General features: G+C 62.8%; 6 protein-coding genes across 7 annotated transcripts in view; 5 read left to right on the forward strand and 1 right to left on the reverse strand.

Annotated features, from left to right (window-relative positions):
- The first annotated feature begins 9,905 nt into the window (after positions 1-9,905).
- Positions 9,906-15,947, forward strand: XPNPEP2 (X-prolyl aminopeptidase 2). The gene is made up of 21 exons (XM_027897870.1): positions 9,906-10,090; positions 10,870-10,943; positions 11,036-11,146; positions 11,226-11,289; positions 11,428-11,532; positions 11,673-11,759; positions 11,863-12,009; positions 12,112-12,213; positions 12,324-12,405; positions 12,755-12,950; positions 13,107-13,196; positions 13,299-13,408; positions 13,491-13,568; positions 13,649-13,720; positions 13,826-13,886; positions 14,052-14,121; positions 14,246-14,350; positions 14,807-14,866; positions 15,040-15,116; positions 15,202-15,294; positions 15,602-15,947. The coding sequence occupies exons 1-21, from the start codon at positions 10,045-10,047 to the stop codon at positions 15,809-15,811; spliced, it is 2,040 nt and encodes a 679-aa protein (XP_027753671.1). The 5' UTR covers positions 9,906-10,044; the 3' UTR covers positions 15,812-15,947.
- A 746-nt stretch (positions 15,948-16,693) lies between these two features.
- Positions 16,694-21,727, forward strand: SASH3 (SAM and SH3 domain containing 3). 2 transcript variants are annotated; one of them, XM_027897871.1, is made up of 8 exons: positions 16,694-16,796; positions 18,992-19,087; positions 19,330-19,479; positions 19,560-19,713; positions 19,786-19,934; positions 20,050-20,256; positions 20,513-20,663; positions 20,765-21,727. In XM_027897871.1, exons 1-8 carry the CDS (start codon positions 16,743-16,745, stop codon positions 20,950-20,952), a joined length of 1,149 nt encoding a protein of 382 aa, XP_027753672.1. In that variant the 5' UTR covers positions 16,694-16,742; the 3' UTR covers positions 20,953-21,727. The 2 variants fall into 2 exon arrangements, with proteins under 2 accessions (XP_027753672.1, XP_027753674.1); XM_027897873.1 differs by having other exon boundaries at positions 20,768-21,727.
- Positions 21,728-22,539: 812 nt separating this feature from the next.
- ZDHHC9 (zinc finger DHHC-type containing 9) lies at positions 22,540-34,171 on the reverse strand. Its single transcript, XM_027897882.1, has 9 exons — positions 33,857-34,171; positions 26,875-27,035; positions 26,166-26,324; positions 25,285-25,422; positions 25,084-25,132; positions 24,712-24,814; positions 24,470-24,573; positions 24,187-24,352; positions 22,540-23,434 (listed from the first exon to the last, which is right to left on the reverse strand). Exons 1-9 carry the CDS (start codon positions 34,021-34,023, stop codon positions 23,330-23,332), a joined length of 1,152 nt encoding a protein of 383 aa, XP_027753683.1. The 5' UTR covers positions 34,024-34,171; the 3' UTR covers positions 22,540-23,329.
- Positions 34,172-35,920: 1,749 nt separating this feature from the next.
- On the forward strand, positions 35,921-41,878 carry UTP14A (UTP14A small subunit processome component). The gene is made up of 14 exons (XM_027897881.1): positions 35,921-36,022; positions 36,267-36,331; positions 36,493-36,557; positions 36,673-36,815; positions 36,911-37,066; positions 38,029-38,148; positions 38,231-38,325; positions 38,416-38,539; positions 38,627-38,704; positions 39,139-39,496; positions 39,663-40,042; positions 40,477-40,664; positions 40,734-40,833; positions 41,140-41,878. Exons 1-14 carry the CDS (start codon positions 35,951-35,953, stop codon positions 41,404-41,406), a joined length of 2,211 nt encoding a protein of 736 aa, XP_027753682.1. The 5' UTR covers positions 35,921-35,950; the 3' UTR covers positions 41,407-41,878.
- A 2,085-nt stretch (positions 41,879-43,963) lies between these two features.
- LOC114064641 (basic proline-rich protein-like) lies at positions 43,964-52,711 on the forward strand. The gene is made up of 3 exons (XM_027897864.1): positions 43,964-44,650; positions 49,843-50,644; positions 51,060-52,711. The coding sequence occupies exons 1-3, from the start codon at positions 43,964-43,966 to the stop codon at positions 52,709-52,711; spliced, it is 3,141 nt and encodes a 1,046-aa protein (XP_027753665.1).
- Positions 51,443-65,253, forward strand: part of BCORL1 (BCL6 corepressor like 1) — a 24,484-nt gene continuing 10,673 nt past the window's right edge. The window contains exons 1-7 of the mRNA XM_027897886.1: positions 51,443-51,488; positions 58,771-58,909; positions 61,189-61,279; positions 61,449-64,106; positions 64,389-64,554; positions 64,951-65,031; positions 65,187-65,253. The exon at positions 65,187-65,253 is cut by the window's right edge and continues 365 nt beyond it. Of these exons, the coding sequence (XP_027753687.1) occupies positions 58,824-58,909; positions 61,189-61,279; positions 61,449-64,106; positions 64,389-64,554; positions 64,951-65,031; positions 65,187-65,253 (3,149 nt within the window). The 5' untranslated portion in view covers positions 51,443-51,488; positions 58,771-58,823. The remainder of the gene's footprint in view (positions 51,489-58,770; positions 58,910-61,188; positions 61,280-61,448; positions 64,107-64,388; positions 64,555-64,950; positions 65,032-65,186) is intronic.

Genomic DNA, 65,253 nt, shown 5'->3' on the forward strand with positions numbered 1-65,253 from the left:
CTGCAGGGCTCATGTGACTGCTCAGCCCATTCCCAGCCCCTCTCCCAGTATACCCAGCATCCTTATTCCCTGCTCAGTGGGCCAGGACCTGGCAGACCCCATCCCTGCCAGACCAGGATAGACTCCTGCTTGCACACCCAGGGACAAAGACTGCCCTGTGCCTCCGCGGTGCCCCTGTGCCCACTGCCTGCTTTTCCCTGGCTCCCTGCTGTGGAATGGGGGCTCCAGCACCGCTGTGTCACAAGGGGCACAGGGAGCATGGCCAAGCCCAGCAGCTCCCACCTGCCTGCGGGCAGCAGGCCAGGCCAGGAAGAGCCAGAGATTCCTTAGGTCTCCCAGCCCAGAAGCCTTTTCCTCCTTCCAGGCTGGCCACAGCCCAACCGGGGGGAGTCCTCCCTGGCCTCCTCCTTCCAGGCTGGTGCAGGAGGGCTGGGGTCAGGGCTCAGCTGTGCAGCCCCTGGCTGCAGCCCAAGCACTCAGGGCTGGGTGATGCCTGGGAGACGTGAGGCATCACTGCTTTGCCTGACACGGCCACAGCACTCACTCTGGGGGTCTGCTGGGCCACCCTGCTGCCCAGGCAGGAACCCAGCAGGAGCTCTTGGGCAAGGTACCATCGGGGGGGCAAACTGCAGGTGCTGAGGGTGGTTTGAGGTGAAGGAGAAGAGCCCTCCCGGTTCAAACCAGTGTAGCAGCAGCCCCATAGGCTGGCAGTGGAGGAATGATACCCCCCAGCACTCAAGAGTTGCAGCTGGGGGGGCTGTGGCCAGTGTACCACATCTTGCCCCACCGCAGTTCCAGTGCCGATGCCACCACCAGGAGGCTGCTGGGGCTGGAAAACCAGGCATGAGAGTCTAGATTGGGGCGGGCAGTAAGGGGGCAACCCTTGCCCACCCACCCAGACCACCACAGGGGCACCAACAGTGGCTCCTGGGGGAAGTGGAGTGGTGGTGGCTCATGGGGTGGCCAGCAGTGGGGAAGCGGGGTGGCAGTGGTGGCTCATGAGGTGGCAGTGGCTCACGGGGTGGCAGTGAATCCGGGAGGCTCACGGGGTGGCAGAGGCTGTGGGGGCAGCGGTGGCCGGCAGAGTGGCCACGAAGCAGGGTGGGGGTGGCTCTCGGGGTGTCGGTGGCTCGCGGGCGGGCGTGGGTGGCGGCGTGGCGGGAGCGTGCTGGCGTGTGGCCGGGCAGCACATCCCTCCCGGTCCCAGCGGATGAGCTAATAGACGCCAGCTGGGCCCGGACGCTTCCCCAGGCCCCGCTCCCAGCCCGCAGCTGCAGCCCTTCCGCTCCTCCACAGCCCCTTAACCCCCTCCCCGCCGGCATTGCCGACCCCCCAGTGCCCCCTCTTCCTGCCACAGTCCTGCCCACACGCCCCTGCCCACTGCCCCACGTCTGGGACGTCCCTCGTGGGCAGACCCCTGCAAACAGTGTGGGGTTTGGAACCCCTGTGTGAGCCTCACTTGGAGGGTCCCGGCTGGGGTCCCAGCCCCTCCTCCCTCCCTGCAGGATCCTACAAGGACCCTCAGTCCCCTGAGCCTTGACCTACTGCCCCTCCCACATGGGTCCTTCTTGCACACAGCCCCACGGGGTGGGAGCACCAAGGAGGGGGATGTCAGGAGGGGGAGACCAGTGACAAGGATGCTAGAATGGGGACACGGAGGAGAGGGATGACAGGGATACCAGGGAGAGGGACAGCAGAGACAGGGATGCCAGGTACCCAGCACCCCCAGCTGCTCCTGTGTGTGGGGCTGTGGAACAGCTGCCCAGGGCCTGTGAGGTCAGGCTGGGGCAAAGGGAGGGCCAGCAGCCACTGGGGCTGCTCCACTGACAGCAGCAGAGTCAGATGGAACCAGTGAGAGCCATGTCCAGGACTGTGCCACCCATCCCTGGCACTGGGATGGCTGTCTGTCCTACACTGGTTCTCCAACCCAGCAAGGTGCTGAGCAGTGGCAGAGGCAGCTTCAGCAGCCTCCTCTCACTGGCCTCTTCCTTCTCCCACCAGGGACAAGCCAGGCCCAAACCCTCCTCCTAAAAATAAACCCCAGAATGGGCTAAAGGCTTGGGGCAGCACTTGCAGCCAGGGTCTTTGCTCTGCGGCCTGAGGGTCCTCCAGTCCTTCTACCCTCACTGTCCAGCTGGGACCAGCATCCCTGTCCCCTTCCAGCATCCCCTTCTCCATCTCCCAGGCCCTCTGACCTGTGTTTTCACACCCTCCTCCCCAGTTCCACAGGCTCAGCAGCTGGTTTCTCTCCTTGTTGAGCACCTTCTCTGCCAGCACTGGGCTGTGAAAGGGGCTGCCGTGGCCCCAGCCATGACTCTCAGCACCTACAGGCAGCTCCAGAAGGGAGCAGAGGGTCCTGGGATCCATGCCCAGCAGCAGGCAAGTGACCCCCGACTACCCCTCCAGAAATCAGCATTTACTGTCACCATAACTCTTTATTATAAAGATGTATTTACACGGAATAAATCTTTACAGACATGGGAGACAATCAACAGGGCCCAGCTCAGAGCCAGAGCCCCTCCTTTGGTGCATGGCAGTGCTTGGCAGATACCCCAGTGCCCCCCTGCTCCTGCTGTCCCACGGCGTGGAGCAGGTACAGGGGCCCAGAGCCCCACACCTCGGGGGTGCCCAGGAGGTGGGTCTGCCAGTGGGAAAAGGACCCCATGCTCACCCGAGGTGAGCTCACCATGGGAATAAATAGACCCGGGGCAAGCTGTGTGCTCCCCCTGACAGGGGGGTGAGGGGCAGGGCTGGGGCAGGGCCCCGAGGGAGCTCGCAGACCCCCGCGGAGAAGCTGCTCCGCCTGACAAAGTGCTTTGCGCAAAGCCCGTGGTCCCGGCGAGCCCTTGCCCAGGGCAGCCCTGTGGCCACCGGGACAGGCAGCCCCCCTGCCCTCCTGCAGGCAGCCCGCTCCCAGCCGGCGCCGGGAGGAGGCGGTGGGAGACGGGAGGCACCCACGGTGCCAGACACGGCGCCGAAGCCACCGAGAACAACCGCAGGGAGGAGGTGATGCCAGCCAAGGGCTCACAGGCGGGACCCCACCCTCGGGGCCAGAGGATGAGTGGAGTGGGCGAGGACACAGCGCAGGCGATGGGAGCCGTGTCCATGGAAGGCTGGTGGCGTCCCTGCAACGAGAGCAAATCCAGGTATACGTGAGTTCCCTCCCGGCACCGTCACAGGTCTCCCCGTGTCCCCATGCCCCCCTGCATCTCACCTGGCTCAGAAGGGCATGGGGCCCTTGTGGGAGAGCCGGGGCCGGGGCCGCCGGTACCTCCGCCAGCCCGCCGGGCGCTGCCCGGCCCCGCGCCGTGCACCTCGCGGCCGCATCACTCTTCGGACGAGGCCCTTCTTCGCATCCTTCCCGTCCGGCGCCTCACAGAGCTGCCCTGGGGACGGCAGGAACAGCGTTAGCTGGGTGTCCCCCCACGCAGGACAGCGACAACGGTGCCATGGGGCTGTCTGGCCCCGGGCCGGCCGGTTTCCTGGATTGTCCCCAACAGGAGCCATCGCCGCCGAGTGCTTCCTGTGGCGTGTGGCCCGGCCACCTGAGCCCAGCATGGCCATCTCGTGTGGCCATGGCCACCGGCCTCAGAGGGGGGACTGGGGCTGCCCAGTCTCTGCTTTCAGCCCTAGCCCTCCCCAGGACCACACTCCGTGCTCCCCTCTCTGCCGGGGCCACCAAGACGCTCAGCCCCTCGTCCTGAGTCACTCCCCCGCATCCCCGGGGTGCCTGGTGGTGATGCTCTGGTCTCAGCCTGGTCCCGCTCCCCCGGGGCCCGGGAGTGCCTGACCGGGATGCTCTGGTCCCACTACCGGTCCAGCACCAGTCCCTGGGACGCCTGGCCGGGATGCTCCAGTCTCTACTCCGGTCCCAGCTCCGGTTCCAGCATCGCCAGTCCCACACCCCCGCGGGGCCCGGGTGGCAGTCGGGGTTGGGGCCGGGTACCCGCGTGGGTCCCTCCGCGGGACCCGGCGATGCCCGGGACTGTCATCACGGCTCTGGACGCTCCCGCTCCCGCTCCCGCTCTGCACAGGGGACCGAGGAGTTTTCGGCTCCATGAAAAGCGCTTTGTCCTCCCCAGCCCGGTGGCAGCGGATCCCGACGGCACGGGCCCGCCGGTCCCTCCGCGTCCCCCCCCCGCACCTCGCAGCCCGCGGCTACCCCGCCGCGGTCCCCGCGGTCTCCTCCCTCCTCCATCCCTCCTTCCCTCCCTCCATCCCCCGCTGCCTGCCCGGGGATCCCAGCGGGAGTCCCGCTCTCACCGGGGGCGGCCAGGACGAGCCCCAGCACGAGCAGCAGGAGCAGGAGCAGAGCCAGGAGCTGGCGCGGCGCGGCCATGGCGGGGGGCGGCGGGGGGCGACGGGGGCGGCCGCCGGGGGAGCCGCATTTGTAGGCGGTGAGAGCCCGGCCCGGCCCCGCCGCCGCCCGTCATCTGGCCCCGGGCCCCCGGGGGGGTGTCCGCCCCCAGCCCCGCCCCGCCCCGCCGCCGGGACAACCCCCCCGGGGTTCCCCCCTGGCCTGATTCCTCCCCCGGCACACCCTCTCGGGGATCTGAGTGCTCTGAGAGCCCCCCAGCTTGTCCGGGGACCCCCCACCCAGTCCAGATCTGGGATCTACACCCAGCCTGGCCCAGGACCCCCTGTCCAGGTGGGCTCTGTGACACCCAAACCCAGAATGGGCCAGGACCCCCACCCAGGTTGAATCTGGACCTCTGCACCCAGAATAGCCCGAGTCACCCCTCCCAGACTGACTTTGAGACCCCCACACCCAGAATGGTCCAGAATCCCCCATCCAGGCTGGATCTGGGACACCCCCTCCAGCCTGTCCCCCAGACCCCAACACTGCTGCCAACCTGGCCCAGGACCCCTGCACAGCTTGGATCCAGGATGCCCCCTCCTTTCCCAGCCCTGGGACCACCCTCCCAGCCTGGCCCTCGGACCCTGGGCCCCTCCATCTCACCTGGCTCAAGTCCCCCTTTCCAGCCCACTCCTTCCCATGTCCCCCAAGGGGGCAGGGGGCTGCCCTGGCTCCTCCATGCCCACAGACCCCTCCACCCCTGCCCCTCTGCCTCTTCCAGCCAGGTGATGCCCACGGAGGGTCGGCATGTGACGAATTGCCTCAACCCCTATTTTGGAGGTGGGAGGGCAAAGAGAAATCATGACTGAATTTGAGCCTGAGAGGAAGGGAAGGGTGAGGGGAAGGGGTTTAAGGTTTGGTTTTATTTCTCATTATGCTACTGATTTGATTAGTGATAAATAAATAAAGAGGGAGATTTAGATCAGATATTTGGGAGAAATTCTTCCCTGTGAGGATGGTGAGGCTCTGGCACAGGTTGCCCAGAGAAGCTGTGGCTGCCCCATCCCTGGAAGTGCTCAAGGCCAGGTTGGGTGGGGTGTCCCTGCCCACAGCAGGAGGTGGAACTGAATGATCTTTATGGTCCCTTCCAACCCAAACCATTCTGTGATTCTGTGATTTTAAGAAATTCAATTAATTTCCCCAAAAATGGTCTATTTTGCCTGTGTCAGTACACCTAGTGGTAGGGGTAGATAAGAGATAAGGGCAACCTGGTCCTAATCTCAACCCTTTCCCTGTATTTTCCCTCCCTGCCCAGCTGAGGAGGGGACAATGCAGAGGCTTTGGGGGACAGGATCGGTTCCTCACAAGGTGGGTGACATCACCCTTCCAAAAGGTGGGTGACGAGTACAACTGCACGCCAGGACAGCCCCTGTCAGCAGGGTATGGGATCAGAGAGGGGTGTATGGGGGGGCTGTAGAAGCGACTGGACATGGTGACTGTGTGTTGGGCTGTGAGGATGGGCGGCGAGGGGGGCTGTAAGAGGGGCTATGGGGCGGGGTGAGGGGTGAGGAGGAGCTGTACTGGGTGTGTGGGTACCATGTCTCAGCCCCGCAAGCCCCACTGCGGGAGGAGGACATCCCCTATGCTTGTTCCAGCCCTACTGGTTGCACCCCCCTACACACACACACACACACACACACACACACACACACACACACACACACATCCCGGCCAAAATCTCCTTGCCAGGGTGTCCCGCAGCCCCTGCTGCCGGCACGGTGTAGGGTCACCGCTCCCCTCCAGCTCTGTGCACCCCCAAAGTAGGGTGTTCCCTCAGGGGGGCCAGGAGCTGGAACCCCATCCCTGCAGTCCAATTGCTGGGCTCCGGGGGTGCGGCAGGGACCCTCCCAGCCCACCTCCCGGGCAGGCACCGCTAGGCAGACCGTGCCTGCCAGGGAATCCTGGGGGATCCTGGCAGCATCCCGGTGCCACCGCTGGCTTCCGCATTCCTGCGCCCGCACACCCTCCCGCCCCGCGTCCTGTTTGCCGGGCGCGTCACCCCGGCCTGAGTCACCCCGCGGCCTCTGCAGGTGACGGAAGGCCAACAATAGTCCACAAAGGGAGGATGTCCCCCCGAAGCCTTCCTCTGGCTCGTCTTCGAGGAAACCTCCCGCGGGAGGGACGGGCCCCACCGGACGCGCCGAGGAGCCTCGTCCTGTTGACGCTGGCCCGGGGCGGCACGCGGACCCGGGGGTCCCCGGGGACGGCTGGGGACACCCCACCCCCCGTGCTGGGTGAGGAGGGGGGATGTACAGCCACGGGGTGCCCGCGGGGACGGGACAGCTGCGGCCCCATCTCCTGGGTGTGGCTCTGGGGATGATGGCGTTGGGAATGGCATCGAGAATGGCACTGGGAATGACACTGGGGGAGCCATCAGGGATGATGGCATTGCAAAGTGGAGCTCAGATGCTGGGAATAAGAGGGCAGGATCCTCCCCTCATCACGACGACCCCATAGAAATGGGGTGCAGCCACGTGGTGAGGGGTGCAGCCCTCCCCAGCCCCGGGCAGGGCCCGGGCAGGGAGGACAGAGCATCATTAGCATGTGTCACTAACAAGCAGGATGGCAGCAAAGTGCTGCCTGACCGACCCCACGGCACTGCTTCACATCCTTGGGAAACTGCCTTAGCAATCACAGCAGCTTTGGGGTCACCCTGGCTCCCCTCCCTCCTGTCCCTGTCCTGCCTCTGCTGGGGAGCCCCCCTTACCCTCCCCTGGGGTCCTCTGAGAAGGGGGGATTGGAGAGCAATGCAGGCACGGGCAGCCCGAGATCACTCGTGACATAAGCATGCCAGGGCTCAGCATGAGGGACAGGATGGTTGTGGGACCACCCGGCTTTGCTGGTGCCAGAGATGCAGGTTGGGCAGGGACAGGGGACAGGACAGGACAGCGGGGACACGGGACAGGGGGCTGCGCGGCTCCACGGCGCAGTCCTGGTGCCACCTCGTGGTGAGCAGGGTCCCAGTGCCACAGCTGGACGGCCGGAGCCGTGTCACAGCCGGACGGTGTGGTGACACAGCGGGACAGGCAGTGCGGGGACGCAAAGGGACAATCCCTGCAGAGACACAGCTGGACAGGTGGGGGGGAGACACAGCGGGACAGGCAGTGCGGGGACGCAAAGGGACAATCCCTGCAGAGACACAGCTGGACAGGTGGGGGGGAGACACAGCTGGACAGGCACTGCGAGAGTAGGATGGTAAACACCCATCTGTCCAACGGGCCATGAAGGGCCACAGGGAGGGGGCAGCAGCTCGGAGGGTTCGAGGTCCCAGCACAGACCTGGCTGTGTTTGGCCTTGAGGCCGAGCCCCTGAGAGCTGGGGAGAGATGGTGCAGGGACCCCTGGCCCAGGAAGTGGGGCTCACATCCCAAGGATCTTCGTGGGCTGTGATGAGCAACAGTCCCATAGGGAGTGCCCCAGGAACCCTGGCCTGGGTGGGGACATGAGTCTCTGGGGACACTTTCTGGCAGGACCCATTGAGAGGTAGGACAAGGTAGGGTGGTTTTAAATTAAAGAGGGTTGTTGTGGATTAGATACAGGGAGGAAATTCTTCCCTCTGAGGGTGGTGAGACCCTGGCACAGGTTGCCCAGAGAAGCTGTGGCTGCCCCATGCCAGGTTGGATGAGTCTTGGAGCAACCTGGTCTAGTGGAAGGTGAACCTGCCCATGGCAGGGAGTCAGAACCAGAGGAACTCTAATCTCCCTTCCAACCCAAATGAGTCTGTGACTCTATGATCTATCCTGGGTGGGAATGTGCATCCATCCCTGAAGGTCCATGACCATGCCAGGGATGGACACCTCCAGCACCTGTGGCAGCAGCTCTGCCCCTCATCCAGACTTTCCTCCCACAACCAGAGTCATCAAAGCCACTGGAGGAAGCACCTGTGCAATCAAAGTGACAGGCCTCGAGGTCAAGGCTCATTATGATGAACATAATGAGGTTTTAGCAAGGCAGATGAGCAGAGGTGTGGAGCCGATGGGCCTGGTGGGACAAAGGGCACATCCCAGCAGGATCCTCCCATGGAGCACAGGTCCCTGTGAAGCCTCAGCAGTGGCTGCTGGTCCTGGGCTGTGGACAGGTGCTGGTGAACCCCTGCATGGCTCAGCCATCACCCTCCTCTTCCTCCACACGAGTCTCTCCCTGTGCAGGGCTGCTCCGTGCTGGCACATGGCTGATGTGCCCGGTGCTGGTGTCTCTAACCCAACCCACTGAGCACTCTGGATTTATCATCCCTGGTACCCCAACAGCAGGACCGTGTGCTCTCACTAACACTAAGATCATCCCATTCTCCCTTTCAAGGCCTTGTGCCTGTTCCTGCTCCCCACACAGAGCAGGGCTCAGACATCTGTCTCTCCCAAGTCTGGTCCCTTATCCACATCATTGCACAAGATAGAAGATGGAATGTGGCACCATGTATGCTGGGGTCCCATCCCCCTGCACTCCTTCTGGACTTTGTCCTGTGGGTCTCCATGCTGCTCCATGACCAGAGATGGACAGAGCAGGGAGAGCAGCAGCGTGTCTGTCCCTGCTCCTGCAGCCCATGGGTGCCCGTGTCAGATGATGGGTGCCCATATCGGATGTTGTTTGACCCCCAGACAGCTCCCTCAGGCCAAGGAGACCCAGCAAGACCTGTCCCCTCCCTAGAGCACTCTGGGTTTTCCTGCACCATCACCTCAAACCGTCTGCAGGTGGGGGAACCACATCCAGCTGGAGCCCATGGGGATTGTTACCGTGCCATTCCTGCTCCTCTCCCATCCCCTTCTTGTCCCAACCCCTGGGAGTTCAGGGCTCCCACTGGGGATATCGGGGAGATCAAGGCTCCCACTGGGGATATTGGCTCCTTCCCACCCACTGCAGGACGCTGCATGTGCCTTGCCAGAGGGGTGCAGCAGTTTGGGGTGAAAGCAGGATGGGCACTCACGTGTTGCTGGGTGTTATCCAGCTTTTCCCTGGAGTAAGATTTGTGTTGGTGTGGAATCGTTTACACCTGTAGTGCAGCTGCAGCAGAAAAACAGCCACGCCAAAAAATGAGGGGCCCAACCACGGTTAGGGGATACAACACTGTGTGTTCCCAGCACCCAGCCGGCTGCAGGAGCCACAATCCGGGGTGGGTGTCACTGACACACCAGGTGTCCCGCCTTCTCCCAGCCCTGCTCACCAGGAGGACGGGCACTGTGCCCCCCCGACAGCTGTAATGGTTGGCAGGGGTGATGGGGCACCTCCCCACACACACACCGTGTCTGTCAGCCCCAGCCTTGGGGTGCTGGGGTGGGGACTGCACCGTGCCAGGAGGAGGATGGCTCAGGGGGCTGACTGGCTCAGGGGGTGGCTGGTCCTTGCCCCAGGGACCCCACATCAGCTCTCCATGGCTCCAGGAAATGGGGTTTTTGATTCCCCAGGGAGCAAACCCTTTCCTTGCCTTCTCCCTTACTGCCAGGCTGTGCCAGGCTGAGCTGGCATGCTCCCACCTCTGCTCCCGCAGGATCTTTGGACTTTGTGCTGATTTTGCTGTTTGCTTTTATTTAGCAGCGGGATTCACTTTCCATGCAAAGGACAACAACCCCAATATCCGCTGGGGCCTCGTCCCTCCCATCCCTCTGCCCCTGGGGCAAAGACACACAGGAGGAGGGACCTGTCACCCACAGTGTCCCTTGGCTCTCAGTCCCGCTGGGCACCGCCAGGGCAGCCATGTGTGCCCTGCACTGGATCACAGCCTGGGCACTCCTGCTCCACGGTATGCCAGAGGGCTGAGCTGGGTGCTGGGGTGGGATGGCACGTCTGGGACCCCCAGGAACCAGGCACAGAGGATGCAGGGTGTCCCAGACACAGCTCTGGGTGAAACAGGGGCGGGTTTGACCCTGAGGCAGGAACGGGGCTGTGGCAAGGGGCTCACCCTGCCCACCTGCCCCAGGGACAGGCTCGGGGCAGGTGACAGGTAAGGAGCAGCCCCCCAGGGTGCAGGGACCAGGTACCCAAGGCCCCCTCCCATGCTGAGGGTGACCCCACCCTGCATTGTCCCATGGACCCAAGCTGGGTGCCCTTGGCCCAAGGTGAAGAGCTAAGAACCAGCTGGTGATGGAAAGAGCAGGGAGTGGCAGTGCTGGCGGTGGCACCTGGTGCCAAGCAAGCCCTGGGGAGAGGGCAGGTCTGGCTGGGCATGGCCCCGCTGTCAGCTGGCTCCTCCAGCACCCTGAGTGCTGGGATGCTCGGGGTCGGCTCACCTGCTCCTGGGTATGGTGAGCACCAGCTGTTCCCCGTGATGACCCCACAGTGCCATGGCCATGGGGGCATTTCCTTCCTCTTGAGCTGGGCAATGGCGCTGGTTTCCACCCCCTATTCCTGGGGTTAAAACCCAGGAAAACCTATTTCTGCAAAAAGCCCCAAAGCTGGTCTAGCTGGTGCTTGGGGCTGGGGATGAGGGTCACAGCTTCCTGGTGCTGTTCCAGGCTGGAGCAAGGGGCCAGCAGGACCCCGGCTGCAGCCTGAGGCTCCCGGTTGTTGCCACACCCGCAGGCTGTGCCGCAGGGCGGGTGCCGCAGGCTCCTTCCACCAGGAATGACATCCGGGATTGCTCCACGGACCCACCGGTGAGCCCCGCCTTGCCACCCCTCCCTGGTCCTGAGACTCCCTTCGTACAGTCCACCCCCCAGTCCCAGCACATGTCCCCCTGTGCCACCAGTACCTGCCACCCACGGCCACCAACACGACGGCACGGCTGGCGGCGCTGCGGGACACCATGCGGGACCACGGCGTCCACGCCTACATCGTGCCCTCCACGGATGCCCACATGGTAAGGCAGGAGCTCCCTGCGCCCCCGGGGACCCTGCTGGCATCCACAGCCACCTCTCACAGCTCCATCCCGACTCCAGAGCGAGTACATCTCCAAGCGGGATGCCCGGCTGGGCTGGCTCACCGGCTTCACCGGCTCCGCAGGTGAGGGCACCCCCCAGCCCTGGGTTCCCTGCTTGGGAGGCTGGCACCTGCCTTCCTGCTAGTCCTCATCCCTGGGAGTCCCTGCCAGCTGCAGGGAGGGAGGGAAAGGTGATCCCTGAGCCCCCACTCCTGTCCCAGGCACCAGCGTGGTGACAAAGGACAAGGCTGCCCTGTGGACTGACAGCCGCTACTGGACCCAGGCAGAGCGCGAGCTGGACTGCAACTGGGAGCTGCAGAGGACGAGTCAGTGGGGGGCAGGATGGGGGACTGCAGAGTCCCCCCGCTCCCATGATCCCCCTCAGCCCCTGCCACAGCCTCCTCTGGGCTCAGCATGGGCTGGGACACGGTGTGTCCTCGCAGTGCCACCCAGCTCTCTCCTGCAGTCTGGATCGAGTCCATTGTGATGTGGATCCTGGAGGCGGTTCCTGTAGGGGGAAACATCAGCTTGGACCCCTTCCTCTTCTCCATCGGTAGGGCTGGCTGGCACTGGGGGTCACCCTGCCCATGGGAGGGCAGCCCCGGGGTGTGGATTTACCAGGTTCCCCCACCTTTGGGCTGCTTCTTTCCTCCCAGCCACCTGGAAGAGCTACAGCCAGGCTCTGCACGGCTCCGGCCGGAACCTGCTCTCCCTCGAGACCAACCTCGTGGATCAGGTGTGGGGTGACCAGAGACCCCCTCCCTCCTCCAGCGAGATCTACAGCCTCCCGGCAGCCTTCACAGGTACGACCCCGGCCTCCCCACGGCTGCCCACCCGCAGCAACCCCAGCCCAGGGCCCTCCGTGGTGGTCCCTGCACCGAGGCAACCACTTGTCCCTCTCCCAGGGAGCAGCTGGCAGGAGAAGGTTGCCGGGATCCGGCAGCAGATGGAGCAGCACGTGCGACGCCCGACGGCCGTTCTGCTGTCGGGGCTGGAGGAGACAGCCTGTGAGTACCCGCAGTGCTGTGCAGGATGCCATGGCAGGTGCCCTGGGCTCCGAGCCCTGGGGCTGGGAAGGTAGCGGCAGTCACAGGTGCAGAGGTCTCGTTCCTGGCAGGGCTCTTCAACCTCCGTGGAGATGACATCCCCTACAACCCCGTCTTCTACTCCTACACCCTCCTGACCAACACTGACATAAGGTGGGCAGCACTTCCCTCTGGGCACGGGGCACGGAGGGGCTCATCACCCACTCTCCTTCCACCCTTCCCTTCCTGAGCCAGCCCTCACGGGACCCTCCTCTCAGCCCCGCTGCCTCAGGCCCCAGCCCCACATCTCTCCCAATCCATAGCCCCTCTCCCAGCCCACCCTGGGGCACCGCACCCTCCCTTCCCGCACAGCCTGACGGAGGGCTCCTCCCATTCCCAGCCCAGCATCCCTTCTGAGCCCCCCAGCCCCCTCCTCTCCGCTGGTGTGGCTGGGCTCGGGGGAGGCCAAAGGCAGCAGGTGACTGCCCAGGCCTGTCCCCGCCCCATCCCACTCCCTCCCCAGCCTGTTCGTGGAGGGGTCCCGGCTGTCGGCGGCGGCGCGGGAGTCCCTGCGCTCCGGCTGCCCGGGGCCGCTGTGCGTGGAGCTGCGGGAGTACGGGCAGGTGAGCGCCCACCTGCGCAACTACACCCGCGGTAACGTCACCGTGTGGCTGGGCACCGAGTACACCACCTACGGCCTCTACGGCATCGTCCCCCAGGTGGGTAAAACAGCAGCAACACTGCGGCACGGAGCCTGGCCCGTAGGACACGCGGGTCCTGCAGGCTTGGGGACGGCCCCGGGCCACACAGCGCTGTGGCCGCCCCCGACGCCTGAGGGGACGGGTGGCCATGCCGCCTCCTGCCTGCTCTCGCAGGAAAAGCTGCTGGAGGAGAGCTACTCGCCTGTCATGACGGCCAAGGCTGTGAAAAACTCCCGGGAGCAGGAGCTGCTGAGAGCCGCCCACGTAAGGGCTGTCCCCGTCCCCGCCCCCGCAGCCCCCTGCACGGTGCGGGGGACGCTGCGGGGTGCTGATGCCCTCTCCCCGCTGCCGCCGGGGCACCCCCAGGTCCGGGACGCCGTGGCCGTCATCCAGTACCTGCTGTGGCTTGAGAAGATGGTCCCGCAGGGGCGGGTGAATGAGTTTTCAGGGGCTCAGCATATCGATGCCCTCCGCAGGTCAGTGCTGCCCCCGTGGCTCCCCCTGCCCAGTGAAGGGCAGCTGGGGACCCACAGCACCTCCCTCCCTGCTGCCTTGCAGAGCCCAGCAGCACAGCCACGGGCCCAGCTTCCAGTCCATCTCGGCCAGCGGGCTCAACGCGGCGCTGGCCCACTACAGGTATGGCCAGGGCAGCGCTGGGCAGAGGGCAGTGGGCAGTGGGCAGCTGGGAGAGGGCTCTGACCCCCCTTCCCTTGCAGTCCCGCCAACGGGAGCAGCCGGCCTCTGTCGGCGGGCGAGATGTACCTCTTTGACACCGGAGGGCAGTATCTGTGAGTAGCTTTTAACGGAGACCCACCTCCCACAGCCTCACATCTTGGGGCCCCCAAGGCCAGCACTGGGGCTGCGTCGCCCCCTTTCACGTCCCTCCTTTGCAGGGATGGGACAACAGACATCACTCGGACAGTGCACTGGGGTCAGCCCACCCCACTCCAGAAGGTACCAGCCTCTCCTGTGTCGGCCAGCACCTCCCTTGGCTGCCCAGGACCCCCCTGTGCTGCCCAGGACTCCCTGTGGCACTTGGTACCACGGTTCCAGCCAGGGCTGGGTGTGGCAGGGTGGGTATCCGGGCACCACCATGTTCACTCCGCCATGCCCCCACAGGAAGCCTACACCCGTGTGCTGATGGGCAACATCGACCTCTCCCGCCTCGTCTTCCCATCCAACACCGCAGGTGGGTGCCAAACCTGGCATTGTGCAGCCCAGCCCTGCCCAGGAACCCTGGCACAGGCAGCAGGAGGGAAGGGGGGCCCCATCAGCTTGTCAGCCCCCATCCCACCCACCTCTTTGTTCCCCAGGGAGAACGGTGGAGTCCTTTGCACGCCGGGCACTCTGGGATGTTGGACTCAACTACGGCCATGGGACCGGCCACGGCATCGGCAACTTCCTCTCTGTCCACGAGTGTATGTGGCACCAGTGCTGGCACTGGGCATGTGGGCTGAGCTGTGGGGACAGGGATGAGGACAGGAGCTCACTGGGGGCTACTCGTGGCCCATTGGAGCCTCTTGCTGGGGGAGAACTCTACCTGCAGCGTGTTGGGGTGCTTTCCAGGGTGACTCTGTGATCCTTGCCAGCATGACTCCCATCCAGCCTACTGGGATGATCCAATGGTTCTTGCCTTGGTGGCCCCATGGTCCTTGTTGGGATGATCCAGTGGTCCTTACTGGGATGACACAGTGGTCCTTGTCGTGGTGGCCCCATAGTCCTTGCCTTGGTGGCCACGTGGTCCATGCTGGGTTCACCCTGTGGTCTTTGTGTTGGCCCTGTGGTTCTCTCTGGTGTGGCATCTTGGTCCTTGCAGGGGTGTCCCTGCAGCACACACAACCCCTGGAGTTCTCACCCACCCCATGTCCCTGCAGGGCCTGTGGGCTTCCAGTCCAACAACGTGCCACTGGCAGCCGGCATGTTCACCTCCATCGGTACGTCCTGCCAACCTGGCTGGTGCCTCAGCCGGCTGGGACAGCCCCAGCCCCAGGACCAGGGAGGGGGTGTCAGCTCTCAGCCCCGCTCAGGGGCCAGATTTGGCCCTGCTGGGGTGGGCTGGGGGAGCCACTGGGGCTGGGAGCTCACCAAGTGCCTTCCTGGCCCCCAGAGCCTGGATACTACCGGGACGGGGAGTTCGGGATCCGCATTGAGGACGTCGCCCTCGTGGTGGAGGCGCAGACCAAGGTAGGGCAAGGGGCCAGGGTGACAGGGGTGACAGGGGTGGCACTGCATGGGGCTGGGGGCACCCAACAGCATGTTTCTGCGGCAGCACCAGAGCGAGCCTTTCCTGACCTTCGAGGTGGTGTCCCTGGTGCCCTACGACCGCAACCTCATCGACCTCAGCCTCATGTCCCCAGAGCAGGTATGGGGGGGTGCTTGGGGTGGAGGGCAGAGCAGGGTTGTGAGGCCAGCACATCGGGCTGGGGTGCAGGGAGAGCAACAGGGGCTGGTGAGTGGATGCAACAGGAAACCAGGACCGTGGCATGCGGTTGGAGCAGGTAAATGAGGATGAAGCAAGAATGGATGCGTGGATGGAGAGGGGCAAGAGGGTCTGCAGATGGGGCTGGTGATTGGGGTGTGGGGCAGCTGGACGGGGAGGGCCAAAAGGGCTAAGGGGTGGCAGCATCCAGAGCAGCCCCCCTCCAGTTCCCTGCCATGCCTGGCTGCAGATCCAGTACCTAAACTCCTACTACAAGAGGATCCGTGAGCGTGTGGGGCCAGAGCTGCAGCGGCAGCAGCTGGAGGAGGCGTACAAATGGCTGCAGGAGAGCACCAAGCCCTTCCCGGTGGGCAGTGCCATCACCATCACCACCACCACCAGGGCCATGCTGGTCCTCACCTCGCTGCTCTCGGTGCTGCTCAGCGGGCTGCAGGCCTGATCCTGAGCCCATGGTCCCCCCACCCCCCTCCTGCCGCAGCTGGTTCTTCCCCTGTGCTCACTTCCTTTTTTTTTTTTTTTTTCTTTTTGTTGTTGTTTTCTATTTGCTCGTTTTTGATTAAACATGAGCAACACGGGCAGGGGCTGTGTCTTGCTCTGCCCTGCTGTGCCTGGTGTGCTGCCTGTGCCTCACCAGCAGGTGTGGGGCTGGGGCACCGCTCCACATGGCCCCCAGCATCACTCCTGTGACCCTGCTTGTGCCACCTGCCCTGCCCTGGGGCAGCCAAGCCAATGCCAACAGCGGGGAGATGGATTTGGGCAGATTGTAATTAATTCTGGGGCAAAAGATGGAGGAATTGGAGTGAGAGGGTGCAGGGCAGTCAGCCCCACCGGGGACATCCCTACAGGTGCCAGCAGTGGGGTGACCAAGAGCGTGCGTATCTGGGTGTGATGCTGAGCTGGGAGGACTTACAGATGCAGGGGACACAGGGGACATGCCAGACACCATGTGTCACACAGAGGGCTTGACCATCGTGTGCCAGCAGGATGAGCAGGCACAGGGGAGGGCACGGCAGAGGGGTGAGGACTGTCCCCCTTTGCAGGGGGTGGGGGGACACTGTGCCCATCAACAGCATCGCCAAGGAGATGCACGGGCAGCACCGCCGGCGGGGCGGCGCGGTGGCCGAGGGCTTGTCAGGGCGCGGGCACCATCCCCACCTCGGGGGCCCCGGGCAGGGCAGCAGTTCCGTGGAGAGTTTCCTTCCTCCTGCCCCAGCCCGCGCCCCGGCAGCCGCCCCAAGCACGGCTGCAAGCGCCTCTCATGTGACCGCCGGCTTCCTGTGCGCTCCCGGCTCGGTGCCGGTGCCGCGGGACGGGACGGGACGGGACGTGCCGAGGTGCTGCCGAGCGCTGTGCCCTCCGGCCCCAGTGCCATGCTGCGCCGCAAGCCCTCCAACGCCGGGGAGAAGGAGCCAGGACACAGGAAGGTGAGTGCTGGCAGCATCCAGGTGCCCTCAGCACACGCGGGTGTCCTTGCACACCCAGAGTTGTCCAAGCCTGGGCTGCCGTGGGATGCTGAGCAGGAGGGCTGGTGCCAGGAGCTGGGGCAGAGCCCCAGGGGGTTACGACAACGTGGGAGCAGCACTGCCATCAGTCTGTCCCTGCTGCCACCAGCCACTGTGGCCTCGCCGGTGCGTAGTGCTGGCATTGCCCAGCTCCCACCCTGGCGTGCATCCTGGTGGGATGGGTGGCTAGGATGCACAGTCCCCGGGATCAGCATGGGTGCCAGCCGGGGTGCCGGCGGGACTCGTGGGGCCTGGGGGAGGCTGTGGCCCCCACTCTCCACGGGCTCCCCACGGCGTGGGCGGCCGCCTGCCATTTCCTGGGGGGACGCGGCTGCGGTGCCGAGTGTGCAGCTCCCAGCCCGGCAAGGTGCTGCGGTCGAGGCTGCAGCTCTGTCACGTGTCGGCCGCTTCCTCTGGCAGCATCGCTCTGAGGTGGGAGCCACAGCAGCACCAGCTGCCAGCACCGCGGCCTCTTGAGAGCCCCCAGCGTGGCATGGCCGTGTGCCACCCCGTGGCAACCTGTCTGGAGGCTGGAGTCGCCAGTGGGGGCCACAATCATCCCCCTGCACCAGGTCTCACACCAGCTGGCACTTCAGCTCTTGCCAAGCCCTGCCGGGCTGGCATCAGCAATGGCAAGTCACCATGGGAAGCAGGGCAGTGCCTGGTGCCAGGGCCCTGCCCACAGCAGGCACACATCCCGCCACGGCAGCTCATCTGTGCTGGGAAGCTCTCACGGGAAACCTGGGTGAAGTCCCCCTCGCTGCGCTGGGATGGCCCATCCAGCCCGGCAGGTCCCAGTGGGCATCCCCTGCCCTTGCCCAGCCACAGCCACTCTCACTTCCCTCTCGCTGCAGTGCTCCGGGAGAGCCCGACCTCCCTGGCTCAAATCCCTCTCCCAGGCTCTCCAGGGCTTCTCCAGCCCCGGGGCAGGGGCTTTCCTGGCTGCGGAGCTGTTTTATCTCTGCAGGGAGAGCCCCGGGGGGTTCAACGCTCCTGGGTCTGGTGGTTTCAGGGTGCTGGGGGGGTATCAGAGATCACCTGGAGCTGGCCCTGCCCTGTAAAGCCCCGCGGGGGGTCCCATTCCGAGCCAGCCCTCTGCAAGGAACGGCAAAAACAAATGTTGAAGGATGCTCGGTGGAGCCGAGGAGGAGCATAAAGGCAGGACAGGCTGAGCAGGGGTAGGAAGGGCCTGGGAAGGAGCTCGGAGCCGGCAGAACCGCTTGAGAACGGAAATCGGTGTTTGTGGCGGCGGCAGAGCGAGCGCCGCGGTGCCTGCTCTGAGCGTGCCGGCAGTGGGAGCCGAGCTCACCTGGCCCAAACACGCGAGCCGGCTCCCACGGAGTGCTGGCATCCAGGGATGAGGGAGACCCGGGACCGTGTGGCTGTGCTGGGATGCTGGCTGGCTGGCTGGCACCAAGGACGCTCCTGTCATGAAGAAACCCTTCCCATAAGGGACAGACACCAGAGGACATGCAGATGGAGGCAGGCAGGGGTCACAGGGAAGACTGAAGGAGCAGGGACAGAGGGGTGCAGCAGGACTGAGATTCAGAACCTGCCTCGGTGGCTTTGGTGCGAAGATGGCACTGAGCCAGCTGAAGGTGCTCTCTGGGCTGTGGGGGACACTCACAGTCAGAAAACACAGGAAACTTTCAGTCCTGGAGTTGACCATGGAGGCAGAAGCAGGGACATGGCTGCTCTCATGTTCTTAGCCCTTCACTGCCTGCCCACTTGTGGGTGCTGCAGAGCCCTGTGTTTCCCCAGGACATGCCTGGCCCGTGTGCCAGGACAGCAGCATGGCAAAGCCCTGGGCTGCTCCCAGCTTGGCAGTGTCAGACTCCACACCGGAGCGTCCCTGCCCCAGGAATGCTGTGCCAAGCAGCTGCACATGCAACACCAGGGCTCTGCATCCCTGGGCTGGTGGGCTCATAGCACATGGCAGCTTCTGGAGTGGGGTGAGACAGGTGAGACTGTGCCAGCCAAAAAACTCCACCAGCAGTGGCATCGCCCTGGGATGGGCAGAGCAGCCCAAAGGGAGAAGGGGAGCTGGGGCAAGGAGTGCAGAGAGAAGGCCTCACACCTTTCCATCTCCCCCCTCACACCCCTCTCCCTGCCCCCAGCTTTCCCTCCAGCGCTCCAGCAGCTTCAAGGACTTTGCCAAGTCCAAGGTCAGCTCCCCCGTGCCGAGCGAGAAGGAGTTCAACCTGGAGGAGAACGTGAGTTCCTTGCCTCCTCAGGGCAGCAGTACCCCTTGACATGCCCTGCTTCCCTGGGATTCCCTTCCCAGCCTATTTCAGGGCTGGTTTCCCTAAACTCCTGGTCCTACCAGGGGTCCACATGCCATGGAGCAGCCCACGTCCCAGCACCAGTGGGATTTGGGGTCTTACAGCCTTGTGTGACCCCACTGAGGCTTGCCTGCGGTGGGGGGCTCTGCCTTCACTGTCCATCCCTCTGGCAGATCCCTGAGAATGATCCCAGCACTGCCAGCCCTGAGGATGCCCCACGGAGCAGTGGGACGAAGCTGGGCAGGAAGTGGCGGGCGGTCATCTCCCGCACCATGAACCGCAAGATGGGCAGGATGGCCGTGAAGGCACTGGCCGAGGGGAAGGTGAGCGGGGGGGATGGGGGGCATGGGCAGGTGAGAGGGGGGCACCTCCCTCTCCTCCAGCCTGACCCTGGTCCCCACAGCAGGGAGAGGTGGAGGAGGAGGGGTCCCCGTGCCCACTGTCCCCAGACGGCAGCGCAGGGGAGTGGAGCCATGACAAGGGGCCCCTGTCATCCCTGGAGCTGGAGGAGGAGGAGGAGGACGGGCGCCCACCCCTCAGCCGCCAGATGTCCAGCGGTGAGCCCAGCCCCGGCAGCGCACCGGTCTGAGCCCCCAGCAGAGCACATCCTGACCCCCTCCTCTCTGCAGGCAGTGACATTCCCAGCCCCAGTGGCCCCCGGGACAGCCTGCAGCTGGAGGAGAGTGTCCCAGCCTACACTGGCCCCTTCTGCGGCCGGGCCCGCGTCCACACCGACTTCACCCCCAGCCCCTACGACAAGGACTCACTGAAGCTGCGGGTGAGCCAAGGCCCCAGGGAGGGAGGGAGGGTGGCTGGGGATCCCCCTGAGGCAGAGGTGTCCCCCAGCTGTCCCCAAGCCTGCACCCACTGCCACCACATCTCCTTTGGCCCAGAAAGGGGACATCATTGGCATCATCGAGAAGCCACCTGTGGGCACCTGGACCGGGCTGCTCAACAACAGGGTGGGCTCCTTCAAGTTCATCTACGTGGATGTGATCCCTGAGGAGACAGTCCCTGCCCGCAGGAGCCGGGGCTCCAGCCGGAGCAAGCGTCTCAAGCCCAAGACCCTCCATGAGCTGCTGGAGCGCATCAACCTGCAGGTGAGGGACAGGGGCCATGGGGGAATCGTGGCACCCAGAATGTGCCAGCAGGGTGCCAGCAGTGGAACCACCCCCTCTGCTCCCCTTCACTATCCCCCATATCCTTGGCTCCCTCCACTGAGTACCCCAGGGGCACAGAGGGGACACACAGGGCATTTCTGGGTGATGTGGGGGCAAGGGCCTACCATGGACCCGCCCGGGGGGCCAGGGGAGCCACCTGAGCCCTGCTCATCCCTGCCCACTGCCCCCCACCCAGGAACACATCCCCACCCTCCTGCTGAACGGGTACCAGACCCTGGAGGACTTCAAGGAGCTGAAGGAGACCCACCTGAATGAGCTGCACATCACAGACCCCCAGCACCGCGCCAAGCTGCTGACGGCTGCCGAGCTCCTCCTGGACTATGACAGTAAGAGCCCCAGGGAGGGAGTGGGAGATCCCCACCACCACCCACAGCCCCCCTCGCTGGGCATCCCAGCAGCACCACTAACGCCTCGGTCCCTCTCCCAGCAGCCAGTGAGCCAGAGGATGGTGACAGCTCTGAAACCCTGCCATCACCCTCGGAGCCCAAAGGGGACATTCCCCGGGACTCAGGCTGCTTCGAGGGATCGGAAACCCTGGATGGCAGCCGGGAGGAGGCTGAGCTGGGGGGTCCTGAGGAGCAGCTGGGGGCTCTCTCCATGGCACAGTCCCCCTGAGCCCACTGGCACTGCTGCTTCCCACTCTGGCCCTGGCAGCGGCGACAGACTGGAGGGGACAGCTGCTGGCAGGGGACAGGGGAGCCCCAGTGGTGTGACCTCAGGGCCCAGCTCAGCCCCAGCACCACAGGCAGGTGCTGTACCCCCAGGACATTTTGCATGGTGCTGCCTGGCACTGCTGCCCCAGCGTGGAGACTCTGGGCACCCCAGGGCACCGCGCTCCAGGCATGGGCTGCTGCTCGAGGGAGCTGGGGACAGGAGCCATGCCTGCAGGCAAACAAAGCCTTCACTGTCACTGCTCAGCATGGGCACACAGAGACACCCCCCTCACCCGCCATGGGGGGAAGCAGGATGCAAAAAATGCAGCTAAGACACTCTGGAAATGTGAGATGGAGAGGCTGGAAAGGTACAGGGAAGGGGGAAGAGACAGCTGGCTTGGGGCAGCACAGACACGCAGGGGCTACAGCTCAGCCATTTTCAAACCAATTAATTTTCCTTCATTGTTTTAAAATTAAAAAATAATAATAAAAAAAAAAAAAAAAAAAGAACCCTCACCCGACCCCGCCTTCCTTCTGGAGACCCCAAACAGCGCAGGCAGGTCCCGGCAGGCAGCGCCCCACACACTGCATGGAATGGGGAGCAGCAGAGCCAAAAAATACACTTTTTCACACTGAATTTGAGATTTTGGTCAGTAGCATGTTGGGGCGGCTCCCACGGCCGGCGGGGTGCTCGGGGCCAGGAGCAGGACCCCTGCTGTCCTGGGGGGACGAGACGGGAGCGGGCTGGCTCCAGTGCCGTGGCAGGGAGGCCGGGAGCAGCCGCAGGGTCACTGCGGACACACAGCCAGAGCAGCAGCTCTGCCCTCTCACCGGGAGACCCCGGCGCCGCAGGAGAGGGGGCAGCGCCGGTGCCACGTTAACACCATGTCAACACCACCGTCACCCGCTGCCAGCCACGGCCCAGGGCCACGCTGCGAGGGGCCAGGGAAGAGGAGCGAGGTGGGAGGCGCAGGCCAGGCTCCGGGGGGAGAGCGGGCTGCTCCGCACGGCTGCTGAAAGCAGGATGGCATGCGGCCAGGGGCGGAGCAACAGCGACTTCCCCCTGCCAGGCAGGAGCATCGTGGAGACACACCCAGCACTGGCCAGGCGGGACATCCCCCCCCCCGCCACCACCCACCGCACACTTGCAGGAGGCACGGGAGTGCCCAGCACTCACGGTGTGGGATGGGGAGCGGCCAGGGCACGGAATGGCCTCTCCCCACCGCTGGCCTCTGTGGGGACCCCGCAGGCGTGAGAGTTCTGCCAGCGCAGCACAGGGAGTGGGGCAGGGGAGGAGGAGCCCTGCCACGGCGTGGAGCTCTCCCACCATCCCCTCAGCCTCTCCTCCCCACGCTGCTGAGTGACTGACACCACAGAGCCCACCCTCGGGCAGCCAGCACAGCTCCCACAGCCAGTCTGGGATGGCTGAGGACTGCAGAGCAAGGCAGAGGGGGGACACGGGAACGCAATGACACAACACAGAATCGGGGCTGAGGTTCTGCAGAGCGATCGTGCCACAGCAAGGGGAGGGCTCAGCGCGGACACCCAGCAGCAAACGCAGCCCCGGCACCAGCCAGGGAGCCGGTGGCACAGGCAGACCTTTCCCTGCAGCTCTGTACACCCTGGCACAACTGCTCTGTGGCTGGTGCGGGTAGAGGGGCCTGCCCGCTCCTTCCCTCGAGCTCCCGGGGTCGCTGTGAGCCCCAGGGCAGGGTGAGGAGGCTCCCCATTACAGCTGCTGCCCCGGCTACATCACACGAAAAGGAGCACAGGAAGAAAGCTACTTAAAAACCGCTGCCAACAGAACTCCTTCCCGCTTGTTTGGGTCCTCTGGGCACCAAAATGTCTCCTGACAAGCCTTGCCACGCCAACCACAAAACAACGTCACGGATTAGAGGAAGGAGGGAGGAGGGGAGAGAGGACGCTACTGCCATGATTGATTTCCCCTTCCCATGGGGATTCCTCAGCAGGAGGGAGCAGGCCGGCCCTAACTGCTGAGCTGCTGGACCACGAGTTGCCCCGTCAGAGCCGGGGCCAGGCAGAGGGACAGCCCCGGCCACGAGCCGGGATGGAGCATCCAGGACAGCCTGCAGAGCCAGAGGCCCAGCCCTGGCCGCAGGCAGGCCTGCCTCGGCAGTGGCAGTGCCCCGTGGTGACCAGGGCGTGCCACCCACACTCGCTGTCCCGTGCCACCGCCGGCTCACACCGTGGCGAGTAATGACTAAAGCAAAATGGCCATGGGGAATCGGGTGCCTGCCATCCAGCCCTTCTCCTCCTCTCCTCCATCACTTCCAGCTTTGATTAGACAAAACAAGAAAGTTCTCCCTTCCAAGCAGACGCTAGTGCTCCACTCGCCCAGCGTCCAGGGAGGGCACCGGGACCTCCCCAGGCGTTTGCTGCTTCTCCTCCGGCATCTCAGCATCACTCAGGGGTGGTACAGGAACCTGGGGAGAGAGGACAGAGTGACCTGCAGGAACACACCCCAGTACATGCCCCCAGCACCTGTCTGAGCACACAAGCCCCACAGCTCTGCTCCCGCCTCCTGCTCCACCAGCAGCGGTCTCGGCTGGGCTTGGGAAAAGGAGAAACCAGGGGCCCCCCAACAAAAACAACAAAAGCTTCGGGAAGAGCTGGAGCACTGGACTGCTCCAGCCAAAGTGGTCTGGACTGTGTCCACCAGAGAAGCAGCAGATTGTGCCCAAGGAAGAGCAGGCCCAGCCACTTCCCACCATGTTCATGGAATAATTTAGGTGGGAAGGGCACCCTGGAGGTCTCCTGTCCAAATATGTCCTTAAAGCAGGGCTAATTTCAAACACAGAGCAGGCTGCTCGGGGCCATAACAGCTTCCTCCAAAGACAGAGATCCCACACCCACGAGGGCCATTCCCAGGGAGACCCTTCCCAGCTCACATGCAGCACCAGAACAAGATACCTGCAACATCCCACCCTTCCCCAGGCCCTCCTAGCTCCTGAGTGCTCTCACGGCAGGACTGATCTCCACAACCACAGCCAGCTGTGATCTCCTTTGAGGAAACCCAAGGAAACCAAGAGGCCCTGGTTTTCAGTGTTGGAGCAAATGGGCTTTTCACTGGCAGCGTCTCAGCACAGCTCTCCCTTGTTGTTCTGTCCTTCCTACATCACTCTCAGCTTTTCCTCACTGTCCAAGAGCCCCCCCAGCTCCCTAAGGGATTACTCACAGCACTGGGGAGAGGAATGCTGCCATCCTGCTGCTTCATGCTGCTCTCCTCAGCCTGCCGGGGGCCCTGCATGGCCAGGGGCTCCTGCGTGCCGGGCCCCCGTGGGCACAGCCCCTCCTGAGCTGTGCTCTCCTCCTGCTGCAGGATGCCCCGTCTGTCCAGGACACTGCAAGAACAGAGCCACGCCGTCAGAGACACATGCCTTCCCAAATCCCATCTCTTTTCCCAGCAGGGGGAAGTGCTGGTGGAAGGCAAAGGTCAGGGCTGCCTCTCAACAGCTTACCTGGGAGGAAGAGGCCCACAGAGCACCTCACAGCAGTTCTTCACTATGTTGCCGTGGCTGTAGGGATTCTGCACACGGTTCTTCCCAGTCCAGGACCCCTTAATCTGAAACAGTCAGGCACAAGGTCAGGTCTGCTCCAGGGAAACCCCCCACCAGAGCCCTGCTTTGGCCTGCAGAGTGGGCACAGCTGTGACGTGCCGAGAAACGGTGATGGCTCAGAGGAAGAGGAAGAGCCTACTTACGTCTTCGTTGGTTGTCTGATTCAGTGCCACCAGGAAGGTGTGGAACCCAGTTAACCCCACCACCGACCACAGCGTGAAGAAACAGATGAGCACCTCCAGTACAGTGAGAACAGTTAAGGACTGGGAACAGCCGGGGAGCGGGCCCAGCCCAGCTGTCACAACCCCCAGGCACACCAACTTCTCTTCCTCTCCTAACCATGGTTTTCTGTTTTACCCTCCTCCCAAAAGCCACAAGACTGCTCCCCATCTTGTCATCAGGGGGGAAAATGGCCAGAGATACTTGTTAGAGAGGCCTGGCAGCCCGTCCATAATGCAGCTCCCACTAACCCCCAGCTTTGGAGAAGCCAGGCCTTTGGCACCATGGAAGGATATGTCCCTGGGGTTTCCTTCAACGTGTTCAGAAACCCAATCTTCAGAGATTCTGCAATACAAAAAGCAAGAGAGGTTTTTTACTCTGGAACATCCCATCGAATCCAGTTCCCTTTCCCACTCCATCACTCTGGTTTCCCACCGCTATCCGTACCCTTACTCCCTCCCTCCTTCCCAGCCCTCCAGCCCTCCAGCCAGACTCACTCAGTGCTACGTAGACGATGTTGAAGGTGAAGATGTAGATGGTGAGGAGGGAGAGCGAGAGGATGAAGAGGTAGAAGTAGCGGTAGTTCCTCTTCCCCACACAGTTGCCTACCCAGGGACAGTGATGGTCGAAGCGCTCTGGGGAAGCCAAGACAGAGATCAGCACCCTCCAACTCACAACTCCATATGCCAGCCCCCTTCCAGGAGGGGAGGCCAGGTCAGAAAGTCCAAAATTGTTTCATAATGAGTCATTTTGCATGTTAAGAGAGAGTTTGAACTTGGCCCCTCAGCTGCCTTCTCTCCCTGGGGTACAACAGCCACAACACACAGGTTAGATGAAGGCCTGGAGTCCCCAGGTTGTTACCCTACCCACTATATGCCTGCTAGAATAATCAGGAGAGGGTTCACAGAACTGCATAAACACACAATGGCTGGGAATCTGATGAGAGGGAAAGGGATTTCTACCTGGAGCAGCAATGCTGAACACGAGTCAATTATACACACAGAAGGACAACAACCAGGGCACCCCAAAGGATGGCACAATCCCCATGCTGAAGAAGGAGTTCTCATTCAAGACACAACTCTCCACTGGAACCCTCTAGCAAGGCCAGAGTCCAGTGGAACTGAAAAACAGGCTGCACACATACACAGAGAACTTAGACTTGGTTAGACTAGTCATTGCCAAAGTCCTGGCAAAGAGTAACCACGTGGCTCCAGATTCTGAGCAAACATCAAGCTCCTTTCAGCGTAAGACAAGGCAGCCTGTCCCTGTGTGGACACGCCAGCACTCCAGACCTGCCCAGCACGAGGCACAGGTCTCCCTCCCTCTCCAGGGTTCCCCCATGAGCTGAGGGCCGCAGCATGCCCAGCCCCACACTCACCCACGCAGTTGTCGCAGATGCTGCAGTGCGAGGCGCGGGGCGGGCGGAAGATCTTACACGTGTAGCAGTACTTGAGCTTCACGATCTGGTTGTTGATCTGGAAGTTCTTGATGCGCGGGGGCGGGCGCTGGCCCTGCGGCACGGTCCCGTTGGTGGCCTCTGCCAGAGAGAGCAGGGCACAGATCGGACCTGCTGCTACAACACGACAGGCCCAGAACCACAACTCGTTTCCCCGCCTTTCCTACCAGCGGGACCAGAGCCCGTTGGCTCCAGAGCCGGCGGCTGCAGCTCTGCTCCTGCGGGCCAGAGCCAACCTGGCAGCTTGGAGGCAAGAGAAGGGATGCCAGAGCTTTATGGGCACATTGAGAGGAGGCTAGGGGTTGTCACCTGCATCCATCAAAACTCCTCTCTCTCCCTAAGGGATCAAGGGGACCACACCAAGCTTCCTGCACCCCTTCCCAAAAGCGAACTGAGTTTGTATGTACACAGGAAAGAAAGCAGCAGGTGAAAGGGTTCCCAGAGAGAGACGCAGGTACATCGTGCCCCCTTTTTGAGACATGGCCAAGCACAGTGAGCCAGCAGATCGGAGCACTCCTCACTTTTGGAGGTCCAGCCAGGAAGAAAGGCTCTGCAGGGACTGTGGCCTAAAAATATGCCAGAAACACAGAGGCTTTTCCATCCCTCCCCAGGCTGGCCACCCCACACTCACCAATCTCCATCTCAATGAAGGCTGCCTCATCAGGCAGGGCCCGCGGGATCACCCCGGGGTCGCTGAAGCTCGTCCGCAGCAGCGTGGCCATGGCAAACAGGAACAGGACTGCTGCAAACACGGGGATGGCCGGGGACAGCTGGACAGCCAGGTACCGGCACCTGCGGACACGGGGCAGGAGGAGATGAGTCAGAGCGAGGCTGGAGTCTGAGCACCTGGCATGGCACCAAAGCCCCGGCGCTCCTGAGCACTGGTAAGACCTAGAGCAGAGAAGCTGTTCAGCACGTCCTTCTGATCCCACCACCACGGGGGAACACTCCTGGGACAGCTCCAGCGACCAGGCACCATCTGTGTTTTCCACCAGCACTGCTGTGTTTTCCACCAGCCAGGCACAGATACTTCCCAGCATTTGCTCTGTTTTCAGCTCCAGTTTTGGGTGAAACGTGACCAGGCAGCTGGAGGGACCATGCCCATTAGACCCCTGGTGCCAAGGGATGGGCTGGACCTCTGGGAGAAGCACCCAAGACATGGTCGAGGACCCACCACCAGAGAGAGCCAGAAGGCATGGAAGCACATGGGGATGATGGGAATCTCTGGCTGGCCCCTAAAGGGCAGCTTCCAGCACCACAGAAATTACTGGAATTTACTGCACAGGAATGGTTTCCTGTGGAAGTGCAACATTCCCATGCAGTGTCTGTCTTCCTTTGGCTTTTCTGAGGCAAGGGACTGAAAAGTTCCAAATAAAGCAGAAAGGCTCCTGCTCCGAGACTTCCCAAGCCTGAGAGGGAACACGGCACGAGGTTTGTTTGCGCTATAAATGCAGCAAGACTTGATAAGGAGTTTATGGTTCTGATCCTGCTGATGGAGGAAGTGCAAAGGGAGTATGGCACTCATCTCATATGTGCTGCTCCCATATACTCCCATCCACGTTCCCATGAGCACCACGGCACAGGCCTGGGCAGAAGTCACGGTTTAGAGACATACTGGGCTGAAAGAAAACACATTCTTACCCTAAATCCTTCGGAAAACCCCACTGATGTTGGGGCGAAATTCCAAGGGAGCTTTCCTACGGTTTAAGGGAAACCTCGCCCCAATCCCACCACTTGTGCCATGTCTCACCTCTCCTCTCACATGTTGCTTCCCTGGGGTGCCTCCTGATGCAGCTGAGCACCCAGGTTTTCTGGCACCTGGCTTTCCTAGACCCACCCCTCACCCTCAGGGAACAGAAGGAATATGGGTTGATCCACCCCTCACCCCTCAGGGGTGAGGGGTGGATCAACCCATATTCCTTCTGTTCCACAGTTACTCTCCAAGAGAGCATCAGGCTACTGCAGTGAGAGGATGGGGATTATGCTCCCCAGGGGGGGTTGCCATCCCAAAGCAAGGCCATCTCCTCCAGCTCCACAGCACTGACTACTTAATTCTGGACAGCATTCCCACCATAGCTTCCCCAAACACAGTGCGTGTGACAAGGACAGAAGGGCTGCACGCTGGAGCTACGGCACGCTTGGCCACACCAAGCACCCCCAGTGATGCCTGTAGGCCTGCCCCCTACCACCAACATCCCTAATTTCAGGCACTGCACACTCTGCAGTCCCCCAAAACAACCTTCCCGTGCTGAGCCCTGCCCACAGCCAAAGAGCCAGAGGGCCAAGCTTATCGTCCTCAGGCAGCCCAAGATAACTTCGCGTTCCTTTTGCAAGGGCAAAGTCCAGGGAGAGCTGCAAGTCAGTCAGCAAGTAAACAGAAACCTTGGAGCCCATTTGGGGTAGAAATATGGGTTTAGGAGTATGTAATATGGGTTTAGGTGTGTGTCAGCCTCTTCTCCCAGGTAACAAGTGACAGGACAAGAGGACACAGACTCAAGCTGGGCCAGGGGAGGTTCAGGTTGGACATGAGGAAGAATTTCTTCCTGGAAAAGGGGGTCAGAACGTGGAAGGGGGCTGCCCTTGAAGGTGATGGAGTCACCATCCCTGGAGGTGTTCAAGAAATGACTGGACATGGCACTCAGTGCTCTGGGCTGGCTGACAAAGATGGGATTGGTCAAAGGTTGGACTAGATCATCTTGGAGGTCTTTTCAAACCTAAATGATTCACTGATTCTGTGATTATTCCTTGAAAATCTGGACACTGTCTGTCCCAAAGGGCTACAGCCTGACCCTTGCTCAGCTGACACAACAGCTTTTGGAACTGCAGTGACAACGTGAACATATTGTGGGTTTAAATATGGATCCATGAACTGTATTAAAGCTGAGCCACGGCCCTCCTGCTCCCACACAGGATTAGCTTCACTTCCCTTAACTGGGCTGGCTTCTGTGGCCCCTCACAGCTGAGGGCAGAGGTGTGAGAGTCAGAGGAGCTCCCACCACACTGAAACTGCATCCCAAGGCCCATCGTGGAGCCCAGCATGGAGACCCCATGTGCCTCCTGTCCTCCACTGCACTGATGGGGCCTCACTCTTCGGGAGGTGACGTTCAGGGAACACGTCCACAGCAGGGACAGCAACCACAAAAAGGTCTTCACTCGGTACTCAGGTACTCACCAGCACTGGGGTATCTTCAGTCTATGCCTCATCTCCAGCATGATTTCACTGCTCAGTAATAACAGACATTTTAAAGATCTTTTGTTTGGGAGAGCTCAGAGCCAACAGAGACGCTCTGTTGGCATGTGAGGATGCTGTTCCCCCACTCCCAGCACCATATCTGTGCTCTGGAGCGTTTTGTCACTGACAAGCAGACAATAACAGCACTATCACAATCCACTGTCACGGGGGGAGGGGGGTGGGCTGGGGGCAGGAAGGTTCAACAAAGAGATCATTGGAGTGGGGGGGTGGCGGGAGAAGCAGCTGGGAGGTGCCACTAGTTGCAGTGCTGGGCCAGTTATTTTGTGCCCGCTCGAGAAGGTCTGTTGTAACCAGCACATTGAGCAAAGCTCTGAAGGAAGGGGAAAGCCACCGTGCCTGGGTGACAGCGACTGCAGCCACAGCCAAAGGGCACTGCATCTTCTGTGCAGTGCCCAACTGGGCTCAGCACAAGCTTCATGATACCAGTTACTCACATCTCACCTGCAAACCAACCTGTTTAACTTTCCTAAACTACGGCACAAACACACTGTGAGCGCCAGCAGAGCTGTATCTCTCCCAAACGCCTGACCCCCACCAGGGCACTTCAGCCATCTGCACCTCCCAGCTCTGGGATGGTGTCCAGGAGCCACTGTGCTTGTGGTAAGTGCGCAGGAGGCTGCTCCAAAGCCCGGTTAAGTGCCACGACCACAAAGCTGTGTCCAGGCCCTTCCCAGCAGCACCAGGCAGAGCTGGAGCTCTCCCTGGAACCTCTTCCCATCTGCCAGCGGTGATACAGAAACCCTCACTACAGACCCACATCAACTGCCAGCACACACACGTGCTTCTGACCCGGCTGGGCAGGACACAGACACGTTACGCTGATGCTACTGCTCTTGTCCTGGCTAAAAATCAAATTTGCACACAGGCAGACCACCCCAAGGTCCACACAGGCATGGGGTGCCACAGAGGACATGCAGGGAGGAGGAAGTCACCTCCTGAGAAGGAACTCACATATGAGAAAAGGGTCAATTCAAACCCCAGGAGCAGCCACTGCACATACAAACAGGAGTGAAACAAGCTGAACTCTGGACACCAACAAGTTCACCTCTATCAAAAGAAATCCCAGTGATTAAAAAGCACCTATCAACTCATGTGTAAGTTTTGACCACGCTTGTCAGAGATCTATCTAGAGGTAACAACATTTCAGAGGCTCCTCTGTCAGTCTTGGGTCTCTGGGGTTTGGAAATCAAAACTAAAAAATAAAGTCACATGAGGGGCAGCATAGGTGTTTTCAACCCCTTAGAAGACAAACACATTTTCATCTCTACAAAGGTAAGAAAGTAGGAAAAACAAAGTGACAAATACACCCGAGCACTAGAAAAGCCTCTGACATTTACAGATACCAAGTTCTGTGCTGAAAAGCTGGAGGCAAAAGAAATCCCATTCCCTTCAGGTGTGTGAGGAACTCACTTCAGGCCATGAGACAGGCTGGCAAACTGCAGCGGGAACTCCCAGCTTGAGAGAGGATGCTGCATCCCATCATCCTTGCTCCCAAAGGGATTTCACAAGCGCTTGACCTGGGCATCTCCTCATGTTGGAACACCATAGGCAGAGTTACCAGCTAAGTGCCCAGACACAGGGCTGACATTACCATTAGGAGTCTGAAATAATGCCCAGAGGATGTGGAACTGAATTTTATGGGACATATTATGGAGCAGACCTAGTTAAACAAAGGTCTCAGACCCTGCAGGGACCAGTCCTGAGCAGCGGGAGCTGCTCCCTGACGAAGTGGTGGCGAGAGAGGTGCCCTTGGGCAGAGGACTCTGGTGGCTGCAGAGCCCTTCCCGGGAGCCAGAGCCAGCACAGCTCCGTGCCTCTGCCTTATCCAGGAGGGAGGAGCCGGATCTCAGGTACAGCACTGAGCTCTGCCCGCCCCTGGGTCTCCTGTTCGCTCCCGGATGGAGAGACTTAGGCGATCCCAGACCACAGCGCTGCGGATGGGGGGGATCGAAGCACGGAAATTCCCACCCACAGGGCTGAGGAGGCTCAGCCCGCTCGCCTGCGGACACCGCGGGGCAGCCGATGGCACCGGAGATACTCGGAGGAAAAAAAACCACCCCCAGAAGCAGCAGCCCAAAAAGCACGGCTGTCATTCCAGGGCTGGGGAGGACCCTGCCAGCCAGGGACGGAGGTGGCTTTTCCCCTGATGTGGGTGCCCGTCCCCACCAGCCCCGGCTGTAACCGGAGCCAGCACAGGCGGAGCGCCGCGATCAAGCCCGGCCCGGCGCAGGGCGAGCAGCCAGACACATCCTGGCTCCGGGCACCCCCGGAGCCGCGTTCAGACAAGGTGTGACTGCGCAAGTGATTCAGCTGAATGGAAAAGGCACCACGGCACGGGCAGCCCTGCAGTGAGCGGGCAGGGAGGGGAAAGGCTCCTCCGCCCACCACCTCCCATTCCTGTGCCACGCTCGGAATCCAGACCCTAACGCCCGGATCGCTCCTCTGGAGCACGAGCTTTAAGGGGGGAAGCCGGGAATTTCCATGCAAACGCGAAAGAACCTGCCAAAAGCTGAGACAAATGCACAACACGGTGAAAGCTCAAGGTTGAGACCCTCACCCAAAGCTCCCTAAGGTGCGTGGAGGGTGCACAGGGTAGGCAGGGAGCCCAGCTGCTCATGTCAGGCTGGTCGGTGCAAAAGAGACCTTGGGGAGTCTTTCCAGATGGGAAGGCAAAACATCGTCCCTCTTGTAAATACAAAAATCCCCGAACAAGTTCAAAACAACTCCCTCTTTACCAAACAGAAAACACTGAGATGTCATGCACTGAATCAAATGGGTATGTGGTGTTTTCCCAAACTTTTCCCCAGATGATTGACTAAAATTCAGAGGTGATCCTGCTCCCAGCAGCACTCCCCCCACACAGACTACCCTCTGGCTCTAGCCACAGTCTGGATGTCTCGGTGCAAGCAACCTCTCCATAGGCCTCTGCTTCCCAGAGCATGGAAAGGGGCTTCTCAAGGAATTTCCAGTCACATTCCAAGCTAACCACGGCCTAGGGATGGAACACAGCCTTAGCTCACTCTGCCTGCTGCAGCTGGTGAAGGCGACCACAGCAGAGCGGGATGTGGTTCCCTCTCCTGCTATGGACAGAATCCACAGGGAGCCAGAGCAATTATCCCTCAAATCAGTGTTTCTGGAGCAGCAAAAAGCATTTCTGGAGCAGAAACACTTACTAGTTCTTCCTGCAAGGCAGGAAGTCTGAGCCCCACTTTTCAGATGAAAAAAAAGCCCCAAACAACAAACCAGGAGTGGTGTCACTTGGTACCTCAGAATTCACACTAAGACAGGGATAATTTGGGCAGGGAACTAGGGAGAGCCATGCCAGGCCAGGAGATGTGGAGACAAATTCCCTAGCCTGGGGAAAATGTTGAGGAGGCCAGCATCTGGGCCGAGGCCTTTATGGATCTGCAGGGACAGCCAGGGTTTAGCCTGGGAGCAGCTCCTTCCGCTCGCTTTTCCTGGCTTAACCAGCTTTTGTGTTACCCAATCCTGTCTCAGCCCTTCTCCTGCCCCGAAACACAAACATACCCAAGGAGACTGAGGAAGTTTTGCAGTTGTTTAGCTGATCCAATTTCATCCTCAAACCAGGCAACAGGGGTGTCCTGCCCCCTTCAACAGCACGGGTTGGGGCAAACATAAGCTTTTCCCTTTTTGTTTGTTTCTTTGATTGTAGGATTACTTTAAGGCCAGCCCGGCTCTCAGGGATTGCTGAAAGGAGGGGGCAGATCCCTCTCCTTCAGCAGGATCCAAGGTTTTGGCTGCAGAGCTGATCTAAGGGGTGGCTGGACCCTCCCCAAATACCAGAGGGGCTCTGGCTGTGGGGGCTCTACTGTAGTGCAGCACTGGGGGCAGGTCAGACTGGCAGGAGCCCTGGAGCCAACAACCTCACTCCTCTTTAATCCTCCAGCAGGGTCACCTCCCTCCCTCGTGGGGCTGACAGGGGTGGCTGCACGTCCCCCCAAGGGCAGGGACACAGGCTGGACCCCAGGGCTGCAGCAGCAGTGCCCTTGCACCCTGGCCATCCCAGGGCCAGGAGCACGCGGGACTGCCAAGCCACAGAGAGAGGAAAGGGTGACCCGTGGGGACACAGGGCCAGTGTCACCCTGCAGGGTCCGAACACAGGGAAAAGTCACCCCATGGGCAGAGCCGGGGGGAAGATATAGTAGGGCCCATCCTCCTCAAAACCTCCAGGCTCAGCCTGCTGAGGGCCAGGAGGCAGATCTGGGCAGGTAGAGCCGCACCGTGCCAGGCTCCCCTCTGCCAGGCTGCTCCGTGCCAGGCTCCCCTCCCTCTCCCAAGGCCCCCGGACCGGTCCCCAGCCCCAGCCCCATCCCCCGCGGGGGTCCCCGGGGGAACTCACTCGAAGGCAAAGAAGAGGGCGCAGGTGCCGAGGATGAGGAAGAGCGTCAGGTAGAAAATGCCCTTCTGCCGGGCCATCATGATGCGGCCGTCGCAGCAGAAAGTGTTCCTGCCCGGCAGCTTCTCCCATTTCCGAACCACCTTCTTCCTCGCCACCATCACCGACATGGCGGGGCCGTTACTGGGGCGGCGGCGGCCGCCGCGCGTCCGGGCGCTGCTGCTGCTGCTGTTTCTGCTGCTGCTGCTCCTGCTGCTCCGCCGCCCGCGCCCCCGGCATCATCGGGGCCCCGCGGGGCTGCGCTGGTGGCTGCGGGAGAAGGAACCGGGAGAGCGCTCGGTCAGCGCCGGGGCGGCGGCGGCGGCGGCAGCCCCGGACCGGGGGGCGGCGGCCGTCGCCATGGAAACCCCGCGCCCGAGAGGGGCGTCGCCGCGGGAACCCCCCGGGGAGGGGGCGCGGGGCGCGGTCCGCGGGGAGACCCTCGGCCGGGCGGGGAGGGGGCGGCGGGGCGGCCCCGCGGCGGGAGGGGACGGGGCGCGGCCGGGTAGGGCAGAGTGGGGCAGAGCAGCGCCCGCCCCGCGGAGGGGAGAGGGCGGGAGGGAAGGGCTCGGGAGGGGCGGGGGCCCCGCGCTGCCGCTCACCCGGTGCCGGTGCCGGTGCCGGTCGGGCCGGGCCGGTCGCTCCCTCCGCGCCGGGAGGGGCCGCCACTCCCCGCAGCCCAAAGGGGGCGCGGCCGCCGCCGCCATTGGCCCTGCCGCGCCCCCTCGCCCCGCCCCGCTGACCTATTGGTCGCGTTTGCTGTCACTCTATGGCGGCTCCTCCCATCCCGCCTGCCTATTGGTTCTCAGCTCTGTCGCTCGGCAGAGACTCCTCCCTCTTCTGAGCTTCCCGCGTGTCCATTGGCCAGGCGCGCTGTCACTCCGCCGCCTTGGCCCCTCCCCGGTGCGGACAAGGGGAGGCGGGGCGGAGGCGCGGCCCGGCACGTGGCGGGGGCGGGGCCTGGGCTGGGTGGGGCCAGACCGGGTCCGGGATAGGAACAAGGAGTGACACGGGGCGTCACCGGCCTGGCCTGGCTCCCGCCACACCCCCGACGGGGCCCGACCGGCGCCGCTCCGCCGTCCTCGGTTTTCTTTTCCCGTTCTCTCGCACCGGGTGGCCACCAAGGACCGTGCTGCCAAGCCCCAGTTCTGCCGCTGGGACCATTACGGGGAGTTCCCCGCCTGCCCCTCCCACACTTTGGGGCCGCACACCAGTTTTCTGGCTTTGCGCTCCCTCCCAGGCTCTGGGGTTCGGTTCGGCGTCCCACCCCGGTGTCTCGCACACGGTGCTCCCCGCGGGGACGGGGGCAGGGCCCCGGAGCCTCAAATCCGAGGGGAAAAATAAGGAACTTTGTTGTTGCTATGGAGACGGGAGCAGATGGGGAGCAGCTCGTTATCCCTCTCCCCTGCTCTGAGCCCTCCTGCGCGCCCAGCCGGGATGAAGAGGAGGAGGAGGAGTGGGGATGCTGCTGGCGCAGGTGACCCCGGCGGTGGCTGAGCACTGACACAGACACCCCTCCGTGCTTGGGAACTCCGTCCATGTGCTCCAACGACCCCTCACATCCCATAAATCCCAAAAACGCCCCTGGGAGTCGGGGCCCGGCGGGCAGGAGGAGCCGCAGGTGCGGGAGCCCCGTCCCCGAGCCCGCGGCCCTGGGGGGCACATCCCGGGGGGGAAAACAGCGAATCCCGGAATCCCTGGGGCACGTCCCGGGGGGAAACAGCGAATCCCGGAATCCCTGGGGCTGGGGGGACCCTCGGGCGCCACGGATGGAGCGAAGACCCCCGGAGCCCTCGGCTGGCACCGGCGATCCGCGGGCTCCTCGGGAGGGGGGGGGGTCAGAGCTGGCCCGGAGCCCCCGCGGGGTCCCGTCCCGGCCGGGCCGGAGGTCTCTCTCCGTTCCCGGTTCCCCCCCGGGCCCCTCCGGTCCCCCAGCCCCGCCCGCCGGGCCCGCTGCCATGGCAACCGTGACGTGCCGCGGGCGCGCTTTGCGGCGGGGCGCGCGGGCCCGGCGCGACGAGCGGCGGCGCTTTGCGGCAGTGCCGGCGTGCGGGAGCCATGGCGGAGCAGCAGGACCCGCAGGATGAGGCGGCGGCGGCGGCCGAGAGCGGCAGCGAGGGCGAGGACGGGGTGAGCGGGGCCGGGGCGACTTCCCGCGGCGGTCTCAGCTGCTGCCTGCGGCTCTGCAGGCGCTCCCTCGGCCGGGGCGGGCGCAGCGGGGGGTGGCGTGGCCTGGCCAGGATGCCGGGCCTCTGCCGGGCAGGGCCGGGGGACACCGAGGGTTGACTGGGGACTGTGGGGAGCGGGCGCTGGGGCCATCCCCGCGGCCGCGCCCCGCCGGGCCGGGCCTGTGAGCGCGTGTGCTGCATGGCAGGAGGATGGAGAGCGGCGGCACCAGCGGCTCCTGGAGGCGATCAGCGCTCTGTCTGGACGGAAGCGGTGAGTCGGGGGTCCCTCCCCGCTGCCCGTGAGGTTGCACGGGAAAAGGAGCAGGTGGGACGGGTCTCGGCCCCTGTCCGCCGACACCGTCCGTAGACCCTCTGGAGCACCCAGGGAAACACGAAGAGCCCTTGAGGTTATTTTCTGCCCCTCTCTCTCAGGCGGAAGCTGGCAGAGCGCTCCGAGGCGGGCGGGCAGGTGTCCGAGTTCAATGTCACCTGCAAAGGTGAGGTCTGGGCTCTAGCCAGGGTTTGGGGGGCAGGGATTGCGCTGCCCACCCCGGGCCAGCGCGGGGGGCGCGCTGGGGCAGCTGCAGCCCCTCACCTGGCAGCTCTGCGTAGGTGCTGGCGAGAAGCTGGTTCTGTCGGAGCTGCTGCAGCCCATCCACCCCAAATCTGCCCTGGGCAGTGTGAGAAAGGAGCTGGCCAGGGTGAAGAGGAAGGCGGCGGTGGAGCTGCCCCTGAGCAAAGAGGAGGCGAAGAGGGTGAGTGCAGGGAGTAGAGTGGGGGCTCTGAGCTGAGACCCTGCTGCCCCCTTCCCCCCACATCGCCTTTCTCTGCCCCTCTTGTCCCCCTGCAGGTGGTGAGGGAGGCTGCCTACGTGACCACCTCGAAGGATGTGGGGAAGTGGCAGCAGGTAGTCCTGCAGAACCGGCGCGCAGAGCAGCTGGTGTTCCCCCTGCGGCAGGACATCCCCACGGTGACCCCTCTGGAGAGGGTGACATCGGCCTGGAAGGTGGGCTCTGGGGGGCTCACGGCCCTGGGGGTGCTGGGGGCAGCAGCAGGGGTTTGGCCAGGGCAGCTCCAGGGGTTTGGACACAGGGCAGCTCTAGGAATTTGGCTGGGGCAGCTCCGAGGATGTCACTGGGGCGACTCCAGGCTCGGCTGGGGCAGCTCGATGTCTCTTGGCTGTGCTGGGAGGAGTGATGGAGGTGAGGAAAGCCCAGCCTGTGGCTGAGGCGCTGGGCAGGTGCCTGCTGAGCCTGGGAAGGTTAGAAGGGTAGTCTGCATTTCTCACACATAACAGATGTATAAATTTCATCTGGGAGAAGCCAGGAGAGGGTTTGGAGCCTGCTCTGTTCTCTGTCCTTGTTGTAGCCTCTCAGCCCCTGCAGTGTTTCCATCCCTGAGCTGGGCCACACACCGAGGGGTGTCCCTCGGCCATGAGTGCTGGGGCAGAGGGGATTGGTTTCCCAAATCCTGTATGCCTGGAAACATCTTTACAAAAGAAGGATGTGTTTGGTTTTGAATGTTGTGCTGGCAGCTGTTGGATGCCCAGGCTCACCTGGGCAGGCCCTGCTGAGCTCCCAACATTCCTGTGCCTCACCTTCATCTGCCCAAAGGTCCCTTTCCATTTCGGAGGGATGTGTCATTGGGTGGCCTGGAACCCCTGCTCCGTGCTCCTTGTCCGTACCCCCAGTCAGCGCTGCCCATCGACTGAGAGGCCATTTCTCTTAACAGGGGAGGAATTGTACCTGCCCTCACCTGCTGATGTGGCTGAGAGGGTGCTAAAGGCCTGTAGTGTGGGACCCATTAGTGGGGCTGTGACCCCCCCCCAGTCCCGAGGAGGAGGGGACACACTTCTCTGGGCCCTCCCACAGACCCATTTAGTGGTAGTGGAAAGGGATGGGGACACCCAGGGAAACCTTGGCCCTTGCGGTTCACCTTATCCTCCTGCTCTGTCTTCTGTTCCAACAGGCCCGGACTCCACTGGAGCAGGAGATCTTTGCGTTGCTCCACAAGACACAGCAGCCCATCACAGACCCGCTGCTGACCCCAGAGGAGATGGTCTCGCTGAAGGCCATGAGCTTGGAGGAGGTGAGGGCTTCCCCCTGCCAGGCCCTGGCCCTGGGATCTCTCACCCCGTGCCCCCCATCCCTCACACCGTGTTCCCCCTCAGGCCCGACGGCGGCGGGCAGAGCTGCAGAAGGCCCGGGCTTTGCAGTCCTACTATGAGGCCAAGGCTCGGCGAGAGAAGAGGATCAAGAGCAAGAAGTGAGGCTGTGCCTGTGTTGGGCTCGGGGCAACGGGGAGGGCTGGAGCTCCCCCCCAGACCCTGAGCCCTCACCCACCCTCGTGCCACAGGTACCATCGCGTGCTCAAGAAGAGCAGGAGGCGCCAGGCCCTGAAGGAGTTCGAGCAGCTGCACAAATCGGACCCTGCAGCTGCCTTGGCACGGCTGGAGGAGCTGGAGCAGCTCAGGATGCAGGTGCTGCCTTGGTACCTCAGCCCCATCCCTCAAGAGGGCCCTGCTGCTTGGGGAGCTCTGTGTGATGTTTCTCTCTCTTCCCCCCAGGAGCGGATGAGCCTTAAACACCAGAACAAGGGAAAGTGGGCCCGATCCAGGGCCATTATGGCCAAGTATGACCTGGAGGTGAGATCATGGAGTCACAGAAGGGCTTGGTTGGAAGGGACCTCACCTCATTCCACGCCCCTGCCATGGGCAGGGATACCTTCCATAGCTCAGGTTGCTCCAAGCCCCATCCAGCCTGCCCTTAAACACTTGCAGAGATGGAAGTGTCCAGCCACAATCTCTCTGGGCACCCTCTACCACGGCCTCACCACCCTCACAGGGGAGAATTTGTACATATCCCATCTATGCCTGCCTTCTGTGGGTGTGGAGCCATTCCCATTGTCCCCTGTCCCTTCAGGATGTGATATAAAATCTATCTCTTATAAGCTCCTTTATACATTGAAAGGCCATGACAAGGTCCCCAGTGCTGACTGGGGAAGTGGGAGAAGCCGAGATAGACAGGGAAGGTGGGAATGAGTTCTGTGCCCTGTGATAGAGCTTTTGGTGTCTCCCAGGCCCGCAAGGCCATGCAGGAGCAGCTGGCCAGGAACAAGGAGCTGATGCAGAAGGTGCGGGTGGAGCCGCCCGAGGAGGAGCCGAGCGACATGCCTGAGGAGGACCCTGCGGCCGTGCCCATCCCCACCGGGGCCAGCGCGGCTAATCCCTGGATGCTGGGCAAGCCCAGCGCCCTGGCCCCGGAGCCTGAGGCACAGGAGGGTCCCAGAGACAGCCCAGTGCCTGGTCCTGCAGAGACCAAGGAGGAGATGGAGGAGGAGGAAGAGGAGGAGCTGTCAGAGGAGGAAGCTCTGCTACAAGACTTTGAGCAGAAGCGGCAGGCGCGGCAGGAGCAGGCAGGGAGCCCTGAGCAGCACAGTGAGGAGCATGGTGAGGAGCACAAGACCCTGAGCAGGGTGGGCTAGGAATGCTGCAGGGCTGGGTAAAGGAAGGGGGGCTTGGGGACAGTTTTTGGCTGCTTTCACAGAGCTGCGCCTACTCTCCCGCCCTGCTCAGAGTGACCATTTACCCCCTCAATGTGTAGGTTCTGGTGAGACTGAGGCCAGTGCTGAGCGGCCAGGCGACAGCCCCATACCCCCAGTCTGTGTTGAGGAGCCAGTGAGCATGGGGCTGGAGCCACCTCCTCAAGCCCAGGAGCAGCTCCTGCTCTCAGAGCAGCTGCACCGTGTGCAGACCATGGAGGATGTGGAGGGTCTGGCCAAGGAGGAGCCTGTGGAAGAGCAGGAGAAGCCAGTGGCCCCGAGAGCAGGGAAGCGAGTGCAGCAGCGGGAGGAAAGAAGGGATGGAGACAGACATGCCAAGAAAACAACAGACAAGAAGAAGATGATCAGCCTGGAGGCTGTGCTGGATGGGAAGCCCCAGGAGATGGACTGCCCTAGCCTGCCTGTGGTCCTGGAGGAAGAGGTGAGCATGACGGGCCTCTCCCATGCTCCTCAGTACCCAAAACACTAACCAGTAATGCCACACCCCAAACCGGTAACACTAGACCCCAAACCACTAACTCCCAGTAACCCCAAACCCTTTCCCAGTAACCCTAAACAAGCCCCAAAACTCCTTTCAGTAACTCACAGTAACCCCGGACCAGTAACCTTAAACCACCTCCCAGTAACCATAAGCCCCAAACTAGTAACTCCCAGTATTCCTAAATCCCCTTACAACAACCCCAAACCCCCACCCAGCAATGCCCAGTAACTTTTCCCCCAGTTCCCACTGCCCCCGGCACCTCCCAAACCCTCTCCCAGTCTCTCCCCACGCCTCCCAGTTGGTCCCAGACCCTTCCCGGTCCTTCCCAATTCCCACAGTAACCCCTAAACCCGCTCTGCCTCATCCCTCTGCAGGAGGGTGGCATCGACCAGCGCGGGATGATCACGGAGGCCTTTGCCGGAGACGACGTGGTCGCCGATTTCTGCCGGGAGAAGCACAAGGCTGAGGAGGCGGCAAAGCCGCAGCCGGTGAACCTGGTGCTGCCGGGCTGGGGCGAGTGGGGCGGCACCGGGCTCCGGCCCAGCGCCAGGAAGGTCAAGAGGTGAGTGGGGGAGAGCTCAGGGACATGCCCAGCCCAGCACCGGCCCTGAGCCCCCTCGTTTGCGTGCAGGTTCCTGCTCAAGCCACCGCCGGGGCCTCCCCGGAAGGACCAGCACAAGCCCCACGTCATCATCAGCGAGAAGCGCAACATCCACGCGGCAGCACATCAGGTGTGTCACACCTGGTCACCGTTAGAGCTCCAGTGACCCCTTCCCAAAACGTCCTCCATTCCTGCCTGTTGTCCCTGCTTCCTGCTTCAACAGCCCAGTGGGGTGATGGAGAAGGGATGTACAAGGCTGCTTCGGTGGTGGTGGTGGTGGCCGCTCGAGCCCTCCTGGGCTCTCATGGCAGCGGGGACAGAAGCAGGGCGTGAGCAGGTCCTGGACAAGTGGGAACCAGTGGGAACTGGGAGCAGCATGAGATGGTAGGGCCAGGCTATGTGGCCTGGGTGCATTACCCCTGTGCTGTCCCCTCAGGTCAGCGAGCTGCCCTTCCCTTTCGAGCGGCACCAGCAGTTTGAGCAGAGCATACGGACGCCCGTGGGCTCCACGTGGAACACACAGCGTGCCTTCCAGAAGCTGACAGCCCCTCGCGTTGTCACCCGCGCCGGCCACATCATCCAACCCATCTCGGCCGAGGATGTCCCGAACACGGCCCCTGGCAGCAAGGCCGGCCCCGAGGGAGAGGCACGGCCCCGGGGGCGGGCACCGTCCCGGCGCCGCCCACGCCGCAAAGCGCAGTAACTCCGTGCCTGCGGCCCAGGGGCTTGGACTGGGGCAGGCGCAGGTACCAGGAGAAGCTCCTGGTTCTGTCCAGTTCCTCCTGCCTCTCTCCCTGCAATGAAACCTGAGGCTGCATCTGTGTGGCCGCCCTGGCAGCATCCAAGGCTGGGATGGCCAGTGCCCTCCATGCTGCCCTGGGGGCCCATGTGGGGCCAGGTGCTTTGGCTGAGTGGAGGGTGAGAGGCTGGTGAAGGGCTCATGACAGAGCAGGTCTGGGAGTGTGGTGAGGGACTGGAGCAGCTGCCCACATGCTGCCCTGTGCTTTTGTGTTTCATATCCCTGTTTTTTTTACCTCTCTATATTTTTAAATGTTGGCCAAAGGGGTTTTCTCCCTACCCTGCCATGCTGAGCTTGGCCCTGAGGGGGTTTCTTAGGTCTACCTGCACCCCCGAGGTACCTGCCCAGCGTTAATAAACATGGTCACCTGGAAACGACTCAGTGAGGTGGTGCTGGTACTCTGCATGTGCTGGGAGCTGGCTGTCCCCCAGGCAGCCCGTGACCCTCTTGCTGCCCTCCTCTGCCTCTTGCTGCCACTGAGCCCGTGCTCCCTGCCCAGCCACTCCTGGGAGTGTGGCAGGGAGGTGCTCAGTGCTTGCTTGGTGCATCCAGCACAGGCAGAGGGATGTGCCAGAGCCTGATGGACTGCGCAGGGATCCCTCCAGGCCTCTCCCCCCACTTCCCACGTGGGCTGTGCTCGCGCCAGTTGTAGAAACACTCCCAATCCCAGCGCTGGAGCTGGAGCTGCTGCTGATCCCAGGAAACATGTCCCTCGTGCCAGGGACGCCTCCTCCCACCTTGGCACCGCAGCCCGCCCCGCGCCCCGGGGCTGCCCTTCTGCCCTGCAGCAGGGTCAGACCGGGAAAGTGGGGGTCGTCCTGTGGGGCTGGGGCACAGGCACCCCTCCAGCTGGCGATGGGCACCGTGTGACTCCACAATTCCCACCCGAAAACCCGTAGGGCTCCGGATGCCGGCCCTTCCTGGGCTGGGAGGGGAGTGAGGGCTGACGTGGGGCTGGGGGCTGGCTGTGCCACGGCTTCGCCGGCGACCTTGCCCGGGTGTCTCCGGCCCCCGCAGCACCCGGGGCGGGTCAGAGCCCTGGCCTGCGATGGGGCCGCGGTCGTGTTGCTTGGGAAAAAAAAAAAAAAAAAAAAAAAAAAAAAAAAAAAAAAGGAAAGGAAGCGAAGAGCATTTCCGTGCCGTGACGCCGAGAGCCCCTCGCGGAGCTGGTGGCCCCAGCTCGGAGCCGGCGTCCCTCTGCCATGGGAAACCTTCGCCCCCGGGGATGTCGCGGGGGGGCGGGGGGGTGTCGTGTTTGTTTTAGTAAAAGGTGAAACGCCCTGAGCAGCGGGAGGCAGGGCTGACGTGGGGCAGGCACAGCCCCCCGCCAGCCCCTCCACCTGCCCACAGCCCTCTCCGGGCCCCCTGCAGACCCCGGGGACTGAGGCAAGGAGATCCCTGCCTTACCACTGTCCCTGTCCCTCTTGCAGGGGCCCTCCGTCGCCTGCCCTGGCCCAGGGCTCTGCTTTCCTCCTCCCCAGCCCCGGGACAGTGCTCAGCTGGGCACTACGGGCTGCCCGGGTACCCAGCCCACCTCCCCAGCTCTAGCCCCGGGATGCTTAGAATACCCTGGCTGGGAAGGGTCCTGGGGGGCTTGATGCCTGTCAGAGCAGTGCTGGTTCAGGCTCAGCAGGTGCTGCAGAGCACTGTCCTGCTGTTTGCCTCTCTGCAGGGAGGGGGTACCCCCCGACACCTCTTCCATCCCCAAATTTGGCCCACCCCGTGGCAAAGGATGGTCTGCTGCTGCTGCTGTGCATGGTGCCATCTGCGGCCCCGAGGAGGGGGAAGAGCCCTGCGGGGTCTGACCCTGCCCCAGCCTGAACTGGGACCTCCCTGGCTTCGATGTGATGCTCCCCTCAGGGCCAGGATGATGATGGCACAGGGCAGTCCCCTCCTGGGCTGCAGGTCCTGCAGAGGACCAGGGCCACCAGGTGTGACACCAGCTCAGGCCTTGGTGGAGCAGGTGGGTTTGCTGCTGGATCACCCGGAGCAGGGAGGGAACCTACCAAGGTGCAGATCCCCATACTGAGGCTGCCTCGCACATAGCTGCTGTGTCCAGCAGCCTGAGTGTGGGTGATGCTCAGCGTGGGAGGGAACAGCTGTAGCCAGACTGCTGGATCTGCCTCATCCTGCAAGGAACAGCAGCACTGGGCTTGGACTGGGCTAGAACCGGGGCTTTCAGTATCCAGAGATGCTTCAAAAATAAACAGGGAAAGCATCAGCATGAGCTGCTGGGATGAGTTGGAGGAGGGATTCTGGTGCCTGGGGGCCTCTGGTGCTGACCTTCTGGCCCCTCCAGGCGGCTGGGCCGGCCCCCCACTCTGGCACAGGCTCATCCAGAGCTCCCACATCGAGGCAACGGTTGTCCCTCTGACTTCCCTGCAGAAATGGGTTTGCTGGGCACAGGAGCATGGGGTTTCTTAGTTAATAGCCAATTCCAGGTCTGCTGCAGGAAAGGGGGATGCCAGACGGCGGGGAAGGTGGGGACAGGAGCTTTGGCTGGGAGAGCCCTTTGCAGAGGGGACAGAAACGAGCCGGGGAGCCCCCAGAGCCCCGGCACGGCTGCGGGCTGGGGACGGCTCCCTGCAGGGACTTCCCCCGCCTAATCCTCGCCCTTCCCGCGGCAGCAGGGCCGGCCTCTGGCTGCCGGACGAGGTGCGAGTCGGGGAGAACCTGGACAAAAACCCCTGTTGTCGCCGGCCGCCACCTCGGCCGCGGGAGCCCCGGAGCAGCGGCGCGAACACGCAGCCTTCCCTCGGCCGCCCCAGCGCCGCGTCCCCCGAGAGCTGCGAGCGGCTGCGGTTGCTCTTACTGGCCTACTTTCCGGGCTACGTCAAAGCCGGGCTTACGGAGCCGGGAGCCGCGGCGAGGGCGGCCGAGCAGCTCCCGGTGCCAGCGGGGAGCGGGGGCTAATCCCGGCCCTGGGCAGCCCAGCCCGGCTGGCACACGCGGGGCGCTGGGCACCGGGGCTGCTGTGGGGCTGGGGACGTGCCGAGGCAGCGGCACAGCCACCGCGGGGTCCCCCGGGACAGGGACCCACCGGGAGAGCCGGAGCCCGAGCCCAAGGGCTGCTCCAGCGCAGTGGAGCTGCCGGTGCAGCCACGCTCCTGCACCCGCCATCCTGAGAGGCCAGTGGGAGCGGGATGGAGTAAAAGGCAGATTTAAAATCAACAAAAAAAAGCTTTTTGGTCGCTGTTTCTTTTTGGGATTGAGGGTTTTTTGTTTCTTTTTTTGTTATTTTTTTTAATGCAGGCTATAAATAACCTGTAAAATATTTCATCTGGGCTGTTTCTGCAGCTGAAATCTTGTCCCTCTGGCTTCCCAAGCTCGGGATGTGAGTGCAAGCACTGGGGCTGTCATAGAGCACCCCAGGATCTTCGGGGCCCTGTGCCTTTGCTCCCTGGGGTCAGGGGGTTTCCATCTCCCTGAACACCCTTAGCCCCCATGGGTTGGAAACAGTCCTCCCCAGAACGGGCCTGAGTTCCACTCCCCGGGGTGGGAGAGGGGTTGAGCCCCCCCAGGCCGGACGGAGGTGGGAGGCTCAGCCTGGCACAGTGCAGGACGAAGAGGGCAGGGGAGGAAGGTTTGGGCTTGGAATTTCAGGCACAGGAGTGCTCCCCTCAACTTCCCTGTCCCTCCTGTCCCGCCCAGGGGACGGGGTGGTCCCTTCTCCCCAGGCCTCTCAGCCTCCATCGCCCCGCATCAAGGGCTCCCCGACACCCCATCTCCCCCTCCGCGGTACCAGTGCCCGGCGCATCCCGGCCGCATCCGGGCGCCGCAGCGGTTTCCGTGGAGATGGCATCTCCCGAGCCCGCACCGCCCGAGCCGGGGGTTTCCATGGAGATGCCGTATCCAACACGGCACAACCTGAGCCGGAGATTCCGCCGAGATGCTGTAGCCGGGACCCTCGCCCCGCAGTGGAGCCATTCCCGGGAACGCGGGTGGCCGGGCCCCTCGGTGGCTCCGGGGTGCCTGTGGTGTCACCCACTGCTCCTCACATCGGTTCGGTGACAGCGCTGGGACACCGGCAGCTGCGGCTCCGAACGTCCTGAAGCTGGAGCCGGCCACCAGCCTTGTCCCCCTCACGAGTGGGGACCCGCTCACTCGGGCTGTGCTGTCATATTCAGGGTCTCCTGGAGGTGGCGGGTCCCTGCCTGTCCCCAGCCTGGGGAGGAGAGGGGTAAATCCCCGTGTCCCCCTGATGACTTTGTCCCAGCTGTCACATTGCAGCTCCCCCAGTGGCACGTGGGGGCCAGGATGGGATGTCAGGGACACCAGGTGGGGAGCAGACACCGTGCTGGACCCCTACACCTGGGGAGAACAGGTACCCCGGCCACAAACCAGCAGCATCTGGGAGCTGGGGGGCACCTGGCCGAGCTCCAGCAGAGCCACAGCACCAAAAACCTCCCAGGGGGAACATGACAGTCCCCAACGGGCAGGATTGAGGCCAAGCCGGGGGGTGAGCAGAGGCAGATGTCCTCCTGGCAGGCAGCTGCGTGTACGTGTGCCCTGGCCAGTGTTACAATAGCAGCTTCGTTTGAGCACAACTACCGCAGAGGTGGCACCTTTCGTTCCACACACAGCGGATCTCTGGCAAACCCGGAGCTCCCGCTGCAGAGACAGGAGGGAGAAGCACGGGAGCACCGCTGGGACACACGCTGGGACACACACACACACCAGTGCCCATTCGGTGCCTGTGGGAAACGCAGCGTTGGCTCAGCCCCCACGCCCCTCCCTCCTACAGCTCCCTCGGCATTCCCTCTGCACAACCTCCCCTCCCAACCCGACCTTCCTCACTTGCCCAATGCCCTGCCCTGAACCAGGGCCACATGGAGCCCCCACGGGGGCTTCTGTGCTGGCAGAGCAGCAGCAACCAGGTCCTCCCACATTCCTCTGTGGAGCATGACAGCTCTCAGTCCCAGGGATCAGCGGTGGGAGGCTGCAGCCAGGAGCCTGAGGGTGATACCTGAGGCTTGGGCATCGCTGGCCATTTCAGCCTCCAGCTCCTGGGGGGCCACAGGCCCCCACACAGCCCCTGTGCCGGGGCTGCCGGCAGCACTTCCAGCGTCCCCAGGCACAGGCTGCCAGATGCAGTGCTGCGGTCAGAGCCCGGCTCTTTGTCTGCCATTACAATCAGGAGCCCCAGGCGGCTGACGAGGCCGAACCTGGGGGGCTCAGGGCTGGGGGACGGATACTAAAGGAGCAGGAATCTGGCGTGGCAGCCTGGGAGCAGGGGCAGGCCCAGTTCTGCCCGCAGCCAGCTGCTCTCCGGAGCCTCCTGCTGCGCGGAAAAGGGCTGGAGTGGAGCCAGGGCTCACTGCGGGCACCCCTCTCACCCCTGTCAACCCTGGAGGCCTCCTTGCCTGCTTTTTGGGGCTCCCCTGGCACCCTAAGCTCGGCTCACCCACTGCATCCTCCTTCTCTCCATCACTTTGCCCTTGCCCTGGCTGCCTGCTCTTCCAGTGGCTCGGAGGCACAACACAGTTCCTTCCCGCCTTATCCAACATTCTCATCCATCAGCGGTGCCCTCCCAGCCCAGGGCTTCTCCTGGGATGCAGAGGAGGAGAAGGGCAGCAGAGGCAACGTGTGCCTGCTGACTCCTGTCCATGCTGCTCACCAGGGGCAATGCCTCATTTCTCCACTGTTCTCCAGCAAGCAAGGAGGCCCGGAGTGTGCAAGGAGAAAGAGACCTGCCCCAAGCTCCCTGGGGCACCCATGGGTGGTCCAAGGGTAAGCCACCTAAAACCTCAATCTGTGAAATCCCCTTCCCGAGGCAGGAGTAGCCTTGTTTTGTCCCCAGTGGCTGGGTTCAAAATGTCAACTTCTGAGCTCATAACAGATCCAGTTTCTCACGCAGGAGGTGGGACTCCATCCCATGTCCCTCCTGAGTCCCAGATCCCTTGGGGAGCAGGGAGAAGAGGGGCTGCACAGCAGGACAGCGGGCAGGAGCCTGGCCCTGTCACATCCCTACCAGAACCCGTGGCCTCCCTGCCCACCATTCCCTGGCCCTGGGTGCCAGCAGGAAGGAGAAGGCAGCCTCTCTGACAAAGTGTCACCTTCTAGCTGCACTGTCACCTGTGCTGCCAGTGTTTGTTGTCTGAGCAGGGATGGCCCAAGAAACATGTGAGGACAAAGGCTGTAGTTAGAGGTGACACCTCTTGCCAGTGTCACTGCACCAACCAAACCCAGCTGAGCTCTGCCCACTTCGCAGGGAGCAGCACGGAGGATCCTCCTTCAGAGAAGTCCTAAGAAACCCAGTGAGAGACCTCTGGCAATGGACACTCTGTTCATCCCAACAGGACACCCCTCCCCTGACTCCTGAGCCCCAACCCCACCTTCCCAGTGGAAGCTGAGGTGTCCAGGGTGGTGACATGGATGTGACATTGCAGCAAGCACACAAGGCATGACCACCACCCTCTTCTCGTGGTACCAGGAGCTGCAAGCCACCCTTGCCACCATCAGCTGCCACCACCCTGCCAGAGGAGAAGGCTCCGTGATCCTGGCTGATCTGGAGATGCCCTTTTGCATCCCCTGGCCTGCCAGCCCAGCTGCTTGGGGATGGCACCAACATGGTCCCCACAAAGGATAGGGTCTCCCCAGTGCAGCCTGGCAGGAGCAGAGTGTGTTAGCCAACCTGTTCCAGTTTCTGGCTCAGAGAGGGGAGAGTGATGAGGATCCTACTCAAAAAACAGAGGGAAGGGGCAAAATAAATAAAAAGGAGACACAAAATGGAGCAGTAATGACAAAAGCAGCAGCAACAGCGGCTGCAGGTCAGGTCAGAGCTGAGAGCTCAGGCCCTGGTGGCCCAGGGGACCACAGCAGGCAGGGGACACACAGGTCAGGGGCTGCCCTGGACACTTGGAGGGCACATGGATGCCCTTGGACCTGTGGAGTTTGGCTGCTCAGGCAGGTGGTGCGGGGGAAATGCCAAGGTGAGGCAGCAGCCAGGGCTGCCCACGGCTGGGGGGTCTAGTGAGACATGTCCCCAGGATGGAGAGGAGGTAAAGGAGCCCCCAGTTCCCTCCATATGGGGTGTGTAGCCTAGCTTGACTTCCTTGAAGAATTACCTTGAGGGTTCCTCATCATATTTTTGCTGTGGCAGATCATTCCTGTTGGCCTTTCTTGCAATTAGTCTGTGACTGGTGTCTAACTCCACTCCCTGATGGAGGAAGCGCCCTATCCCCCAGACTTTCCCACTTCCCCAGAACATAAAGAGACATAGAATTTTTCAGCACCACCTTTTAAAGTCTTTTGGTGCAAATTATCCCACCCTGAAGATTTCAAGGGTCCTAATTAAATGGGGCAGAAGCAGTGGTGTGTCAGAGGACACAATAGTGGGATGCAGAGCTCTTCCAGCCAGCACCATGCATCCCTGGGTGCAATTCCTGCAGGGGTGGGGTGAGGCAGCTGCAGGATGAGGCTGTTACTCAAACTGTCTGTCTTTAATTGGACCAGGATGCAAATAAGGCAGGTCCTTACGAACCTGGGGTCATGTGCCCATTGCAGGCTGCGCCAGCCCCACTTCCTGACCATCACCCAGCCTGAAACACCTCTTGGAGCATATCCTCTGCACTCTGGCTGGAGCCAACTGCAGGAGAAGGTACAATATAATGGGGAGAAGTGGAGTAAACCCCCCTCTGCAGGAAGAGCTTCCTCCCTCATGGCCTTCCTCGGCATAGCCCTGGCTCTCTGCCTTCCCACAGTTCTGCCAGCCCCATGTTTCACCCTGTCGCCCTGTAGAATGCTACCTGCTATTCTCAGGTCTCATGCCCTGCACACTCAGCTCCCTCCTGCTCACAGACCCCTGCCCTAAACTGCTCCCCAAGCACCCACACCCCCGAAGGGGTGAGAGGCCACCTCCTGCCCCAGGCTGCTGCAACCTTTCTGGCAAAAAATAGTAGCTTGATCCCTGTGTAAGATGTTTTTTCCTCTCCTTAGGCATTGGAAAGGTTTGGGGTTGAGGCTGCGGAGGACGCTCCCGGCAGGTGACACCAGGGTGTGGGTGCCAATCAGATGTGCCAGCTGCGGGTGGCCACACCCTGGTGCCCGTGCCCACCTCTTGGAGACCCTGGCCATGAAAGATGCTGAGCCAAAAAGAGATTTTTACCATCTCATGGGCCAAACCGCGGGAGCAAACAGGTCCTGCAAACGTCAGGGCAGCACGGACCCCACAGGGATCGTCAGTGGAGCGCACGGGGGTCCGAGCAGCACGCCACGGGCAAGGGACGGTGACACCCACCAGGCCCCCCGGCGCCCACGCGGGATCGGGGACCGCGGTGAAAGGAGCACGGCCCCGTTCCGAGCCCACCCCGCGGCCCTGCGGGGCCCGGCCCCGGGCAGCCCCCGGCCATCGTCCGCCCCCGGGGCCGCTCCACGCCCGAGCGCGGTGTCACCGCACGGGGACGGGTGAGGCGGTGGCGGCACCGCGTCCCCCGCCCCGGGACCAGCCGGTACTGCCCGTCCCCGCTCAGCCCCCGCGCCGTGGGCCGGGGGGGGCGCATCCCGCTCTCCCCTCCGGGTCGCGCAGGAACGGGGACCCCCGCGGCCCCCCCAGCTGTCGGTACGCGGGGGCCGGGCGGAGGGGGGCGGCGGGGCCGGGGCGAGGGGCCGAGGGAAAGGAGCGGGCACGGGGCGGTGCTGCGCGGGGCCCGGCACGGCCCGGGGCGGCGTGGCCGGGCAGGGCCGGGCCGGGCAGCCGGTGCCCGCACGGCGGGGCCGCGCCAGGGCGCTGCGGGGCCGCCGGTCTCCGAGGCCCGTGCGGGGGCCGGGGGCGGCGCGGCCCCGGGCCAGGCGAGGCTGTCAGCGCCGGGGCGGTGCGGGACGGTGCGGGGCGGGCCCGGCGGGGCACCGCGGGGGGTGCGGCGGCCTCCGGGCCTGCGGGCCCCGGTGCCGCGGGCGGGGGCCGGTGACAAACTTGCGGCCGCTGCACCGTGCCGTGCCGTGCCGCTCGGTGCCCCGCATGGCGTGGGGGAGGTGCCTCGACCCCCGCCCGGGGCCGCCCCCGCCCCGCAGGGCTGCGCGCCCGGCGGGGCATCGGGCAGGGGGGGTACGGGGCCCGGGAGGTCACCCAGCGGCATCGTCGCCGGAGCAGGGGCCCTGCGCCCATCTGGGCTGGACAGGCGGATCCGCGCCCGCTCCACCGGTTCGGGGACACACACCCCCCCCGCGGCCGCGCCCGGCGGCGGGCACCGGGCGGGGGGCACCGGGGCGGCGGGCACGAGGCTGAGGGCATCGGGGCGGCGGTGCAGGGGCTGAGGGCTCTAAGGCTGGGGACATCGGGACTGCGGGCACCGGGGCTGCGTGCGCCGCGCTCGCCGCGCGCTGCCCGTCCGGCTCTGCCCGCTGCCGGGCGCCCGACGCTGCCCGGGCGTGGAGCGAGCGCCCGCCCCCGCCGCCGCCTCCTCCTCCTCCATCCTCCTCCTCCCCCCGGTGCGGAGCGAGCGTCGCTCCCCGGTGCGGGAGCCGGTGCCCCGGCGCGGGGTCGGGCGGGTGTGTGTGTGTGTGTGTGTATATGTGTGCGGGGCGTGTGTGTGCGTGGGGCTCCCCCCCGTACCGAGCCGCTCCGCTCCGTGCCGCGCCGAGCCCCGGGCGCGGCGGCCTCCCCCCCGCGCCCCTCCCGGGGCCGCGCCGGGCGCGGAGCCCCCTCCCTCCCTCCCCGCGCTCCCTCCCTCGCTCCCTCCCCGCGCCCGCCCGTTCCCTCTCCGGACCGGCCCCCCCGCGCGGGCCGGGGCGCGCGGCACGCCGGGACCCGCAGTCCGCGGGGCGGCTCGGCGGCTCCCGGCCCCGGCGGACGGACTACGGCTCCCGGCAGCCCGCGCGGCCGCGGCTCGCTCTCGCCCTCACACTCCGGCTGCCGCTGCCAGTGTCTCCGCCGCCGCCGTCGCCGCCGAACCGCCGCTCGCAGCGCCCGGGGTCCGACCCGCCGCCTGGGGCAGGGGCCCGCCCCGGCCCGCCGCCCCTCGCCGCCCGCCCGCCTCGGGAAGCAGGTGCGTGCCCGCCGCCCCGCGCCGCCCCGCGCCGGACCCCGGCCCCCGCTGCCCGGGCACCCCGGGCCCGCGCCGCCCCGCACCCACGGCCGGCGAGGGCAAGCGGGGCGGGGGGGAGCGGGCGACCCGACCTCCACTCCCGGCCGTCCGGCCGGGGTCTCCATGGAAACGGTCCCGGGACACCCCCGGGGGCGGTGGCGGGGAGGCGCGGGGGGGGTGGTGGTGGTGCGGGGTTGGGGGGGGGACGGCAGCGTCCTGCGGCGGGACAGCGGCGGGGGCGCGGCGGGGCGGTGGGCACTGACAGCGCCGGGCGGGGGGCAGCGAAGGGGCGGCGGCGGCGGCTCCGGCTCCCCGCCCCGCGACGGCGCGGCGGTGCCGCTGCCCTGCCCGGCGCGGCGTCTCCGGCACCGGCGGCACCTGCCGCTGCCGGGGCGGTGCGGGGGGTCCCGGGGCGGGGCGGGGCGGCCGCGGAGCGCGGCGCTCCCGGGGCGGCGGCGGGACGGCGGCGCCGGGCGCTCGCGGAGTTTGGCGGCGTGGCCCGAGCCCGCCCCGGCCGTCACCGTGCCCGGGGCCGGTCCGGCCGCGGGTGCCGGCCGGGCGGGCGCCGGGCGGTGGCGGAAGAGCCCTCCCCGGGGGCAGCGCGGCCGCCGCCACCTCCATGTCCGGGGCTGCCCCGGTGCGGCAGCGCGGGGACCCGGCCGCGGCCGCCGGGGCTGCGGGACGCTCCGCCGAGGAGCGGCCCCGGGGGCAAACTGTTGAGCCGGGGGCTGCGGGAGCCGCCGCGGGGCAGCGCCGCGGGGCCTTGCCCCGGGCAGGGCTGCGGGGTGCGGGGCGAAGCCCCCGGAGCGGCCGCGGGGAACGCCGTGTCCCGGGCGGGGGGGTGCCCGCCCCGCGGGGCCGTGGGCCGTGCCGCGGCCTCGCGGGGCTCGGGAGTGGGACGTGCCGTGCCGCGGGCGGGGACCTCGGCCGCGAAACCCCCGCGGTCCCGGCCTCGGGGCGGGCTGGGGCTGGGGCCGGGGCGGTGCCGCTCCGCGCCGACGCCCCCCGCGGCCGGGGCGGGGCGGCGGGGGCGGCCGGTCCCCCCGCCCGTGCCCACGGTGATGGCCGGGCAGCGGCAGGACCGGGCGGAGGAGGCGGCGCTTCCTGCCGCTCTTACCGGGGAGGAAACCAGCCCTCCCGCGGCGGTGTGGTCGGTACCGGGAGGAGTCCTGGCTCCTCGGTGAGCGACATCGGTGCCCTCATCCCAGCCTGGGTGAGGCCGGTTCAGAGCAGCACTGGGAAAAGGTCTTTCAGGCTAAAATAGAGACGAAGCAAGTTTCTCCTCTCAGAGCATCTGCTCCCCAGCACCCTCGTCCCCCGGAGTCTGGGGATCAGTGCCAGGGCAGGGCCGGTGCATCCCGTGCCCTTCGCAGCTCCTCTGCCTTTTTTTGGCCATTTTTACAGCAGCCTTTCCTTCCCTTCCTTTCCTTCCCTTCCTTTCCTTCCCTTCCCTCTGTGCCACTTCCATCATCCTGGTTAGCCCTTGGGTTTAGCTGGTCCTGGTCCCGGCACTGGCTGGAAGCGGCGTGATGCCTATCGAGGGCAATGGCTCCGTCGCTGTCACCTGAGTCTGGAAGCGCCTTCCAAGTGTCAGAGCCCGGGCTCTGATGGGGTTTGGCCTTCAGAGCTGCCCTTGGAACCTCTGGGCTCTGGAATGCCAGCCTGGCTCCTGGGCTCAGGAGGCTAAGCTCTGCTTGTGGGATTTTGGACGATGTGCACCTTGTCAGAGATGGTTTTGAACGTTGTCATCCCTTAATGGCTCTTTTTCAGCCCTTAAAAATTCGTGGGCTTTGGTGGGGACAAGCCTGGTTGTTGTGGGCGAGCGAGGCTTTAGTGACACCAGTCGTCCAGCAGCTGGGACCGATTATCACAGCACTGCCCAGTGTGCAGCAAACTTTTATTTTTTTTCTGAAATGAGGATGGGTTTTCTCTTTTATATTTCCAATTCATCGTGCCGAGGATATATAATTACGTGTGGTGTTACTGTGTCTTTAAATCAGCTTAAGCAAATGCGTGTAGGCAAAGCCTGGCTCAGCTCCGCAGCGGCCGGGGCTGCTGTGCAGGCAGCGGGGACCAAACCCGGCTCGGGGCCGCTGTTGCTGGGCACTGCTCTGCCCAGACAGCCACAGGGATGGCCTGGTCCATCCTTGCTGGATTTTGTGCCACTCTAGTCATTCCTGGTCCGTTCTCCTACAGTTTCTGACCCTTGAGTGAGTGGTAACATAAGATAAACTGTTCTCTCTCTTTCAGTTTCTAGTTTAAATTTTTCCCTTGCTGAATATCGTGCCCGCTGCGAGTCCTGTGAGAGGGCTGTCGTGGGGCTTTTGATTCAATTTTTTCTTCAATTTTTAATTTTTTTGTCAGCAGTTTGCTCCAGAGGGTTTTCCAAAGCGGTGCTTGGAGCTGAGGTGCCCCGGGCAGCTCTCAGAATTGGCACTCACTCCGGCCCTCTGCACCTTCAATGGACACCAGGCCATCGCATATCAAAACAAATATAGTTCCTTGCCTGTGTTACTAATGGCAACGAAGAATTGCCAAAGTGAACAAACTATGGCAAGGGAAGGGAGACACTGCAGACTGTTCCCTTCTGGCCCACCTGAGCGCCGGGAAGAGCCACAGGGCACATCCCGCCTCATTCCGCTGCTCCCACTCCCATCAAAGTGGCCGGCTGCGCTCCGAGCACCGAATCCCACTTGAGCTTCCAGCAGCTGACCTCATTTTATATTTTGTAGCCATCCAGGGGATAAAAACCCCTTCCTTCAAGGCTTTGCTGCTCTGGGAATGAATGTTTCAAAGGTGTTTCCCGCAGGTGTGTTTCCAGGGTCAAAGTGCATCCCTCCCGGCCTTCCGCAGTGTCCCCTGGCCACAGGAACCACACGGTGCCATGGGAGGGCAGCCACAGTGTCCTCCCCGTCCCCATCCCTCCTGCTGCAGAGGGATGTGGTGGCCTCTCTCCTGTTCCATACCCTAAGGCTGGGAAGTCCCTTTTCTTCCTCTGCGCCGTTGGCGCACTCAATGCCAGTGCGGGTGGAGGCACCACCGATGGGGCAACATTTACTCTGTCCCTAAAGGCTCCAGAGCAGCTGAGCTTCACTGAGCAAATGGCAGCGGTATCCCCAGATCTGGCTCATGCCGTGGCTGCCACTTTTGCAGCGGGAAAGGCAAAGCTGATGCTCTCCCTGGGTGAACTCGTGCTGTTGGCTGAGCTATGGCAGTGGTGCGCGTTGCTGCTGGTTGGGTCTTTGCTTGGTGCTCTCCCACCTGCGTCGAGGGTGATGTGCCTGCCTGGAGCCAGGTGGCAGGAATCCTTGTGCTGGGGGGTTTTAGGAGATGGGCTGCTGGTGTTTCAGTACCTGTCACCTCACATCTGCCTAGACAGGGTGCAGCAGGGATAATGTCTATCGCTTGGTGTGTAGCTCATGTGCCGAGGCTGGGATGGGGGAGAGGAAGGGTAAACGGCTTGACATCCAAGTGCTTTTAGTGCTTGGAAATTTACAGAGCAGGAAAATACATGGGAAGCTTCTTGTGGGGTGTCAGGGCAGCACAGTCCTACACAGGGATGCGTTTGCAACATGGAGAAGTGGCTGCCTCTGGGAGGAGCAGGGAAAAACCCTCTTCCTGCATGGGTGGGCCTGGCTCCACCCCAGGTACTGTAAGGTGGATGCTGTAGGAGGTCATGGCTCTGGTTAATCTGATCAAAGTGAGTTAGACCAGGTGGCAATGTAGCTGTGACATCTGTGAGGGCAAACACCAACAGCACCAAACTCCTCAGTGACAAGCAAACCCTTGTGGCAGGCAGGTTGGTGCCAGCCTGAGAAGTTGCTTTATATGTTTGCCAAGGCAAGGGCTTGAGGAGCTGAGAATTTAGTCAGATCAGGGACCAGCCGAGGGATCTCTGTCACTGGGAGGGATGGCGTTTGAATCTACTTTGCAACGCCTTTGCAACAGCCTAAAAGTGGGATGGGAGATGTGAGTGTGAGGGCCAGTGTTGCAGCAGGAAACAATTAGAAACTCCCACCTCGGGCAACTCAAGTTGGGATCCCTGAGAGCCAGGGAACAGACAGGGTTTAACAGGGGTCAGAACGGAGATGACGTGGGCTTAATTCTCACCAGGGGTGAGAGCTGGTAGGTGAAGGCCAGGGGAGTCCATCCTGCAACCCTGGGTTGGCCTGCACTGAAACGATGGTTGTCTTGGCGCTGTGGGGATTTTACTGCAAGGAGGATTTGTGTAGAGATAATGATTAGAAATTATCCATTCCTGAAGACCTTCAACTCAGGAAACTTGTTTCCATTACCATACAGTGGTATTTCAGAAGAGAGAGTAATTTCTTGACTTAATCCAAGGGAACTTCCACGTGTAGCCAAGTCATTGCTAACCTGAGTAAAAGCAAGCTTTCACTGCAAGGAAAACATCTTCTGTTTTGCTTTTCCTGGACCCTGGAAAAGGCAGGTTTGCAGAGTAGCATCCTCTCCTTTTGCAAAACAATGAGGTTTTACCTTAACTAACAAAACACCCTTTTCTTTTAATTCACTGTATTTCATTGCAAACCTCTCCGCGGGCTTGTCGTTGGAGGTGAGGGTGTTCTCGCAGTTCTCTCGCAGTTCTTAGGGCACGTTCTGTTTTGGGAGGTGAAAGTGCTTTAATACCACACAAGCTTCTCCACGCAGCATGCCGCGTTGATGTTCTTACTTCATTCTAAACTCGTTTGCTTTGGCGTTAATTAGAATTGGCTGAGCACCTATTTAGCTAAATCAAAATAAGACTGTGGTTTCATATACACTTCCTTTGGCAGACGTTGTGGATTAAGTAGAGTCTGTGCCAGGCTGTGCCCTCTCTCCCTCTTGGTGAAGCTGATCTAGGAGCTGGTATGGGTTAAAACCAGTCCAGCCAGGAAAAAAATAAAGGAAAAAAGGGTTTTAAACAGAGGTCAACTCCCTGGTTAGGTTTACTGGGACACTGCAGGGCTTCAGTGACATGACTGAAGGAGTGAGGGGAGAGAAGGGCTTCAACAGTTTCTTCAACATCATCTTCTACTCGAAGGCAGGCACGTGAAGCCATGCCCTAGTTGTGTTCTCCAAGGGTTTCCTACGAGTTTAATTACATCCCTTTAAAGTCGCTTCCAGCTGCACCAGTGTAGATGGGAGATTTGCTCCGTTTCCTCGTGTCGACTTGGCTAACAGTGTTCTGACCCAGGGAGGCTGCGGTTGCTCTCTCTGGTTCAGTGTTACCTCGGGAGGTTGCTCATCCCTACATTTCCCAATAAACTTCCTGGTCTGCCTTCTTAAGGATGCTGTTGCTCTGCTAGTTTGTGCTAGATCCCACATCTGGTGCTCGGCCCCTGTTTTATTCCTTCTCTGAGTTCATATCTGGATTCTTTTCCTCTTCTGTTCTTCTTCGTTCCCTGCGAAATGCCTGTCTTTGGCACGTGTCCCACATCGTCCATAGAGGATAGAGGCCAAGACTCCATGAAACAGTGTTGATCTCTGTCGCTGTGTCCTCCCAGCTCTCCTCTTGTGGCCGTCGTGCCTGCTCTTTGGACCAGCTCTTACTCGAGTACTCCAAATGTGCTGTTTCTCCCAGCTCCTCGTACCGCCCCGTTATCACTCCTCCCTTGCCAGACCTATTTCGGGGTCACGCCTGATCTCTGCTTGTCCCCAGCTCCTGCTCCACGTTGTGCAGCCAAACGCATCCCCTTCCCCCGTTGCACAGAAGGTCCCTTTTGATTCCTCCCAGAACATCTGTCCTGCTGCTGTGCTCGGGGGCAGAACCTTCCTCCTCCCCTTCTTTCAGTTTAGCCTAAGATGGTGAAATCCCCGCAGATTGTTTGTTCCCCTATTTCCTTTATGTTGCATTTCTCTCCAAGCATCGAAAGACTCCTCCCCTTCCTGCTCCAAGCCACCTCGTTCTCTTTGGGTATGACCCTGCTCTCTGCCTCGGCGTCTGCCCGGCTCCCCCGTCGCTATTGAGGATTTCTCCCGTCTCACAGTGTGTGTTTTTAGCAGGTTTCCCCTCTTCCCCTGACCTCTGATTTCCGTACTCTGTTTGCTCACTTGTGCCCTCGTACGTGCAGATGGGTCCGTCGCTTCTCTTTGGCACACCAGCTGCCTTGCCCCCGTTTCTCCCGTGTGCCTGGCCCTTTTTTCCTCTCCGGAGGATCCCCACTGGCGCATTCAGGCTGCAGCGAGGACACCCGGCAGAAGCTGCGTTTGGAGCAGCCGTTCAGTCCCACTGCTCGGTCCTCAAGCCGCTGGCCAGAAGGTCCCTGTGTGGCTCCTTTCATGGCACAAGCTGCTGCTCGTCCCGTGCAGAGCTGGTGTCACCAGGAGTTTGTCAGGGAAAAGACATCCGACGGAGATTTGGGATCACGTGCTGCTTTCAGCTCATTCCCACTCCCACCGCTGCACCGAGAGCGTTGCTGTGGCTCTGTGCCTGCTTTACCTCTGGGGTTTAGTATTTCCCTGAACCTGCTTGATAGCATCTCTCTCCCTTTTGCAGTCCAGTCCCTGCCTGGTTCGGCTGAGTCCACTTGTTAGCGCAGGAGATCCTCTCTTCCTGCGCTGCCTTTTCCCTGGAGCAGCAGAGCTCCTCAATGCTCCAACACCCAGCGCTGCACGATTGGCTGCAACGCTCTCCCCTGAAAGCTCCACCCAGCTGACAGTGCGTCGTGGATGCTCCCGAATCTCTGGATTCCCTCCTGTTTTCCACCCGTAACTCCACGGAATACCAGCACTTTCCTGACGGAGGGAGGGGATAATCCCTTGGCGGCACTGTTGGCAAACCTCTGCTCCCTCCAGACCCCCCCTTGTTTGAGGCTTTGCCCCTTGGACTCGCCACGCACTGCCTTAGTCCTGTTAAGCCTCGGGGGTGTCAGTGCTGTCACAGACCATCGCCTTGGTACAGCTCTGCCTGGCAGCTCCCGGCACTGGAGGCTTCTCTGGAGGGAGGAGAAAAGTGGGGGAATGTTTTGAGGGATGCATGTGTGTGTGTGTGTGTGTGTGTGTGTGTGTGTGTGTGTGTGAGGGCATTTGTGTGAAACTCTCAGGGTAGCCAGTGGTTTTTTGGCAATAATGTTTTATAGTCCCAAGGCACTGTTGATTCCTTCTAGCCTGCTCCCAGACTTGTGGCATCCCAGGGCATCCCTCCCCATCTGCCTGGCAGCGAAGCTGGGGATGAGTTTCCCAGGAGCACCGTTTAATCAATCATCCCGGGGAGAGTTCCCAACCCTCTGTTTCCCTTTTGCAGGCAGAGCGGCCCCTCGAGCCCCAGCAGGTCCCAGAGGGTGAGGAGCAGCTGTCATGATCTCTACGGCACCTCTCTACAGCGGGGTGCACAACTGGACCAGCACAGAGCGGATTCGCATGTGTGGCCTCAACGAGGAGAGGTGAGGTGCGTGGGCGGCGGGGCAGGGAAAAAGGAGAGAGGGAGAAAGCGACTTGCTGGGGTCTGAAATGGCCTGAGGTGCAAAAGAGCTGGAGGGAGGGGTTGGATGTGTTGGCTGTGGTGGCATTTCAGGAGGGTCCCCGCACCCTGCGCTCCAGCAAGGTCTCTGCAGAGGATCTGTTGCTTGTGCGTGGCTGTGTTGCCTCCACAGCTTTGGTGGTGACAAGGCCAAGTTGTCTGCATGTGCTATTGGCTTTACCAGACCTGTGCTCTCAAAGCTAAGGAAGTGAAAGACCTTGAACCAAGAGCTTTTGGTGACCCAGGAGGGTTTGTACCAACCAAACGATCAGATGGGAGAGTTGTGACTTGCCACCAAACAGGAGATTAGGGAGGATTAGTGGCTGGGAGGCAGAATCGATCAAGCCAAGCTCCTGGCAGTCCCTATGGCTTTGCATCGCCTGTTCATTCCTGTGGCTCGGGGGTCTTGTTCTCAGAACTGCCCAGTTTGTGGCTTCCTCAAGCCCACCACGTCTGTTCCACGGGTTTGCCGGAGCCAGGGAGGTTTTACATGCGCAGAGGCAGTGCGTGGCTCTCATTCCTGGCCGGGAGTGCCGAGGGTTTTGGCGGGGCGTCCCCCGAGGCCGCTGGATCAGCGGTGGGCAGGGACGAGCCCCGGCTCTGGCTCGGGGCAGAGCTGATCTGCCGCCCGCAGCACCGCCGGGCGCCCTGCGCCCCGCAGATAAGGGCTGCGATGGCGATACCCGCCGAACCTCTCGGCGCCGCTCCGAGCTTACAATAGACGTCAAATTTTGGAGTGTCTGGGCACGAGGGGGCGGGGGGGGGGCCTGAGCGGGCGCTCCCTCATCCGCGATCCCCATCCCATCGCGGGCAGCGCTTGTGCCCCGTCCCCGCGGGCCCTACCCCGCGGGCGGGCATCCCGAGCGGGCATCCCGGGCTGCCCCGCGGCCGCCGCCCCGGGAGGAGCCTCGGCCGGGCGGAGGCCGCGCACCACCCTCGGGGCTGCCCCGGGGCGGCTGTCGGGGGCTGGGCGGGGGGGTCCCTGCAGGTATCGGCGGGCCGGGAAGCGTCGGGAAGCGCTGGGAAGCGCCGGGAAGCGCCGTGCCCGGGCGGGCCCCGCGGGGCCGCGGGCGGGCGGCTGCGCTCGGGCTCCCCCTCGCGTTCGGCCGCGGCGCCGCCCCAGCCCCGCGGGGACCGCGCCGGCCCCGGCACCGCCGGCACCCTCGGGACCCCCGGGACCCCCGGGACCCCGCCCGCCCCGGCCCCTCGGCCCGCTCATCCCCCCCCCGCCGCCGCCGGCTGCGCCGAGGCGGCCCGGCCCCGTCCGCCATCCCCGCCCCGCGGCCTGTGACGGGCGTCCGGGGGAGCGCTGGGAGCGCCGGCGTGGTCGGGAGCGCCTGGAGGAACTGAGCGAGCTGTCATCGACCCGAGGGCCGGTGCGGGTGGCACGGAGGCAGCCGCGAGCGGGGTCCCGGCGCTGCGGGTACGGAGCAGGGTTCTGGTGCAAGGGGTGTGGAGAGAGATCCCGGCACCGGGGGTACAGAGCCCAGGGAGGAAGCTTGCACCCATAGCTCGTGTCTCTGACTTTGCTGTGAAAGCCCAGGATGTAGGGACCAAATCCAGCTGAAATCATGTCGTGAACAGAATCCAGACTTGATCTGTTTTGTCCTGGCACCAGCAGCTTTTCCCAGTGTCCCTTAAACATCAGGGAAACACTGTCCGGTGAATACTGCGAATACTGTTAATACTGTGTCCCTGGGAGGTCACAGTCCTTGTCTTGAATCCAGGCTTTCCACTCAGGAATCGTATTCTAGAGAGAAAGAGTCAGGCATGCTGGTCAGCAGAACGTGGCACACCGGGATGGCTGTGGACACCCACTGCTCCTGTCTGGCCCACCTGAGCCCAGAGAGCTTTGGCACTGGAGAGAGATTCCACAGCCAGCTTTGCTGGGAGGAGGGTGCTGGGGCAGGGAGCAAGCCGGAGGAACAGGAATGAGGTGCCTGCGCAAGGAGAGACAAGCAGGATGAGGTTCAGGGGAGGGATGGGTCAGGATGAAAAGTGGAGGGGACAGGAGTGGATGTGTGGCTCTGGGCTGTGACACAGCACGGTGGGGAGGGCTGGGCTTACCCATGGTGAGGCCGGGTGGCCGTGGGTAAGGAAGGTGCACAGCTGCTGCATTGTCCCACACAGGAACAGGGAGGGATGGGATGCTGGGGAAGGTATTTTGGGGGGTTGTAATGCTGTGTCTTTTTCCTTGCCTAGGAGAGCCCCCCTTTCTGATGAGGAGTCTAAGACAAGCAGCTCCCAGCACTTGGGGTCTCAAGAGTTTTGTGTCAGCAGCAGCCTTTCCGAGGTGAGCTCCTTGCCTGAACAGCAGGGTCCAAGAAGGCCATTCCCGGGTGGAACAGGCAAGCAGAGCTGTTTGCTGCTTCTGCCTCTGTGTCCTGGGTGGGCAGATCCTGCATGCTTCTCTGGGAGCCACTTGCATGGCTCCCAGAACACCTTCTCCCTTCTCGTTGCAGGTGGAGCTCACAGCAGTCAGCGGTGGTAGCAGCAGTGCCCAGGGGCTGGATGCTGATGGCAAGGTGGAGGAAAAGCTTGGACCCAAACTGGAGGAGCAGCCACCTGATCCCAACCCAAACCCGGAGAGTGCAGGAAAGACTGTGACAGATGATGCCCTGGGCCCTCTGGCAGGTCAGGGGGATGGCAGAGGGCAGGAGCCAGCGACCCCCAGAGCTGTGGAGGAGGAGAGCAGTGGTGCTGACACTGCCTGGACACCAGCAGATCCTCCCAGTGACAAGCAGGCTGATGCTGCCCCAGCCTGCTCTGTGGCTCCTGAGAGCGAGTCTGCTGGGAATGAGAAAGCCCCCCAGAGCACTGCAGCACAAGGGCCAGGCGTGCTGGCAGAAGGGACATTGTCCGTGGTTGTCTCCAGCTGCAACACCTCTGCCTCCACTCCTGCCACCTTCACATTGAACAGGGTGTGCTTTCCCCCCTCTCAGGCCCCTGCTATGCAAAAGCTGCCCCTGTCCTTCCAGGCTGGTGCCGTGCTAAGCCCGAGCCAGTCGCTGGTGTACATCCCCCCGCCCAGCTGTGGGCAGCCGCTCAGCGTGGCCACACTCCCGGCCACCCTGGGGGTCTCCTCCACACTCACCCTCCCTGTCCTGCCTCCCTACCTGCACGAGCGTTGCCTGCCAGGCATTATTGCTTCCCCAGAGCTGCGTTCCTACCCCTACACTTTCTCTGTCACCAGGCCCTTGGCTTCAGATGCCAAAGTGGTGTCTGTGGAGGTGAATCAGCTCAGCTGCCCTCCACCCTCGGGTGGAAGCGGTGCCCAGGCTGCGGCCGAGAGTGTTCCCCTGTCCAGCACCGGCCCAGCCCTGCCCTCTGGCTCGACCCTGCCCTCTGGCTCGACCCTGCCCTCTGGCTCGGCCCTGCCCTCCGGCCCGACCCTGCCCTCTGGCCCGGCCCTGCCCTCCGGCCAGGCTCCACCGGCAGCACTGGGTGGGAGTGCCGCTCCCTCCTCCGGCACAACCACGCAGGCCAGAGCCCCAGCAGCTCCCGAGCCACATGCGCCGGGGGCTGCCACTTCCCTGTCTCCTCTGAAGTCCCCTCCCCAGCTGGAGCGTGAGATGGTGTCATCCCCAGAGTATAGTGAGATGCCTCTCGATCTCTCCTCCAAGTCCAACCGCCAGAAACTGCCCCCGCCCAGCCAGCGCAAGACCCCCCCCATGCCCATCCTCACCCCCGTGCACACCAGCGGCAAAGCCCTGCTCACCACCGTCCTCTCCAAGTCCCAGCGGGCGGCCCAGGCCGCAGGCAGCAGCGTCACCTCGTGTCTTGGCACCACCCCACCCTTGGTCATCTTCCCTGAGTTCCTGCGCAACGGCGAGCAGGGCTCCTGGGTGAAGAACACCACGCTTATCAGCACCATTCCCGGCACCTACGTCGGCGTCGCCAACCCGGTGCCCGCCTCGCTGCTGCTCAGCAAGGACCCCGGCATGAGCCTCGGCAGGGACCCGCGCCACCTGCCCAAGCAGGAGCCCATCTCCATCATCGACCAGGGTGAGCCTCGCAGCACCGGCGTTCCCTGTGGGAAGAAAGCCAACCAGGTTGTTGCGGAAGGACAGCAGGATCCTGCTAAGAGACTTCTTCATGGCAGAGTCGCTCCAGGAGCTCCTTTGTGTCAGTCCAAGGACATCTCCACCTGGAATCCCGTCCAGGGAAGTGTCTATCCACGATGCCCTGTCAACGGAAAACCTTCCAATCCTCAGCTTCTGCCTCTGGGCTGGTCTCCTTACCATCAAACCCCTCTGCTTTCCATCGGCATCTCCACAGCAGGACAGCTGCCCCCGAACCAGAGCAGCCCCTGCAAGCCAGCTGGGGCGGGTGAGCTCCCGGCATTCCCGAGTGTGCAGCCCGCGGAGCCCAGCGTGCCCGCTCAGAGCCTGCCGGAGGGGCTGCCCCGGCTCTCACCTCAGGAACGGGAAGCTACAGCCAAGAGCAAGAGCTGCCGGGTCTTGCCCAAGCCCTATGAGGAGCCAGCCAACCCAGCCCCGCTGGAGGCAGGTCCAGCTCTTCAGACCAGCGCTTTGGATGGGAAAGGGGGGACGGGAAAGCTGGACAACGCTCCGAAGAGTCAGGAGTGCACTCAGCCGGAGGCTGGCTCCGGTCAGGAGGGCAACGCACAGACTGAGGCTCCCCAGGGGAGCTGTAGCCTCAAACAGTCAGATGCAAAACCCAAAAACCAAGTGTTGGCGGCGTATTTGTCGCACGACCTGCCCGTGGCTGGGCAGCAGGGCCTGCGGGTGGTGCCGGAGGTGCCCGCGGAGAGCCAGCGCAAGGAGCCGGGCTGCGAGGGCTCCCAGGAGCCGCCGGCTGCGGAGCCCCTCCCTTGTGTGCGGCAGGTGGATCTGTGCAGGGTCAAGAAGGAGCGAGTGGAGTGTGACGTGTCCTTTCCATCTGCAACCTGCCTGCAGGCTGGGGCTGCTCCCCAGGCCTTCACCGAGGCCAAGCTCAAAGGAACGGGACAGATCAAGCAGGAGGGCGGCACACGCTGCAAGGCCAAGCGGCAGCACGATGGGGATAGCAGGCAGAGCCACAAGAGACTGAAGTGCCAAGGCCAGGATGGCGGGGAGTCCCCGAGCAAGTCAGGGAGTCGGAGCGTGCATGGTCGGAAGGTGGGTGGGACGGGCTGGGACTGCTGGGTCATGGCAAAGGTGGGGCTATGGGAGAGGAGGGAGCGCTCACGGTGGGGATGGCTGAGGGCACAGAGCTTTCTGCCCACACTCTGGGTGTTGCCTGGCTGTGGGGGAACGTACCTGTGCCGCAGGTTATCCAGGGCAAAAATGGATGTGGAGGGCACCAGTGTGATGAGTGGGGGACAGAGTTTTTTCTCTTCTATGCTGCTCCAGCTCGGTCAGTTGGCAGCTCCAGCTTCAACCTGTGTCCTCCCTTCACAGTGGCAAAAACACCATGACAATCCGCATGAGGTCGGCAAGCGGGAAGGCCGAGGCAGCCTGGGCTCCATCACAGATCACAACAGCCTCAGGGTAAAGCGCAAGCGCAGGAGGCCAGCGAAGACCGAGTGCCCATCTCCGGCACACCGTGGGGACAGCCACGAGGAAGGTACTCTTGGGAATGGCGGGGGCTGCTGCAGCGTCAGGCTGCCTGAGGAGCCAAACTGACCCCTTAAGGGATCTTTTAAAGTTCATCTCGTTACACCCCCCCTGCTGTGGACAGGGACAGTTTCCACTAGCCCAGATTGCTCCATGCCCTGTCCAACCTGGCCTTGGATGTTTCCAGGGATGGGGCACCCTGCGCCTCTCTGGAGAACCTGTGACATTGTTTTACCACCCTCATTGTAAAAAACTTTTTTCCTATATCGAACCTAAACTGATCTCCTCCAGTTTAAAGCCATCCCCCTTGTCCCATCGCAGCAACTCCTGCTATGGGGGCACTGTACTGCCCTTCCCAGGCTACAGGCCTGTGATGTGTTCTCTCAAGGCCTGGTTTTCCTCACAGGTTACTTGGAGAAGAAGCCCAAGAACAACTTTCGGGATTTCATTCCGGTGGTGCTGAGCAGCCGGACACGCAGTCAGTCAGGTGAGTTGGTGTCAGGGCCCCCAGTGGCAGTCCTGGGTGGACTGGGAGTGTTCCTTTTTCACGTGGCCTTGTCTCTGTGTTCTGTTCTACCTGAAGGCTTTGTCCTGTGGAACCTCTTGGCTTTTTTGTCACTTAGAAATCCCACTTTTTTGCAGGAAGCGTCGCTGGCTCTTCTGCTGGTGTGACGGGAGAGTGTGATGTGACCAGTCAGGAGATTTTGCC

Source organism: Empidonax traillii, unplaced genomic scaffold, assembly GCF_003031625.1.
Source record: "Empidonax traillii isolate 1590-97213 ecotype Southwest subspecies unplaced genomic scaffold, ASM303162v1 scaffold565:size409173, whole genome shotgun sequence".
Lineage (NCBI taxonomy): Eukaryota > Metazoa > Chordata > Aves > Passeriformes > Tyrannidae > Empidonax > Empidonax traillii.

Bases quoted from the DNA above. Each gene is read 5' to 3' on its own strand.
- XPNPEP2 (XM_027897870.1), top strand. From the start codon at position 10,045: ATGTGTGCCCTGCACTGGATCACAGCCTGGGCACTCCTGCTCCACG. The intron at 11,147-11,225 runs GTAAGGCAGGAG...TCCCGACTCCAG, and splicing joins CCTCCACGGATGCCCACATG to AGCGAGTACATCTCCAAGCG. The intron at 13,197-13,298 runs GTAAGGGCTGTC...GGGCACCCCCAG, and splicing joins AGCTGCTGAGAGCCGCCCAC to GTCCGGGACGCCGTGGCCGT.
- SASH3 (XM_027897871.1), top strand. From the start codon at position 16,743: ATGCTGCGCCGCAAGCCCTCCAACGCCGGGGAGAAGGAGCCAGGACAC. The intron at 19,088-19,329 runs GTGAGTTCCTTG...TCCCTCTGGCAG, and splicing joins AGTTCAACCTGGAGGAGAAC to ATCCCTGAGAATGATCCCAG. The intron at 19,714-19,785 runs GTGAGCCCAGCC...TCCTCTCTGCAG, and splicing joins CAGCCGCCAGATGTCCAGCG to GCAGTGACATTCCCAGCCCC.
- ZDHHC9 (XM_027897882.1), bottom strand. From the start codon at position 34,023: ATGTCGGTGATGGTGGCGAGGAAGAAGGTGGTTCGGAAATGGGAGAAG. The intron at 25,423-26,165 runs GTGAGTGTGGGG...TGGCTTCCCCAG, and splicing joins CATCTGCGACAACTGCGTGG to AGCGCTTCGACCATCACTGT. The intron at 23,435-24,186 runs GTGAGTAATCCC...CTCTCTCCCCAG, and splicing joins GCATTCCTCTCCCCAGTGCT to GTTCCTGTACCACCCCTGAG.
- UTP14A (XM_027897881.1), top strand. From the start codon at position 35,951: ATGGCGGAGCAGCAGGACCCGCAGGATGAGGCGGCGGCGGCGGCCGAG. The intron at 36,023-36,266 runs GTGAGCGGGGCC...GCTGCATGGCAG, and splicing joins GCAGCGAGGGCGAGGACGGG to GAGGATGGAGAGCGGCGGCA. The intron at 39,497-39,662 runs GTGAGGAGCATG...CTCAATGTGTAG, and splicing joins AGGGAGCCCTGAGCAGCACA to GTTCTGGTGAGACTGAGGCC.
- LOC114064641 (XM_027897864.1), top strand. From the start codon at position 43,964: ATGCCAGACGGCGGGGAAGGTGGGGACAGGAGCTTTGGCTGGGAGAGC. The intron at 44,651-49,842 runs GTAAAAGGCAGA...GGCCCCGGGCAG, and splicing joins GCCAGTGGGAGCGGGATGGA to CCCCCGGCCATCGTCCGCCC. The intron at 50,645-51,059 runs GTTCGGGGACAC...CCCCGTACCGAG, and splicing joins GATCCGCGCCCGCTCCACCG to CCGCTCCGCTCCGTGCCGCG.